Below are 72,089 nucleotides of genomic sequence, written 5' to 3' on the forward strand. Positions count from 1 at the left end.
AGAGTCTTCTTCATCTTCATTGGTAGACTTAAAAGCAATGCAAACATCATTTTTTCTTCTTCTCATTCTTTCCATCCTCTTCTTCTTCTTTTCTTTGAAGTCTCATCTAATGAGTAAGCAAGGGTCCAATGAGTTCATCAAGAGTAAGTTCTTCAAGATCCTTGGCTTCTTCAATAGTTGTCGTCTTGGATTCCCAAGACATTGATAAGATATAAAGAAACTTCCTCATAATTTATTTATTTGGATAGACCTTCCCGAAACCCTTTAACTCGTTGATAATGACAGTGAATCGATCGAACATTGTCTTGATGTCTTAATTGGGCTTCATCTTAAAATTCATATAATTGAGAGTGAGGATGTCAATCTTTGATTTCCTGACTTGGCTTGTTCCTTCATAAGTCACCTCCCCAAACTTCTTTAGCATTTGAACATGATGAAACTCTACGATATTCATCCAATCCAGGTGCACAAAAGAATATATGCATGGCATTAACATTGAGTTGGGCTAGCTTCCAATCTTCATTTGCCCACTTCGACTTGTTTCTTGGAGGAGAGGGTGAACCATCAATGATGACATCCCAAACCGAATAATTGGTAACTTGAATGAATAACATCATCATATTCTTCTAATAAGAATAATTTGCACAATTGAAATAAGGAGGCTTGAAGATGGATTAAGAATCTTCAACAAGGTAGAAATAGAAAGTTGAAGTCCTCTTTTGAGGTTGATGTAGAAGTTGTAAGAACTCTTCAAGGATTATCTCAAGAGATTGTTAGACCTTCAAATTAGTCAAGTTCTGATACCAATTATTAGTTTTATTGATAAACTGAAAAATGTCAAGAGATGATAAATTGGCCTTTTATAGAATTTGGTGGATACAATAGAAAAATAAAATTTTTGCACAACGATTTATAGTGGTTTGACTTCTCAACCAAGTCTACTTCCAGTACCTTAGTATCCACACTAAGGATTTTTAAAATCCACTAAATTTGCTTACCTTAAGGACAAGGTATAACTTTACAAATACTTCAAGGTTTATACCCCTAAATCTTGAATACATACTCTCCCAAAGAGTAATTTCAAATTTATCAAAAAAAAGAAAACCTCACAAGGTAAATGTGTTTGCGAATAATAAGCTTTCACCCAAATCACACATGATAAAATTAAATAATAAAGCTCACAAGTGTGTTACAATGAAAAGATTGAGAAATTAATCACAAATGACTTCTTTGATGTTGATATATTTGTTCAATATGATTCTTGTTGACCTTAGGGTGCTTTGACTTTCAATTTATATCTCTATCAAGTCTAGTTGTTTGGAGCCATTGGGGATCATTATAATCATTACATACAACGAAAAAGAACATTTAATGCACAAGGGATCGATCCCAAACTTTTTGGAATCCAATGGATCAATCCTTTGAGAAAAAAAACCTGAAAACACATCTTTAAAGCGCAAAAACAATTGAGTATGTTTTTGAAAAGGTTTGACTAAGTTGAAAAACATTTAAAACATGTTTTTCAAGTTAATTTGTATTTGAATTATTTTTGATAAAATTTTGACAAATTTAATTAAATCTAAAATCAATTTTACAATTTAATGTTATATCAAAATATTAATTCAACAAATGTTCTGGTATCAATGACCGCGATGGAACATGCCAAGTAACATGGTCTGAGATTGTTTCAGAACTAACATGAATTGGGTTGGTAGGGAACGAGGCATTCGAACTTGATGAGGATAATAAAACAGTGTTTACTGAACAACTAATACTGCTTTGATTATGGATACCTGAGACACAAAGTGCAGGAAATAAACCTGAGGCCTGACTTTTAGGCTGGAGTTGAGTGACAGGATGCCTGAAACAAGTTCATGCCCTCACCTTGAGGCAAAGATGCTTGATGTTCTAGTGGCAATGGCCCATGTAGCACATGCCAAGCAACATGGCCAGGGATTATTTGGGAAACAGTTGTATACCCAGGGTCGGTGTAAAAGGGTTTCCAACTAATGATGGGGGTATTTCCATCAATTTTATAACCATTTAGATGTGTCACTGCTGCAGCTGCATCTGTTGGGTTTTCAAATTTAACAAAGCCATAACATTTGGTTAAACCAGTAGTTTGGTCTCTTGTCATTTTTGCTGCAGTTAGCTTACCAAATGGAGAAAACAACTCTTTCAAATGATTTTCATCTACAATTTGATGTAGATGGCCAACATAAAGATTTGCATCAAAGGTTTGCATCAACTCTTTTGTCAGGGTTATTTTGAATTGTTATAGGGAAAGCAACTGTAAGATGGTCGTCACTACCACACGAGTCGTAGGACATGCTAATGAAAGTGAACTGCATGCTTGGACAGCAATATCGCTGGTGTCCTTTCTCACCATACACAAGGCAACCACTTGCATCTTTCTTCAGTCTTGCAAGCTCAACTAATTGTTCCCTTTTGTGTTCATTCTTTCCCTCTGCAATTGGAACTAACACTTTCTTAACCATTTGAACTGCAACATCTAATGATTTTTTATCATGTGCCTGCAACATAAACATTTTTTCATTATTATCACTGGTAAGAGGAAGATCAAAAGATTATGCGATGAAATCGATAGTGATGGTGATGGTATAACCATAAGGTGAGAAACTATGGTCTGACAAAAAGTGCCATCATGAGAAGCATATGACACATCGTTTGAATAAAAAGGTCGAACCAAATAAAGATAGATTGGACCATAAAAGTTTAGAAAATTAAAAAGTTTCATATCCTTCAAGTTTTGCTTATATGGAAAACCCAAATTCAAAATTCAAAATCAATTTTTCAAGTTTCTTTAATCAGATGATATGAAAAAAATTAGTCATATCTCTCACGGGCTTTGGCTGATTTAAAGCATTGATCAATCCAAGAAGCAACTTGAGGATTGCCCCTTCGAAGCCATGGTTTTTCTTTTTGGCATTTTGAAAGGTTTTTGAAGAAAATATGAGTTTAGAACAAAGTGGATGTTATAAGGATGCTAAAAGGTATTTTTGAAATAATTAAAAAACAATTTTGAGTATAAAAATAGGGTATGGCTGAATGGAATAAAGAGGTGGTTTTTGGTTGGGGAATTTTATCAAACACCTTGTGGGTATAAGATAAAAGTTTGGGTTTTTGAAAAAAATTGGCAATGGGTAATGCTCCCTGCAACAAAACAACAATATCTGTAATTAATAATTGTTCTCTAACCACCTAATTCAATCAAATTTGTTTGAATTTAAAATTTTGAAAATGTTAGGGTTTTGAAAAATTCTTACCCAAATGTGACGATTCTTTCAAAAATAAAGAATGATACGTTGAAATGAAATATTAGGGAAGAAAATCGCATGAAAGCTCTTTGAAATCGATTGAATTGAAGTATTTTGATGAAAAAAATGATTTGAGAGTGTTTGGAGAGTTTGTGTTCGAAATATGAGAAAAATGGTTGATGTGCACTCAAATAGACTTAAAATATCCCTCCCATACGATTTTGGCCTAAAGGGAACGATCCATCGCAAAAGGGAATCGATCCTTTTAGAAAAGTGATCCATCATTTTTCTGGAAAATTACATTTTTACTCCAATGACCAAATTGAATGACACTTGACTCGAATATGATGCAACCTAAGTCATATTATTGATTGGAAATTAATTTTAATGACTTAGAGGATACTAAATGTGCATGAAAGTCAATTTGAAACATCAAATTATGCAAATTATTTATTATTGACCAATTTAGTCCATAGTTTGCACATATAAAGTCCAAATCAAGTCACACAAACCCTCTAAAGATCTTAAATATGCATATTTTAAAATTTTCTACATTTAAACATCATATTGTCAAAAACAACACATATGCTCATTATAACGCATGGAGAACATGATTTCACAAACAAAAAAAATCAAATATTGCAAAGTTAAGGCCAAAATTATCAACATAAGCATATTATGCCATAAATGTGCAATTCATGCAATAATATATCCCCCTAACTAATGGTAGTTAATTATTATATGGAGACACTCAATCATGCATATAAGCATATAAAATCACATAAAAGCATGAAATTGCATGAAATTTAAACATTTTACCACTTGAATTAATGTTGCTTTTAGGTCCCCTTTCTTCAAGTGTCATTCCTTAGTGTGTCTAGAGCCTCAAAATAGCTTGACATTGCTCATCATTGCTCTAACACACCTATAAGAGACACTTACTTGATTTTTGGTACCCAAATTGTTTTAGATCCTTGATTGTTAGTTTCAATGCCTCTAGTTCCCATAGGAACCCATACTTGTCTTATTTTATAGGATTTTCTTTTCTTTATAGGATAAGTATTAGAATTATGACCATGATAATGACAATGTGAACATTTTTCCATTATTGATTTTAATGAATTGTTTAAAATGATTTCTTTTTCTTTAATTAAGTTTTCAAGCTTAATTTTTAAATCAAGATTTTCTTTTTCAAAATCTTTAATTTTGGTTTTTGAAAACTCCAAATCTTTTCTTAAAATTTTATTTTGATTTTCAAAACCAATTTTACTTCTAAAAGAAAATCATTTTCATTTTTGAATTTAGAAATTAATTTCTTATATTTGGAATTCATGGTCTCAAATTCCAAATACAATTCATCATAAGCAACTTGTAACTCATTAAAAGAATAATAATTTAATTCACTAGAGTTAGAAGTTACTATTGAATCTTCTTGAATGGTCATGAGACAAAGGTTGGCTACTTCATCATCTTCATCATCAGTGATGTCCTCATCACTCCAAGTAACTACAAAAGCCTTCTTCTTTGGCTTTCTTAATCCATTCTTCTTCAATTGGGGACAATCATACTTCGCATGTCCCGGTCTTTGGAAATTGTAGCATATGATGTGATCTTTTTCTTTCTTTGATTCATGTTTCACATATTTCCTTTTTGAAGACATGAATTTCATGAAAAGTTTAGCCATCTCTTCATCCACCTCTTCACTAGAGTCTTCTTCATATTCATTGGTGGACTTAAAAGCAATGCAAACATCATTTTTTTCTTCTTCTCATTCTTTCCATCCTCTTCTTCTTTTCTTTGAAGTCTCATCTAATGAGTAAGCAAGGGTCCAATGAGTTCATCAAGAGTAAGTTCTTCAAGATCCTTGGCTTCTTCAATAGTTGTCGTCTTGGATTCCCAAGACATTGATAAGATATAAAGAAACTTCCTCACAATTTATTTATTTGGATAGACCTTCCCGAAACCGTTTAACTCATTGATAATGACGGTGAATCGATCGAACATTGTCTTGATGTCTTAATTGGACTTCATCTTAAAATTCATATAATTGAGAGTGAGGATGTCAATCTTTGATTTCCTGACTTGGCTTGTTCCTTCATAAGTCACCTCCCCAAACTTCTTTAGCATTTGAACTTGATGAAACTCTACGATATTCATCCGATCCAGATACACAAAAGAAGATATGCATGGCTTTAACATTGAGTTGGGCTAGCTTCCAATCTTCATTTACCCACTTCGACTTGTTTCTTGGAGGAGTGGGTGAACCATCAATGATGACATCCCAAACCGAATAATTGGTAACTTGAATGAATAACATCATCATATTCTTCTAATAAGAATAATTTGCACATTGAAATAAGGAGGCTTGAAGATGGATTAAGAATCTTCAACAAGGTAGAAACAGAAAGTTGAAGTCATCTTTTGAGGTTGATGTAGAAGTTGCAAGAACTCTTCAAGGATAATCTCAAGAGATTGTTAGACCTTCAAATTAGTCAAGCTCTGATATCAATTATTAGCATTATTGATAAACTGGAAAATGTCAAGAGATGATAAATTGGCCTTTTATAGAATTTGGTGGATACAATAGAAAAATAAAATTTTTGCACAACGATTTATAGTGGTTTGACTTCTCAACCAAGTCTACATCCACTACCTTAGTATCCACACTAAGGATTTTTAAAATCCACTAAATTTGCTTACCTTAAGGACAAGGTGTAACTTTACAAATACTTCAAGGTTTATACCCCTAAATCTTGAATACACACTCTCCCAAAGAGTAATTTCAAATTTATCAAACAAAAGAAAACCTCACAAGGTAAATGTGTTTGCGAATAATAAGCTCTCACCCAAATCACACATGAGAAAATTAAATAATAAAGCTCACAAGTGTGTTACAATGAAAAGATTGAGAAATTAATCACAAATGACTTCTTGGATGTTGATATATTTATTCAATATGATTCTTGTTGACCTTAGGGTGCTCTGACTTTCAATTTATATATATATCAAGTCTAGTTGTTTGAAGCCATTGGGGATCATTATAATCATTACATACAACGAAAAATAACATTTAATGCACAAGGGATCGATCCCAAACTTTTTGGAATCCAATGGATCAATCCTTTGAGCAAAAAAAAACCTGAAAACACATCTTTAAAGCGCAAAAACGATTGAGTATGTTTTTGAAAAGGTTTGACTAAGTTGAAAAACATTTCAAACATGTTTTCAAGTTAATTTGGATTTGAATTATTTTTGATAAAATTTTGACAAATTTAATTAAATCTAAAATCAATTTTACAATTTAATGTTATATCAAAATATTAATTCAACAAATGTTCTGGTATCAATGACCGCGATGGAACATGCCAAGTAACATGGTCTGAGATTGTTTCAGAACTAACATGAATTGGGTTGGTAGGGAACGAGGCATTCGAACTTGATGAGGATAATAAAACAATGTTTACTGAACAACTAGTACTGCTTTGATTATGGATACCTGAGACACAAAGTGCGGGAAATAAACCTGAGCCCTGACTTTTAGGTTGGAGTTGAGTGACAGGATGCCTGAAACAAGTTCATGCCCTCACCTTGAGGCAAAGATGCTTGATGTTCTAGTGGCAATGGCCCATGTAGCACATGCCAAGCAACATGGCCAGGGATTATTTGGGAAACAGTTGTATACCCAGGGTCGGTGTAAAAGGGTTTCCAACTAATGATGGGGGTCTTTCCATCAATTTTATAACCATTTAGATGTGTCACTGCTGCAGCTGCATCTGTTGGGTTTTCAAATTTAACAAAGCCATAACATTTGCTTAAACCAGTAGTTTCGTCTCTTGTCACTTTTGCTGCAGTTAGCTTACCAAATGGAGAAAACAACTCTTTCAAATGATTTTCATCCACAATTTGAGGTAGATGGCCAACATAATCAAAGGTTTGCATCAACTCTTTTGTCAGGGTTATTTTGAATTGTTATAGGGCAAGCAACTGTAAGATGGTTGTCACTACCACACGAGTCGTAGGACATGCTAATGAAAGTGAACTGCATGCTTGGACAGCAATATCGCTGGTGTCCTTTCTCACCATACACAAGGCAACCACTTGCATCTTTCTTCAGTCTTGCAAGCTCAACTAATTGTTCCCTTTTGTGTTCATTCTTTCCCTCTACAGTTGGAACTAACACTTAACCATTTGAACTGCAACATCTAATGATTCTTTATCATGTGCCTGTAAATCTTCTTTTTCGGAGGAACACTTAAGGTCTTTCAAAGAGCCTTTACCTCTTAAAAGAATCCTAGCCCCACTTTCTCCATCCTCTTTAGTGTGTTTCCCTAAGGACCAAGGATGAGCCCAATGAAATTGTAGCCAGGATATTCTTTCACCAGTACAAAATGCTTTTCACAGAACTTTGCACTGGCGTGTTATTTTGTTTTGAATCAGGGTTTTTCTAAAACAACCTTGATGTAATATCTAGACGTTTTAGGATAAGTTTTTGACGAAGCCTCATTTCCCCTTTATTTATTCATGTTCCAAAGTTGTTGTACAATGGTTCGGGAGAAGGAGATCTTTCATGTTTAGGCCTATCATCATGAAGTTCGTATTTCTGCAGCTTTTCATCAATCTCTGATAGTTCAGCTTTTAATTTCTGAATTTCAGGATCCAACTTGAATCCGACAGGAACCTCAACAGAACCCGACAATTTCAATTTGGATTCATTGCTATCCCACCGGGTTTTGCTTGCTTTATGAATCTTTTCATCTTCACTTGTATGTCCATCTCCCTCAGGCTGTGGATCCCATCTGCTTCGCCGGTGTTTTCCAAAATTAACTATACCACCCAGTTTTTTAGAAGCATAATCATCATTAATTGCAATGAGCACTCTGGATTGCACATGAAGATAAGGTACCTGTTTGAACTTCTTTAAGCCTTGCATGATAGCCGACTCACCTGTTCATACACTGACCTCTGGATTGAATTATTAGAAACATAAACTGGCTGGTGAACTTTCATCAACTTTACTAAAAAAGATTTCTCGGCTAAAAAATGATACCAATGGATCCTTGACTAGTTTTAAATTGTCATGATGACACCACTGTTTCAGTTCCTCTCCAAAATTGTCATACGAGTAGTCATTCGGTAGCTCCTCCTTTGGTTTTCAATACACAGGCTCCTCGAGTTATGAGTTTCTTCATCAATCCGTCTTTGAAGTCCCTGAAACATACGAAGTTTTACATGAGAAAATATTCTCAGTGACTAAAAATCTTAGATAATATACGATTTTGACCAACTTTTTTTGGATTTGCGAAAATGATCAACAAAATCGTAATACGATCTCTAATTCGCATTGCGATCTCCACTATGGCAAATTCGCGTTGCATTTCGCGTTACGATAATTGAAAATCGCGTTGCGATTTTTCATTTCGCGTTACGATAGTTGAAAATCGCGTTGCGATTTTTCAGTTCGTGTTGCGATAGTCTACAGTTGTCGTTGCGATTTTCCAAATTCGTTGCGATTTTTCAAATTCGTTGCGATAATCTACAGTTGTTGTTGCGATAGTTTATAAATTCGTTGCGATAGTCTACAGTTGTCGTTGCGATTTTCCAAATTCGTTGCGAAAATTCGTTGTGATAGTTAAAAAAAAAAGATTTTGTTTCTTAAGAATTTTCTCTAAAAAGATAGTATCCGCGCGGACGTGTCGAAGACACGTATGACCACGACCACGACCACGATCACGACCAGACCCGACCCGAGACGAGACGGACGACGGCGCGCGAGAGTCCCCCTTGTTCTCTATCACACAACAAGGAAGTGGGAAAGCCAAGCCTTAAATATCATTCACAATAGTGTTTCCAATACTATATGGGATTGAGCATTACCAACACTTGTTTCTAATACAATGTGATTATTCAGGAAAAAATTAACAATCATGTACCTTAAAACAACTGAATCAGCAACTACATTAGTATTATACGATTAAATATGTCATAATTAAAAGTCAATCTACAATCAATCGCGATTATTGTAATTTTAAACAAAACATTCAAAAATAATATCACTATTTAAGGCTCAATCTCATATAGTATTGGGAACAAGTGTTGGCAATGCTCAAATCCCACATAGTATTAAAAATACTATTGGGAATGGTATTTAAGGCTTGGCTTTCCAACTTCCTTGTTGAGTGATAGAGAACAAGGGGGACTCTCGCGCGCCGCCGCCGCCGCCGTCCGTCTCGTCTCGGGTCTGATCGTGGTCGTGGTCGTGGTCGTGGTAATACGTGTCTTCGACACGTCCGCGCGGATACTATCTTTTTAGAGAAAATTCTTAAGAAACAAAATCTTTTTTTTTAACTATCATAACGAATTTTCGCAACGAATTTGGAAAATCGCAACGACAGCTGTAGACTATCGCAATGCGAAATGAAAAATCGATTTTCAACTATCGCAACGCGAAATGCAACGCGAATTTACGATAGTGGAGATCGCAATGCAAATTAGATATCACATTACGATTTTATTGATCATTTTCGTAAATCTAAAAAAAATAATCAAAATCGTATATTATCTGAGATTTTTTGTCACTGGAGTTATTTTCTCTTTACATTTACCCATTGCATCTTAAACAATGACTAATACAGCATGTAAAGAACATCTAAACTGGTTCCTCCACTACATAATAAAAGAAGTGAAACATCACATTGGTAAAACTTAAAATGGACAATTCTTGAGAAGCTGAAAACGTCATACAAAAAAAAATCAATCCAATGAAAATAAAACGTGGAAAGTAAAGTCAGAAGGTAGAGAAAGAAACCATTAGAATATCACATGGAAAAATATGGGAAGAAAATGGTGAGCAACAAGAAGCAGCAATTGTGAACAGGTAATTAGAACGCCATGACTGAGAACCAAATTCCATGTCTTGAAACGGAAATTTTAGGGGGGAAATTAGGTATGGATGGAGTGGGAAATTGATGAATAGGTAGATGAGGAAGAAATCAAAATAAGGGATGAGAAATTTAGGAAAGAAAAGGGGGTTTGAGCTAAACAGACCTGGGTAAAATCAATCCAATGGAATATGCAAACTAGCTATGTCCCTCCTCCGCGTAATTATTTTTCTTCTTATTCCCAAATCCAAGTCTTTGACCAGAAACAATTGTCGGTTCTTTCCCGTAGAAGGGGGAAAAAAATACTCGGATTGATTATATATATCGGAGCCTTCAGCCTAATTTGACATTTAAGAAACAATTTAAATAGGGTAAATTTTAAATTTTTATCACTTAATTTTGTTTTCACTCTTAGTTTAGTTATTAAATTTTTATAAAAAAATATCATTTAACTTTTAAAATTTTATCATTTTCAATTAATATGTTCACATCCAATTTAAATGTCAATCAATTTTTAGCGAAAAAAATATTCGAAACATATGAGTAGTTCGGTGATTATTTTGTATTCCTTCTGTCTAGGGTTATAAACAAAACGAGACGACACAGATCGCGAGATACTCGAGATCGACTCGATCAAAGCTCGATAAATACTCGACTCGAGCTCAAATTGAGTTCTTAACGAGTTGAAATGAGCTAATTAATAATTGTCTCGAAAAGCTCGCGAGTAACTCAAAAAATAATATATTAAAATTTTGTTTTAAATTATTAAAATATTACATATGTTGATTTTTAAAAAAAAAAAATTGTAATGTAAGATTTTCATATATTTAAGGTTCGAGTTCGAGTTCAATTTTGAGCTTCAACCGAGTTAAACTTAAGATTTTTTTTATTTCGAGTTCGAGTTGAGCTTGAAAATTTTAGGTTCGCGAATTTTCGAGCCGAGTCGAGTCAAAATCAACAATACTTAAGCTCGAGTTGGCTCGTTTACAGGCATACCTCCGTCCCATAATTTGTGTCTCATATTGAATGTACACATAATTTTAAGAAATATATTTGACCAAAAGAAATGATAAAATTATCACTAAAAAAATGATTAATAGATTTAATAGATTTATTTTGATAAGTGTAAAAGAATAATACATGCAAGGGTAAAAGAAAAATATAAGTATTGTTATTTATTAACTTTTTTAATAGGACATTTTAAACGAAATAATTTTAAAAATCGAAATATACATATTTAATAATTCGAAAGGAATAATATTTAATAGTTGGAGACTCAATAAAATAACATTCAATAATCAAAATTCATTCTATAATTTATAATAATTAAAGGATTTAATAAAATAATACATTGTAGTAGAGAATTATGTGTATTTTATCCTAAACATAAATAAAATTCAAAACCTAGCCTGTTAGCCTCTTCCATATATTGCTCTGGTAACCAACGCAAAACCCTAATACACTACTCCACCTTAGATTTGCCCTTTCAATAGGTAACTGAATCTCTCTAAATCTCTTTCTCTAAGCTCCCTTCACTCTTTGTCCTCCTAAATGTATTGCAATCTATTTGATTCCTTGGGGAACGAACTGCAAACTTAAAAACATAGTCTTTTGTGCCAGATTGCTCAAGTTAATGAAGAAGAAAGTGGAAAATAGGGCTTTTTTTAGCTGATTTCGAGCATTTGAAACTATTTTTTATCTGATTCGTGGTTGTTTAGATTATATGATTTTGCATAACAATGTTTTTATGTTTTAAATTCCATTTCTCTGAATTTTATAAGCCCATTTTTCATTTCATTCGCAGTAAAACTGTGATGTCATATGATTACAGATCTTGGTCTCGCGATATTTGGAAATTTGTGTGTACCATCCTTTTGTCTTTGATTAACTGCTGATGCTGGTAAATTTTATGAAATTGTAGAGGTTTGTGAAGATCAGTAACTTAAAAAGTGTTGCACTCCTTAGTTAAATGTATGTACATCTGTTCAGTCCATGAACTGAAATCTGAATAATTGGTGATTGGATTTGAAAGATTATTGAAACATTCATGACTGGTGAGAGCTCTGGTTATTTTAGTAAGATTGATAATTTAGTTGGCTTCAAAGGCGTAGTGAATTTTATTTATGATGGTACCATTTTAGTTTTTGATGGCAACCGGCATAGTTCTCCTGTATATTTTGATAGGGAAATAACAGTTTTGAGCTCGAGTGAAGTAGATATGTTTTTTATTAGTAATTGTAATTCTAGTTTCAAGAGTAATGTATTAAAAAATGATGATCCCTGTTATGCAGCTTTTCATTTTATTTATACATGTGAATTATTGTTGCTTAAGCAGACATGGCTACCAAGCAGCCAAATACAGGCCTCTTTGTAGGACTGAACAAGGGTCATGTTGTAACCAAGAAGGAGTTGGCTCCACGTCCATCTAATAGAAAAGGAGTAAGTGTTTCCTATGCCTAATTAAGTACTTTTCGTAGAATAATTGTCTTTTGTTTAAAGAGGGAAAAAATAGACAATATTAGATATTTTGTTATACACCATTTAATTTTTCATTTGGAAGGTCTTGTATCATTGGACTGGGTTTTAGTTAATTACTTCTTTGTGGAAGTCAAAAGTATTTATTTCTCTTTTGTTGCTATTTTTTTTTTCTTCAGAAAACTAGCAAGAGAGTCCATTTTGTGAGGAACTTGATCAGGGAAGTTGCTGGTTTTGCACCATTTGAAAAGAGGATCACTGAGCTTTTGAAAGTTGGTAAGGACAAGCGAGCTCTCAAGGTAGCTAAAAGAAAGCTGGGAACTCACAAAAGGGCAAAGAAGAAGCGAGAGGAGATGTCCAGTGTTCTCCGCAAGATGAGGTAATATCTTATATCCAAGGATGGAGAATTCTTCTATCGTCTTTATGTTTTGGAGGAGCATTTGCTATCCAAAAATGGTATTAGTAAATCGCTTTTCTTGGTGTAATGTTACAGGGCTCATCCTGGAGGTGGTGAAAAGAAGAAGTGAAGCATATGTTGTTGATTTGCTCTATTTTGCTACTAGCTTGAATGTCTCATTTTGGAGGTTTTAGAGAAGTTTGTTTAGCTCAAAGTTTAATATTTTGTTTTGAGAATGAAATTCATGAACTGGAACTTGTTTTTACTTGGAATTAGAAATATGAAATAGTTGATCAATTGTTTTGCTTAAATCGAGTTATTATTTTAGAGTAGAATCTAAAATGGAGATTTGGACTCTGAATCTAAGCGATTGGTTCACCCGAGAACTCGATAAAATGCAGAGGGGTCATGGATTTGAATATCCATGAAATTTCAGATTCAATCAAAATCAAAATTTATTCTATTTGATTTTTTAAAACAGGTACCATGGAGAACAAATAAGCACCAGTAGCAATTTTTCATTATTTATTAGTATTCTTTAACACGCATCTGAAATGGTAAGGATGACAGGGTACATTATAAAGTAAATTGGTCAGAAATGAGAGAAATTACATGCTTCTTAACTGCAAAATTTGTTTATTCCTATTCCCAGGAAAGGCGAAACTTAAATCATGGGCAACGGTGGGCTATGTTCTGAACCTCCGAGTGAATTTCTCGACTTCTCCTCGACAATCTCCAGCCACCCGTTTTGCACCTTCTTTAAGGGCCGAGCGAAATTCCGCTGTGCTTTGCTGCAATTCATGCACTGATTCCCTTGCATTTGACACGGTCATGTCTTTCAATTCTTCAGCCTTGGTACATGCCTTGGAGGCCCACTCCTTCAACACTGAGATCAAATAATGGATCCTTTGAATAATCTTATTGATAAACACTCTAGATTTCCCTTTTACTTCACTTGCCAATGCCTCGAGCTTGCTCACCAAAGCTTCACTCCTGGTGATGGTTCCTTCGGCTTCAACTTGCTTCCCTACATTTACCCATGTAAAACCTGTGACAGTCTCTTCGTGCAAGTCTTTATCAACAACCACTTTGATGCCATGCCTCTCCCAGCGGTCTCTAGCCTCCTCCAAGGCTTTTGCCTGTTCTCTTGCTCTTTTTGCTTCATCCTCAGCCCAAGCCCTAAATTATGAGAGAGTTTTGTAACATTTGTAACGAGTAATCAACTTTAAATGCTCAAATGAGAACAGCACAGTCAAGCATATCTTTCAGAAAGACTAAAGCAGCCGATGACAGCAAAAAGAAAATGAAGAACGACAACAAAAAGGCAACAATTGATCTCCAAATGGATTTTACAATAACCCAAGAGAGGCAGAGTCAAAACTTACAGATAAGAAATGCAGGAGAAATATCAATTCGACTGCCATACTTGAGAAAATTCATGATAACAATCAAGCCATGTATTATTGGTTAGCAGTAGGGGGTTAAAGCATTTGCAGGTTTGAACACAGATTTTGAAGGAATAATGCTTCTGTAAATTAAACAAGAATAGTCACACATGAGATCAACACAGATTTTACCTCACCTGTCAGAAAATCTCATGGTGGTGGACGACAGATAAACTAAAGACAGAAAAATGGACCATAATAGATTCTCCCAATGGATATAACGGTAAACAAAAGAAAGTAAAATTCATAATAGAAAGCAACCCAGCTTGTCATTTCAAACCAACAGTTTTACCTAATATATTGGTTTAGCAATTGCAAAGGGTATAATATTTTCCATTGAATACGGGTTCACTAAGTATACTTTTTTCTTTGAACAAGATTCAATAAGAATACTTATGTAAACTAAACAAGAATATAAATCATAACATATGAACATCATGTCTGACACATTGTTCCTACTTCTTACTAGGAAGAAAGGTGACATTATAGATTGAGCACGCAGCATCTAATGTATATTTTAAAGAATCTTTTTTATTCTTCCCTTTTAGCTGTTGCAGTATGGATTCTAAAACAATTTGATAATAGAGTTAACTTCCTTACCTGGCCATACATAAGGCTTTTCTCTCCACCTCGAGCTCATGCTGCAACCTGACAATCTCCTGGCTTTCAGCCTCTGTTTCTTTTTGTAATTTATTAATCCTTTCCTTCTTGTATGATATCTCTACCTTGTTATTCATCAGGCTTTCCAACTGCTCCTCCACTTCAAGCCTTAACCTAGAGAGAATTTCCATTTCTGAATCAATCGAAGCACGGTCCTTCATTAAGGCAATATTCTCTGCCTCTCTTTCAGCTCTTAACCTTTCCAGTTCATGCTTTGCCCCTTCTGCCATCTTTTCCACAGCATCGATCTTTTCCCTTTCGATTAAAAGTTCTTTCTCAAAACTAGCATTAATATCCTTCTCAACTTCAGCAACTAAAGCATTATGAGCAGATACTGCATTTTCTGCCGCAGAGTCTGCTTCAATACGTGCAAGTTCCTCACTTACCATGTCAGAAGCTTCACCAGTTGCAAGAGCGACAGCAACTTGTGCTTTTGTCACAGGCTTATTTGGCTGGAACAGTCTAGTAAAACCTGCCAGGATAATGAAAATAACAAAGGCATATCAATCATCAACTTCAAAATCAAACATGAAATTTAGCACACAAAAAAATTATAATTCAACATGACTTACCAAAAGCAAGTGCTATTATTCCTTGTTCTCCAGCAGACAAATCAGCCACAAGCGCAGGCCATGCATCTGGATTTATCTTATCAATGTCTATAAAACCAGAAATTTGGTAGTGGATCTATACATGGACATAAAGGTAAAATTAATAACAATGATACTCACTACCACATACAAAAAAGGATATGAAATGGACAAACAAACAAACCCAAACATAGCCAACCTTTCTGTCAGCTTCTGGAAGCTGTCTTTTCTCCAGGGCCATTTTCCAGCTCACAAGATCCTGGCGTGAAAGGGGACTGGAAAGAGGAAATGAGAACCAATCAGAAAGCAAAACAGGCTTGTATCCTTAAACAAAGCAATAGTAACTGTAATGACAAAACTGCAATGCGATTTTCATTCACATTAGTTGAGGTAAATTAAGGCTATGTCAGAGTGGTATATATCAGGCATTTATGCACATCTTCTTAGATCATTTTACAACAAAATTAAAATGAAAATAGGTTAAGACGACTTTAGAAAACAGGAATCATTCTTTAGATACAGAACAAAAGGCCATGCAGATGTTTAGGGCAAAACAGTAATGGAAAGATCCGCAATGGAGATAACTGTAACCAAACTAAAGAGGACAAGACTTATATTGCAAATTCAATGTGTGAACCATACTAGCCTTTCAGGAGAGAAGTAAAATGGGCCTAGATCATCGTTAAACAGATCTTTATTTGAAAGCTTGCTTGAGATAAGTCCGGCCTCCGCTAAGCCTGAATATCCAACTCCATTACCAACATTAATTAGAACAAAAAGGAAGTTATTCTACAAATATTTTGGCTGATAAAGAAAAATCCTATCTCACCTTGAATGGATGGAAAATCAGGGTCTTCAGGTGTGACATCATCAAATGCAACTTCAGTAACATTCTCGATATACATTGCAGGATAAACTTTTGATGTTGTATTCCTGCAAGTAACAAAAAGGCATTGCAAGTTGTTTTTCCCTATTTTGATATTGATAATTAGATGCTAATTTCCCAATTCGCATATACTGCCATACATATGAGCAATAAGAAAGGGACCTATACCTTGACAGAACACTAGTTGCAGTCACTAACCACCGAGCATACTCACGACGTGTACATAGATCACTAGGTTGAGCTTCAGCCTCAATAACCTGGAAAAGATTCAGATATTTGATCAATAGGTTGCAACTTGCAAGTGCTCATAATAAATGCAGGCTTTATACCATAATTGTTCCACCATATCAGCAAGAATGAGATACCTTCAGAACTTGAAGGGCTGCAAGTGCCTGACCCTGAACCTGATCAACTACTGCAGGAACCAAAACCTTTCCTGGATGCACCTGTAGAGCTGCAGAAACTACAGATGGAGCAGGTATACCAGAAGGAGAGAAGTAACTCCTAGGATTTGGAGATCCAAAAACTGGTATGCTATCATTTCTCTCTTTATAATCATTTTTGCTTTGCTTATTTTTGGGATGTGCTGGTGCTGACACAGAATTTTTTTCAGAAGACTCAATCTCATTAAAATTCTTCATTTCTAGAGATGAATTCTTCATTTCAACAGAAAACTGCAACATTTTCCTACTCTCAAGGTTTCCTTCAGTTGGAGGTGATTCTATCGTTTTCAGAATGTCTATGGGTACAGACTGAGTTTCTAAAACTGGTTCTAAATCTGGACTAACTGAGAAGTTCACAGTCACAGGCTCATTGGCTGAACTAGAACTAGAAGAAGAATCCACTGAGATATCGCAATTCCCTTTTCCTTCTGATCCAAGCTTTCCTTCATCGATATCATTGTCTAGGTTTATTCGGTCAGACAAGTTAGAAGTTGCCTCAGGTGAACCAATATCAAGATTGCCATCTGATTCTCTAGGGATTGGAGCAGCAAAAGAGCCACGAACAACTTCAGATTCAGGCAATTTAGGTGATATTGGAGTTTTGTCCATGCCAATTGGCAGTCTATCCAAAGCTGAAACATTTTCCAAGTCTTCTTGAATTGGAGCAGTGTTAGTGGCACCGTTGCCATTAGATGTGTCTATTAAGTGGGACTCATTATCGTGTTCAAGTTTATTATCATTAAAAGTGCCATTAAATTCTGAAGGTGACAAAAGATCCTTATATATGCCTTTCTCGTTCTCATTCTTTTCAAACTCACCACTCTCAGTATCAGAGGCCAACAGAACTTCTTGTTGAGCTGTTAATGGTTCCAACTGCAGTTTTGGCCCTATAGTAAAAAAATTACAACAATACCAATCTTTCATCACAACCGTTCATTTCAATTCCAACTAAATTGTCTAAAGTAATAGCTTATAAACCGATACAAGACCATGATAAAATAGAATGTGGTGCAGCTAAAAGAGACCACTTACCGGAAGTGCTCTGATTACAAAGGGCCATTGCTGCAAAGGAAAGCCCTGCTACCAGAACAAGTCCAGCTGTTCCGGCACCTATAATTCCTGAAAGCAAACTACTTACAAATTGTTATTAGTCCAAGAGTACAACACCCCCACCTCAAGACATTGCCCAAGCATTCTTTGACAACCCAAAAAATAGAAGAGATTATAGAACTGTCAAATTCTATTCACCATTATTATCTTTGCGTATCAGCTTCATTTTTATGGAACACCTTCGACTGGCAAATGCTGAATGTTAAACATAATTCAAGAACTTAATGAGCAAATTATGGAGAGGGGGGAAATGTACTAAAAATGCTGACAAAAAGGGGTGGGGGGATGGGGAGAACAAGTGCAACGCACCATAATTTGATAATTTAAAACAAGATTCGAATTGTATACATATTTTTCATCCCTTTTTCCTTTGAAATAACAAAAAGATCAAACTTTCATCATTTTCTACCAGCTCTTGAAAGAAAAACAACACAATATTCGATCAAGAACAATGGTATGGTAAGGATACCTCTTCGTGCAAAGTATAATAGATTTATACCTCCAAACCATTCGTTCCTTTTAAAGTGAACGGGATCTTCAACATGCTCCGCATCGGACCATCCGGAAAAGAAATCCGCCGCAGTCCCACCTGTGGAGTCCGCCACAATCGGCGAAGCACCATTACGACGCCGTTTCAGCCCCTCCCTCCTGCATCGTGCAACAGACAGCAAGCGAAGACGACGATGAGAAGTGAGCTTCATCGCGGGCGCCCCAACGAGAACCGCAGGTGAGTCCAAGGAAATCCTGCAACGCATAGCCAGACGAAGCTGGGGAGAGCTCGGCGACCACGTGACAGTCGTGGAAGCCATCATCAAAAACATTAAAAAGGAAAAGAATTGCTCGCCCTAACTGAAAAATGGAGAATTGAATAGAAAAGGAAGAATTGGCTGGTTTGTTTTGGGAAGATGAAAGGGGCGATTGTCTTTGTTTATGTATTCGATGATGACAGAGTGAGTGAGTGAGTACCGGAGTTTTAAGTTTCATTAATCTCCGGTTCCTCACTTCTAATTATTGTCTAAACCAAAAGAAAGCAGAGTTTTCTTTTGGGTAAAGTAAACAAATGGCCCTTCAACTATATTGCATTATTTATTAATTCCCCAATTATTAAAAGTTATAAAATAATCTCAATTATAAAACTATGTCTTGTTGAGTTCTTTGGCTAGTAAAAGTTACAAAATAGTCATCTAACTATTTGTATATTCCAAACTTGTCCTTTTTCGTTAAAAATTGGCTGTCGTCTGAGCTGGACGTTAACATACTCATTAGGATATGATAAAATTTGATCCTAGAATTATTTGTTTGTATTTTATAGATTGAATCTCTGTTTATATAATACTATCAAGCCAGTGCTTAAAATATTATATCGTCAAGTCAGTACTTGAAAGCAGTAACAGTGTCAATAGACATCTTTAAAATATGATTTTTATTATATTCTGTCAGTGGTTATAACTTTTAATAGTAAAATGACTTAACAAAAAAATACCATATAACTGGGGATCATTTGTGTACTTTACCCTTTTCTTTTTAAACCAAACCATGTTGAACTAGATTAAGACAAGTCCGATTCTGTAGCTGCTCCTCTCCTTTTTCTTTTCTTTTCTTTCATTCCTCCTTTTATTCTTCAAATTTTATCTTATTTTTGTTTTATTTGTCTGATGTATTTTATTTTATTTTATTAAAATATTTGATGATTTTATTTATTTTTGTAATATTATTTTTTGTATTATGTTTCATTTTTCCTTGTTGATTAAATTTGATTATATGTTTTTATATAACATTTATTTAATTATTTTATTAATTTATTATTATTTTAAATTCTCAAATTAATTCTTTTTTTATTGACAGCCTTTCATAATCACCAAAGATATGTCAGATTTAAATTGTGATAAAACCAATCGTTTGTCAACGTATAATCATTGTCATATGTTTATTATATTAAAGTTGATATTTATTTTTCATTGTTGATAATTGTATTTGTATCTGTATCTGTGATTTTTTTTCCTTCAAAGTTTTTACTTCTCTTTTTCTCTAAGCCGTTTCTTGCTCAAGTCGTCGCTTGTTCTTTTCTTTTTCATCTTTGGTTGGTAGACGACAACATTAATTTTGATTTTGTTTACCGCCGATGGTATTTCTTTGATTTTTTTCTATATGGTACGATTTTTTTATCTTTATAGCATGATTTTATGTTTTTACGGTATATTTTTTTATTTTCTTTTTTAGTCTTTTGACTATTCTTATCATTTATTTTTCTAGGGTTGAATTTGTTATCGTCGCGACTGATCAATATGGCGCACAATTGTTATCCCATTGATCTTCATTGTTTTAGACTCTCGAACTGAATTTGGATACGCACTTTGCGTTCGTAGATATTTTTCTCACGATGTTTTGTTTCGATTTGCATTTGTCGGTGATCTTTCAATAGTTTAATCTCCTATTGTGATTTGTTTACCGTAACAGTTAAATTTGTTTGTATCTACCTATTGTTCTATTTTTATGGGTTTCTCGCCTTTTCCTTATATAGTCATTACATGATCTTAAGTGACTAATTTCTTGTGTTAATGATTATAGGAGAATATTTCAATCATGTGTTTAATTTACGAATTTAGTTATAAACTCTCATTGTAATTTTGGATTTTTTTTCTTAATAAAATTAACTGTTTCATTTTTTTCAAAAAAAATCTATTTTAATTTTATAAACTAATATTCCAATTTTATTGTATTTTTACTTCATTAAATAAAACTAATTACTAGTATTAATTAAAAAATAGATCAAAACATATTAATTAACATCAATATTGAAAGGCCTTTAATAATAATTTGCTTAATTGAAGAACCTAAAGGGGTTGAACGATGAGAGGCAGTCCATAGGTAGGCCTTAGGGAAAGCAAAATAGAGGGAGAATGGCGATAGGTTGGGGAAAGGGAGAATGAAAAGCTATTGAGCATAAGGCTTAACACAACTTTGTATTCCATCAACGTCCAATTCCTCCCAACGCACATCCTCCCTCCAAACCCGAATGGCATGAACCCCACCTCGTGCTTGCAACCGCCGTACACCTGATCGTCTTTAAACCTCTCCGGCCGGAACTCGTTAACGTCGTCACCCCATAGAGCCGGATCGTGGTGCATGGCGACGGTGTCAATCCATATGTTGGTTCCTTTAGGGATAATTACACCATCCACCTTTATATCTTCTCTTGCTTGCCTTTGTGCATTTGGCGCTGGTGAGTAAAGCCTTAGTACCTCCTTCATCACCCATCCCATCTGCAATCCTTACCTATAATTAACCATCACATTTGTATATGTGCACGTGCAAAATATATACTTTGTACATGTGCACGTGCAAAATCAGGAAATATAATTTAAAGTATGTTGTCCGCTACTAGTTGAGTTTTCTCAACTTTGAAATGAGATCGCTGAACTTTCATGTGCCCCATCTTTGTTCATTTCAATTTTTTTTTTCACGTGCAAAAATGACACTTTGTAATTTTTTTACTATTTTTGTTATCTTTTTAGTCCCTCAACTTCTGTGCGATTGTACCAAATAATACTAATTCGTATATAAAGAATAGTGGTGTAAATCAATAATTGATTTACCTTGTTTAAGTGGGCAAGTTTGGAGAAATGGATCTCTCCATCTCCAAAAACTTGTGTAATTTCGTCCCTCAATTGGTTTTGCCAGTGTGGATGCATGGCCAAAAGCAGCAACGTCCATGTGAGTAACAATGCGGTGGTTTCATGTCCACCGAAGAAGAATGTCTTGCACTCGTCAACAACCTCCCTTCCATTCAACCTCTCCCCTTCCATAAGATACCCAACCAAACACTTGTTCTTCTTCTTCTCAACATCCTCCATGATCGATAAAAGAACCTGGTCGATTTCTTCACCAAGTTTCTTCGCTTCCATGTTCTTCTTCTGGAAAATCCACCGGCTAAAAGGAACACCCACGTAGCGGTTATGGTTAAAGAGCGTGATTTGCATGGCTTTAAGTTTTTGAAACACTTCGCTCCCGTTTTCGCAGCTCAACCCGAAGCTTGCCCTCGCGATGATCTCCCCTGCCATTGTCGTGATATCTCTTTCGACGTCGATCTTGGGTTTACCGGAATTTATCACGGTTGTCCACCTCCGGAGCATCTTCGTCGCCGGTTCCACCATCAAGCTTGCCATGGCCTTCATGTTGGGTGGAGAGAATGCAGGAGTAATAACATGGCGATGGCGAACCCAATCATCTCCTTCAACCATCACCAATCCACTTCCGAACATAGGCTTCCTATCATGTTTAAACACATTGGGTTTTCCCCACCGTTTTCCCTGAACTTTTGATGACATCTTCTTAAGGAACTCTGGCTCTGCAACATATAAAAATGGCTCAGTTCCCAGCCAATAGATGAACACTTTCCCTGCACCACAAACACAAAAACGTCAAGCGCTTTCATTATATGAGATTGAGAAGAAGGCAGCTAAAGAGTTAACTTACCATGAGATTTTTGCCACCGGGAGAAGTAAGGAAACACAGTGGAGTGTATATCATGGGAGATAAGTGAAGAAGAAGAATCGTCATTGGTATTCTTCTTCTTACTAGCGATTTTCATCTCTGTAATATTTCCCAGAGGAAAAGTAGGGATTGGACCCCTAAACCCATTCTTTCGCAGCTTAATATAAACAAGGATGGGCAGAATCCAGCAAGAGAATAACAATCTGAAGAACAAATAGAGAGGAAAAGCCACCATGAGTGAAGTGAAAAAAGCTTGGGACATGTTCATGTAGTATGTGATCTCTCTGCATATGTGATGATTAAAGAAGATGATGAAGTGTGGGTTTTTATACAAGAGGGGACATGTGGGAGTGGGTTGACTATTTGATCCATGTCCTTTTCAAGTAAGTTGCTGTTGAATGTTATTAGATAAAGAACCAGCCGCTGTAATGTGTTTTCTCGTCTTCTCTGTCGTGTATAAAGAATTACTCACTTGCGTTTTGCATTTGTCCATCTATTAAGGCCTCGGTCGGAGCACCGCAGGTAAGTATCCTGTGTGAAACTCCGCTTCTAATCTCTTTTGCATTCCACCAATGGGTATTCTCCACGTTGAATACTTTAACTGCACCACAGCAAGTTTCCACCCTAACCTGGACTTTTAAAGTTTCCGGATAAGTGTGAGCTTTCTGGTTCCTGTTAGACTTGTAAATATCTAAATTATGCTTAACTGTATTTAATGATATTTTATAATATTATTTTAAATGTCTAAGTTAAAATTTGATCTTAAAACACTTGTTTTAACTTTTTTGGTTATTTTTTAAAAATTTAATTAATTATTATTTAAAATTTATTATTGATAAAAATATGTAAAAATATATTTTAAAAATTATTTGAAATAATAATGATCAAAATTTAAAAATTGACTTTTAAAAAATCAATAAGAAACATTTTTTATGAGATAGGAAGTGTATTTTTTTAGAAACCCTATTTTTTTAAAAAAAAAAACTTCTTAAACCCAAAACATTAATTTTTACCGATCATCCCTTATCGGTTACCCTGTCGCGGCTATCACTACTCCTGAATCTCTAATCATCGATCAATGATCAAATGTCAAACGATCGCCAAAGGCTTTAGCCTATCCAAAGGCAAATTTCAAATCACCAAATCGTAAAATGATAGTCTTGCATCAAACTACCAAAGGCTAATGGGTGGTCAAACGATCAATTATCGTTGTCATTGTCGTTATTGTTGCGAACGACCGGTTAAAGGGATTTAGAAAATTTTTAAGAATTTAAGTTAAAAAATTTAAGGAATTGGGCGATGGTTAATCACTGGACGAGCGGTGACGATTGGGCGGTTATTTGTCGATGATGTCGACCAGGGCAATTACAACGACAATGGTGACAAATATTGATGTTTGGGGTTTAGAATTAAGGCTTTTAGTGTCTTGGAGTTTTTTAAAAAAAATAGAAAAAATTGAGGTGTTTTTAGAAAATTACAATTATAATTTTTTTAAATAAAAATTTTAGAATTTTATAACGTGATACTTGTCAGATAATATATTTTTTTAACGATCGTGATATATCAAGAACTTAAAATGATAACATTAATAATATTAGACACATATTTTGATCTAAAATAATTAAACACCTATATAAAAGAAAAGTATAGCCTATTTTTTTATATTAAGTAGTCTTTTTAATATATCCAAAAGAATAATTAAAAACTTAGTTTTAAAGAAAAATCGTCATTTTACATGGCAATTTCAACTTCGATGAAAAAAAATGTATGTACTTACCGGTCATGATTAGGGGTGTAAATGAGTTTATGCGAGTTTGAGTATTGCTGAGTTCGATTCGATTCGAAAATTCTGAAATGGAGTTCGACTTGATTCGAAAACTCGCGAGTTTAAAATTTTCAAGCTAGACTCGAAATCCTGAACTGAAACTCGTGAGCAGCTCGAAAAGGCTCAAAATGAAAAAAAAAATCTTAAACTTAACTCGATTAAAGCCTCAAACTCAAACTAGAACATGAACCTTAAATACATGAAATTTTACTGTAGTTTTAAAAAAAAATCAATACATAAATATTAATATTATTAATAATTTATTAAAAAAAATAAAATCTTAATATATTATATTTTCGAGCTGCTCACGAGCTTTTCGAGTCAAATATCGAGTAGCTCGTTTCGGCTCGTTAATAACTCGAGTCGAGTCCATTCGATCCGAGTATTTATCGAGTCTTGATCGAGTTGATCTCAAGTAGCTCGCGATCTGTTTCGTCTCATTTACAGTCATAACCATGATTGTTTCGATATAGTTTATTATTTAAAAAAAAATCTTCATGATAAATATTAATTTTATAATTTTAAAAATTTAAAAGGCAACTGAATAGATAATTGATTTGATGTATCAAAATAATTAAATTTAATAGTCAAAATAGATTTAAATATTAATTTGATTTATTTTTGAATATATTTTATATAATTTAAACAAATATATAAACTATACATTATTTTTAAATTAATTATTCATTAGTATATAGTGAAATTAGGTCCTAAACTCGTAAAATAAAATGAAAGTTTAAACTCTAACGTTATAAATTAGATAAATTAAGTTGATAAAATCATCTTAATAATAAATTTTTTTAATATTCAATTTAAATTGATCGATTAATGAATTAAATATTAATAGTTATATTAATAAAATATAATTTTATACAATATATAATTTATAATAGATTAAATCGATTAAATCTACCCAATTCAATAATTTAGATTAGGCACGAATCCAATAATTTCGATAGTAAATAAATTATTTTTATTTCTTGAGGTTTGGGTTCGAGCACTAATAATCAAGGAGTACAAGTGTTTAATATTAAATGGTTAAAAGTTATCTTCGAATAGATACTACCTTGTATTTACCCAAAATTAATAATAATAATAATAATAAATTAGACTGGTTTTGAGATTTTCGTTTGATGAATTTAATCCATCTATTTAATTGATTTTATAAATTAAATCAAGTAGTATTAGAACGTTACAAATTTTTGTGTGGAAGATTTTATCTACTGAAAATAACTATTTTTAACCATATATTTAATTTATTAATCTATTAATTTAGATCGAACACTATGGGACGATATTTCCAATTTAATTTAATAAATTTACAATATCAAGATTCAAATCCTTAAACTTACTTAAAATATCGAACACCCATATTGCTAACATAACTAATAAATATTATTGTACGAATCAAGTTACCTCAGTGGTTAAAGGGATGATTGTTATCTCTAAAAGTCCTAAGTTTGATCACCAAAGACTGTATGGATACTTGAGCTTTCATTGCCAAATAGTTGAGAATCTTTAGAACAAATACTACACATTGTAATCACTCTAAATTAATTAAAAAAACTAATAAATATTGATATACATATATATTAAGCTTTATCCTCACCCAAAAATAAGGGGGAAAACCTGCATTTGACGCTTTAGTTTTTATTAAAATTTTATTTTACTATTAATTTTAATTAAAATAATTTTATTAAGTTCGTTAAATTCAAAACTAAATAAATGTAAATAAAATAAATATTTTTTTTGCTATATTATAGATATTGAGTTTGTATTATATAAATTATTTGATATGTTATTAAAAGTTAAGGACTATTTGGATTATTTATTTAAAGTTAGATGTATTTGATGAATTAAAAAAAATCATAAATTATATTTTTTTTAAAAATATTTTTTAAATATTAAAAACTAAACTGTTATCATATATTTTTAAAAAATCTGAATTTTTTATTTTTTAGAATCATTATTTAAAAATATTGAAAAATATATATAAAAAATGATATTTTAGTTATAATTAAAAGATCAAGTAAGATATTTTTTTCCATTAATTTAGTAACAACATTTTATATTTGATATCTACTTTTTTAACAAAATCCAAAGATTAATGTCTATTTTGTAACTTTTAAAAATCCAATAACAAAAAAATTTATTTTAGTAAATTTTGATGATCATTATGAATTTTATCCATTAAAAATATTGGTGGTACATATCAATGTATGTCATTGGTGGTGCATATGGGTATGTTTCATGCATTGTAGACTCATCCCTAAAATATTAGATTAAACGATTTATTGTTATCTCTTGAGGTTTCACATTCAAACATTGCGTATGCAGAGTTATAAGCGTTTATTGTCAACAATCTCTAAAGTAGATGGTTAAAAATTCTCAATTGACACATCCTATCTCCTTTAAGTTACGAGTTCAATAACCCTTAAGAGTTAAATTCCCATATCACCTCCCTCTAGTAAATGTTGCTATGTGTGTATATATGTAACAAAAAAATCCCTTTTATGGTTGTTGATTTATTAGGAAATAAAGTTGAAGCTATGAACTACATTTATGGTGGTGACGTTGATGGCAGGTTTTAAATGAAAGAAGGCGCAATTCAAACCCTAATAAATAATTACTAAACAAAAGCTCATGTGAACATACACACTGCTGCGTATACGAACCATCCTCATGACCACACACTCTCTCAATGTGTGAAAAGCTTTTATCAAGCATTAAAGCATCCTCTCCAATCCATTCAAATTAATTTTCTGCACTACTTTTCCTTGCATCTAAACATACGTTATGCTTATATCAATCCCTTCAACTACCACAAATTATATATATATAATTCTTTTAGTTTTACGTAGATTTAAGATCGTTTGATGAGTGAAAATAGATGGTTGGTGAAATGATAAGATATTTACTGAAAAAAGAAGTTAATCTGAATCACCTATTTTCACTCATCCAACGGTCCTAAATCTGTATACAATTAAAAGAGTTTTACATTTATAAGTGGATTATATCCTTATATATATGTTTAAAACAAATAACTTCCAAATTCTAAAAACATTTTAAGGAGTAGTCTTTTTGCCCCGAAATGACATGCTTTTTTTCTTTTATTTATTTATTGCACCAAGTCAGCAATCCGATAATGTTATGATAATGAATTTCAGTGACCTCATCTTAATAAAAGGAAAAATAAAATGACCAAAAAATAATTTCTTTAAATCTAGTGAGAAAATATGTACAAATATTAAACAAAAGTGACAAATCACGTAGTTTACCCTTAGGGGGTGTTTGGTTCAAGGATTGTGGGATTCCAATGTTCCCATGTTTGGTTGGCCGGAAATCTCATTCCCGGTAATGTTTTATTACCAATAGTAGATTTTTTGGGGTATATTACCGGGAATGTCATTACCTCCCTTCCCTTAGGTATTGTAACATTACCGGCGTTTTGGACTAAAATACCCTTAAATATTTATTTTTTTTCAAAAATATCATTCTTCTGTCATTGAATAATAAAAATTTTACGAAGGTTAAATTACAAATTTATCCTTAAATTATTTTAGATTTACAAAAAAAGTCTATAATTAAAATTTTATATGAAGTTCAGAGGTTAAAGAAAGATTTACCCTTTCATTAAACCTTTTTTATATTTTTAATTTTGTAAAAAAATTATATAAATATTATGAATTTAATTTTTTAAAGAAAATATATAAATATTTTACAATTTGTAATATTATACAAATATATAATAAGGACAATTTGGTCAAATATACATTTCAATAATCTTTTATTCCTTTAACAAAACACGGTAATCTTACATTCCTGCTAAACCAACCAAACACAAAATACAACATTCCCAGTAATTCTATTCCCTGGTAATCTTTTATTCCCACTGGTAATCTTACATTCTGTGAACCAAACGCACCCTTAATATATTTGTGACAATAATAATAACGATCAAGTTTGTGTTAGTGGTTAATGCTTCATCCCTACCCATCCCAGCTTTGATTCCTTTGGTAGGCATTTTCAACAGATGTTATTCTGCTTCTTTTGTGGGTTCAATCTGTTTTGGGTCGTCGTTGTCTCTATTTGCTGTTACTTGTTCAGCAAGCCGGGTTTCCATGGAGAACGATAGTGGTTTCGAGGTGCTGTGTTTAATTGTATGAAAATGTAACATGTAAAAACCACTCAATGGGCTCTAAAGGGTGCATGTTGAAGAACTCAAATCCAGTTTTTGTTTGGATTTATGAAAATGTAACAGGAAAAAAAAACTACAAAATGGGATCTAAAGGGTAAATATTGACGAGTCAAATCATGTTTGTACCTTTTTAATAATCTTAATGTGAATATAGGGTAGTATTTATTCATAATCTTTCTTAACAATTGACATATACACCTTACGAACGCATCTGCACGAATCCAAGACTTCAAGGGAGAATAACACTCCCTTTAACCGCTAAAAGCATTCAATGAATTCAAGACTTGAACCACTGCCTTTATTTTCGTTGGCCACTTTCTGGGAAGGATCTGTGTGGAAACTGTAAGCTGCTATCAGCTCAGCAACTTAATGGTACTGTAAAAATCAGAGATCTAATAACTGATATTGGTATTCTTATGCTCAAGTTTCTCTCATAGTAGATATGAGAAGCTTAGTGAACATTTTGAAATGATGGCGTACTTGGTGTTCGTGGTAGCTATATTGTGTGTGGATCAGTCTTGGTTCAAATTTTACCATGGGGTAACAAAGGAGTCGTATCTAACTAGGCAGGCCACTGTCTCCTACTTTTTTATTATTAAAAATATATATGGATAAATTTTAAATTAGAGCTTTTAATTTTAGTTTATTGTAAATTCTCTCTCCTCTTTTTCTATGATTAATTATACTTTACCCACTATTTTTTTATGATTAGTTATACTTTTTTCTCATTGAGTTAGAATCTTGACTCCGTCCCTGGACAAACAGATCAGAGCCATAATTCTAATTCAAGGAGGCAAGGTATAACTAACCATAAAAAATGGGAGGGACAAAAATCAAAATGAACTAAAATTTGAAGGTCTAACTAGATATTTATCCTTATATTTTTTAGTGATAAAAAATTAACAAACTCAACCCAACACATAGCTCAGTCACTGTGGGCAGATGAAGTCATTAAGATGATCTGTGCCGTGAAACATAATCCATCCCGACGATTAGTCATATTCTGTGTATGTATAGCAAAAGTTATGCAATGAGATAGTCTTTTCGGAGTTGGCCGGCCATGAAAAAATTAGAAAACTCTCCTATGTTACTACATTTCTTAAAACATTGATTACAACTTAGAAAGGACTACTCGTTGTGTAGAAATTGAACTTTGTTATACCTCTAGAAATACAACTCTAACAATCCGTTAAATTCATCTCCAGTTCGGAGAGTATGAGTCTTCATCGAGATCCTAAATAAGACCTTTATGAATTTAAGAGATTTGATTTGACAAAATCTGTTAACTGACGATTGTATTTATACACAGGATCAACCTATACATTACAATTATGACTATAGACGTGACACAAGCATGCAAAGAGAGTCAGTATAGAATTAATATATAAACATCAATGATAGGAAGGAGAGGAAACTTTTTTACTATTTTTTTCTTTCACCTTAGAGCATCTCTTATGACACTTTGTCTCTACATCTACAATCTCTACGTAACCGGTCAATCACTATTTGAAAAAAAACTACGATTTTTTATATAAATTAGAAGAGGTAAACCGTGAATAACCAACTTTGGTGTTTAGAGTTTACTGAGATGAATGACAAGTTTATTAATGTAGATTTCGTTTCAATCAACGCTTGTATTTCTGATTTTGGCTGTCAACTGGTTATGTTTTTAAAGTTTTGTTTCCCATTTTCATTTCTCACTGTTACAGCAATGTTAAGTTCTAATTTTTTTTGATGATTTATAAATCATCATGAAACTTGTTAGGAGGATTTGATTTCCACCATACAAAACTACTGTTTGTCTTTTAAATTTGATAAGGTTGTCCATGTTTCACTTATTTTAAGGTTTCTTTTTATTGGAAAAATTATACCATTAGTCACTCAACTATTAGCAACGTGATCATAGCATTGCACTATTACAAATGTGATCATAGCATCACGGCAATGGCAAACAAGCCAATTTGATCTCTATTGGATGTAGAGACTTAACATGGATTACGAGAGACCAATAATATTTAGGGTAAACTACACGTTTAGTACATAGTCTATCAATTTTAATTTATTTTAATACCTAAACTTAATTTTTTTTTTCAAAACCATAACAAACATTTAGTTTTTTTTTTTTCATTTTAATACCTTTCCGTTAAAAAATTAACACGTTTAATACCTAAACTATCAATTTTAGTTCGCTTTAATACCTAAACTTTTATTTTTTTTTCAAAACTTAACGTTAAGTTTTTAACGCAAGTACTAAAATAAAACAATAACTAAATGTTAGGAATAATTTTGAAAAAATTGAAAGTTTAAGTACTTAAACAGACTAAAACTGATAGTTTAAGTACTAAACGTATAATTTACCCATATTTATAAACCATTTCAGAACAGAACGTGTACTGGTTTAGTTGACTCAATCTAAAATATCCACGAACTCGTTCATTGAAATTGAAGGAAATAAATAAATAAATATCAAACATTCTTAAAACCCAATGCTTTTCTGAACCTTTGGAATCCCTACAAAACCATATGGAACGACAATAGACAGAAAAATAGTCCAACAGCACATCCCTCCATTACTCAATGAAATGGCTCTCTCAGAAGTCATGGAAAAGCATGATGGCATCGTCAAGCTTCATCTGTGATGATTCCAAGAGTAACCGGACTTTTCTTAGTCGGCTAAGACGTTTATCTCGCGGGATGTTCAAAAGCTGGAACGTTCACATAATATATTATCAGTATGAGCGATGTATAGAATCGTTCTGATGGAAAATACAGTCCATGGCAAGGCAATTTAACTAGACATGGAGGATTTCAAGGACTGTAGAATATGCTTAAATCAAGGCAGTATAATCGTATTTTTCTGCAAAGCAAAGACACATGAGGAGAACAGGTTGCGCATAACAAACCTCCTGTTCCTGTTCCAACTCAAACGCCACTCTTTGGCTCAAATTCAAGGAAGCATGGAACATCTCATCGAGAACATGTTCCCGGAGAAGCTTCTTGTTCACTTTCCACAACAGGAACTGTGTTAGTCTTTTAGCTCCTGTTACCTGTAATTTCTGCAGGGTCATCATAAACGAAATTAGAATGTTCAAACCATTGTCTACTTGATATGGCAAAAGCACATAATATTGTTCATGAACTAACACAATTAAAACATGAACTTCCTTTATCACCCAAAAGAAAGTCCAAGATAAACATCAATCTGTGAAAATCATAGCTTCAATCCTATTAATGCTTAAATATCATTCCTAGCATATCAGGGTTGTTTTCCAATTGAATATTGTCCATTCTATTGTTTGCAATCACTAATAAAATGCATTCCAATTCATTTTGTTTTAAATTGAAGAATTTTCAAACAATTCCAACTTCTCATAAAAGACTATTATTATATTTGAAATTGACATCAAGTTGTCCCATTGATTAGTTTTAAATTTCAAACAAAAAAGTCTGTAATATTTATCTTAAACAACAAGATTAGTTCAAATGGTTCCAATATAGTCACTTTAAAGCAATTTGAGGCAAGAGTTAAGAGGTGACAGAAAACATGCATAATTTAATTTGTTTACTCATGGGGACAGAAAAAAAAGGCTTGTACCTCCATTTGCAAATAATCATCCTTCCACAGTTTATAAAGAATTTTTGGCGTCTCCTTCTTTTCAACAAATGCTGCATCTGCAATCTACAACATGAAACTATAAGGAAACAAAGAGGGCTATAATTGAGAAAACCATTTAACAGTTAAATGGACAAATCTTTTTTCGGATAATAGAAATAGACTTGGATTGTGTTTGTTTATATTAATTTCTCAAGCTAAAACAACAACTTTCAACAAGATTTTAAGGCTTGAACAAGGTATGTTTCATTTATTTACATTCACAAACAAGATCGTTTATGATCTATTCAAATTATTGTTTAAAACTCTATTTATTGTTCGATTACAATATAATAAGAAGCTTTTTACTATTATTTCATTATTTATTGATATATTTATTAATATTTTTATAATTTTTAGGAATTTTTATTTTACACTATACTAACTGAAACCCTAATTGTTTTCTACCCCCTTCGGAATCAAAACTCCTATCACTAGTTGCCTCTCATCTCATCCCAGTCAGTAGCCAACAATCATTTCACTCTTTCAGACCACCCATCACTCCATTTTTCTTCTTCCTTTTAGCTCTCTCTAGCCCCTACACCAGCTAGTGTCCAAGGAAGACAAATACACACAGATATGAGTGGCTTCTAGACTGATATTCCTTGTCTGCATACAGAAATTGAAATAACCAAAAGGGTTGCTGAATGAATGAATCCAAACCTCAAATAGAAAAAAATTATGGGAGGAAGCCTTAAAATAATGTTCCAGTTTATTGTGTTGGAAGAAGGTTTTGGTTACTTGAGGCAATTTTTAACTTAGCAACAATTTTATTTCCTCGTGCGGATTCAGATGCCATCTCTAGAGCACTGAATCATGTCTCTCTGAACTTGAGTGACTAGTGCATATTTAAGTAACTTAATATAATATATGGCAGCTTAAGTGAAGAAAACAGTATGTAATTCTGCAAATGAAGACAAAGACACCAGGTTTTATCATGCTGAGTAGTTTACTTTGAGAGACTGAAGTCTTTTCAATCACAAGAAAATAGTATGGAATTCTCATTTAAATTAAGATTTTATAGAGTTTTTCATCCAACATTAAGTTTTTGTATAGAGTGAAGCAGAGAAAAAGAATTCTCTTCTGAGCTTTGACAAAATTTGAAGGTTATTTAATCTCAACCTTTTTTAGGTGAAACGAAATTGTCATATGGAAATTTTGCTTTTGGTGGAGGAACTTTTCTACTTTTGTATGGTTGCAAACATGGAGATAATGCTCCCCTGAATCTAAAAAATGAATATTTGTGTTTCAAAATTTATTGGACTTAACAATTGAACTTTAGTAGTTGGATGCTCTCAGTTTTAATGAAGATTTCTTAATTTTCTTTTTATATGGCTTTAATTGAGAGATCTAGACTTCTATGAATATGTAACTTTTAATTGCTAATTTGCTATTGCTAGCATATGTATATTACTATATTGTAAGTTAATAATGTTAAACTTTGTTGGTAGATGTTTGTTGTTCATGAACATGATTTTTTGTGAATATATTCAATTGTATGTTCATAAACAAGTTCATTTAACTCAACTAAACATATTTGATTATATGTTCACAAACATATTTGTTTAAAGTTAGTGAACAGGTTCATATATCTTAAACAAACAAAGCTTGATTACATCCAATTTTAAATGAGTCAAGCTCGATGAATACCCTAAAATCCTAAAACACAGGCTGATGTCAAGCAAGTTGAATAAACATGAATATTGGTCTGTTCTATTTGTTGAAGCTCGGCTTGTTTACGCCTTAAAAAAGTAAAATAAAAAAGTTCCAGTGCAATAAAAGATTTCAGAAACATTCTTAAAACTGCTGCTATGTATAGCGAATAGCAATGACAAAAGTCCGTACTATTATCTCTGGTAGAGGATTGTTACCTTGTCAGTTTCAAGTAGGTGACTGCTGTTCGACAGTAACCTGAACATTCTATATGCATCTTTTCCATATCTTTTCAACACAATAGATTCCACCTGCAATATAAGATATGCTAATGGTCATTTAACAGAATGAAGCATGAGCGACTCAACTAGTTTAACCAAAACTGAAATCATAAAGACCTCCTCATTCTGAGCCATTTCAATTATTTTCTTGAAATCTGAAAAAGAAACAACAATGGGTCACCAGAAATATAAAACAAATTAATCAGCCAAAACAAAGATATACTGAGAAAAAAGGCATACAAACCGATACTATATGACTCATTGGCTGCTATTACAAACGGAGGGCAACTCAACTGAATCAGGGAGGCTCTAACGCGATCAAAGGTTATATTACGACCATCTTCGCTCTTTATCACTTCTTCATAAATGGAACTCAGTGAGAGTGGAACTGTAAAATGCAGATCATCAATAATAGAAGCAGTAATAAAAAAAAGTTGCATGAACCAAAGGCATAACCCTTTAATCCTTTTTCTATTGAACTAAGTTGACCGCCCTTGCCTAATTATACCAAAATAGCTATGTATGGCTTTTGAGCTATATTGCTCAGTCAATATAGCCAAAGCTTCTTGCAACTCCTCTTTTCACATATTATTAAGATCTATGTTACTTAGAATAAAGTGCTGGTGACAGATATGAACATGCGTCCAGCACGGGCATGTTCATATTTTCCAACTTCTAAATATTTGGAGGGTCAGGCATTAGTACTACAAGAAAATGAAAACTCAGAGCAACATGATTAAGATTAATTTAAAAACTCTGGATGTATAAGTAGTTTCTTAAAGTTGAAAAATAAAAGCATCTCGTACTGTAACTGCAAGTTATAATTTTTATAAATGACAGAATAACTCCAGTCCTCGCACTAATACCGAATTAGATCCATATTTGGATTATAGAAATAGAAAAAACGTATCTGAATATTATTTTGGCAGCAAAATAAATATATAGTTGTAGGTGTTCAAAAATAAATAGCAAGCATATTGAAGATTAGCTTACCTGAATTCTCTGTTTTAACCTTCTTCTCTGTGCTTCTAGTTGCTTCGAGCATCGCTTTTAAGACGGTAACAGCTCCATCATCGAGGCGCGTCTTCACATTCTCGATGCAAGCCTAGAGATTACACACAATTTACACTAGGATTATACATAGTACTAACAATATCTTTCATTTACATATATGAAACACAATGCATAGTACTAGCAACCTTTAGCCCATTCCTGTTATCACGACTTCATAACTTACACTGGGATTATACATGATTAGCATGAAGCCTATCATTCCTCGAGTGATAAAAACACTAAAATATTCTTTTGACATATCAAAAGTATAATTCAAATAACAAATCATAAGGTAAACTGACCTTATGCCTAAGACGTCGAATAAATTCCTCGAAATTAGCACGCCAAAGAACTACTGGCTCATCTGTAGCTCCATATTCTGTCCCTGACTCTAAAGCATCATGCTTGCGCTATAAAAGATGGGGAAATTTCAAATTAGCATACAAATAAATGAATCACTTCAAATGAAATGTCTTAAGCCAACCTTCTCGCCAGGTGCCACGATAGGGGAACTGGTCTCATCCTTCCCTTCAGCAGCAGGTTCAGTTTGTGTTAGAAGCAAAAATCTTAAGGCTTCAGGAGGTGCAGCAGCTTCCACAACACGTTGCTCTAATGTTTCTTGTTCTTCAAGAATCTAAAAGGATATATTGAAGATACTCATCAGAGTATCATTTATTCAGGATAAAATTTAGATGGTACAAGTTGATATCAAGAGGCCTTTCACATTAAATAGAATATGAAAGGCCGCAAGCCTACAATAGTCTGCTTTAATGGAAAAAGAATCATATATATTTGTTATGCTTGCCTAGTTCGTGTTACAACAGCTCTACATAAACCCACATCGACATAAAAGAATATTTTATTCAGGAATTAGATGACCCGAAGTCACTAAAAACCTAATTAAGGATGCATTACACCAGTATATAGGGGACAAAACATTTCAGGAAAGCAGAAACAAGACAGTTGATTTTGATTATGAACTAGTGTTACGTAAGAATTTTTCAATAGTAGTCCTGAAGGATAGGACTGTACCATATAGACTTCGTATCCAATACCAATCCTCTAATGATGTTTCTATCACCAGAGAAAACCACTTGCCTAGTCCAACTTTTGCACAAACGCAATAACATACTAATTTGACATGAATCAATATACACCTTGGCATATTTAGCAGCTCGCTTTCTTGCAGAAAGTTCTTGTTTAGTTGGGTTAGTGAGAACTGGTTCAGAAGCAGGGCACCGTTCAACAAAGCGAGCATTCAGTAACTTAATCATGGCTTCTTGGACAGCATCCAAAATTGCATCATCTCCTAGAAAAAAATATAAAAATATATTAAATGGACATGAATAAATTCAATTACGTTTATATTAATCACTTAGCTCAAGTGCAGTAACAAATCAACCCTTAACTCCTTTCAACCAAAAGGGTAACTTTATATATATCCAAGAAATAGATAAACAGGGAATTCTGAAAAAGTTGCCTTCATTTTGACTCGATTTAGCTCGATCAGACATTTGTTTGAGGGTAAGCCTTCCATGCTGAAGTAAAGCCTCCAAAAGATCAACACACTACAAAAGCAAAGCACAAAATATAATGAAGTTTTAAAGAATCTATGTTTATTTAGGCTCTCTTTGATTGATGCTTTTTCTATTTGCCTAAGGTTTTCTACTTTTCAAATTCCTTTACTTTTTGTTTTCTACAATTTTTTTTTTGGGGGAAAAGGAACACATAGAAAAAGCGCCAACTAAACAGAGCTTAGTCTTAGTTTTACAATATTAGAAGTAATGAAGAGTTTACTTGTTTATCAAGTTTCTGGGAGACAATAGTCAGGAATTTGGGAAATCTCCACCGATGGAAGATGTTATCGTACAATGCAACATACTGAGTGGTAGCTTTTGCAGCATCTCCATGCTCAACTGCACATTCCATTGCAAATTAATTTAAACAAACAAATTAAAAACAAAGGCAGAATATTAACAAATTCAATTCAATTTTGAGACTCAGAACCATTTGCAATCCCATTGCCAACTAATCCAGTTAGAGGGGATTAAACCTAAGCTCTCTTTTTCCTACATTCTTAGCAGCCAAACAGAAACATACATATATAAATATATAATTGAAACGAAGAAGAATTAGAGAACCAGATTGTTCGAGAACAAAAGCTTGAACGCAATTGTGTTGAATCAAAACAAGTAAGCAGTTCTTGACTTGAGAAGAAGTGAGCTCCGTGAACCGGACTGTGGCTTGGAGAGTTAACGGTCCTCTCCGGAGAAGACACTCACAGACTTTCTGTAAATAAACAAAGCAAACAGAATCAAACTTTATACGGTCATCACCGTTAGTTATCAGAAACTTTTATATAAACGAATAAATAAATGTATAAAATTATAGGTATAAACTGAATGCTGAAGAGAGAGATCTAGGTTTATTTACGGCGACGAGATCGCCGAAGTGAGTGGTGATAAGATGGACGGCGTATTTGATGCCGTGCCGAGTCAGCATCGCTCGCACTTTTCCTGGGAGTGGTTCCTTTTGCTAACTAGACCGAGGAAGAGGGGAACGCAGAGTGGTGTTTCTTTCGTTGGTAAGGAAAAGGGTTTAGGAGAGCAATTTTATTGAGATTAAATACTTAATAAAATCTTTATTTTATAAAGCGTTACGGCAGGGGTCCATAGCTCAGTGGTAGAGCATTTCACTGCAGATCAAGAGGTCACCGGTTCGAACCCGATTGGGCCCTTATGGGGAAGTGTATATTTTTTAAGAGGACATTAAGTTATTATTATATTTAAGAAATCATGATAATTTTTTTTTGAATAAAGAAAAGCCTAATACAGGCTAGCAGACCAGCGACTTGGTGCAGAGAGACAGACAGCGTCAAAGGCGATTAAGTCCACAATTTTCACTGGAGGAGAATCATATTGCATCAGGTTGAAGTGGTGATACGAGGCAAACTTGGCAATGTTGTCTGCCACTCTTGGAATCCATTGGAATTGCACCTACCAGGTACGGTGATGTAAGTTTGCGATTGCTTTGACAAGAGAGTTAGTTACGCTCGAGATCATTTGCAATTTAACCACAATTATTTTAATTTAAAGATTGAGATTACATATAATTTATATATTATGATTTATATATTAAAATTATTTTTTATTTTTTATCTTTTATATTCAATGAATTAACATTTTTTAAAATAAAACTAGATTTTCATTAAACAATGGTAACACAATCCCAATATGGAAACTCAAAGGGCCTGAAAAAAATAATCAAAACTTTCCTTTGAATATATGTTTCATCTTCTACAAAAATCCTAACAACTATAAATAATCTTCATGTCTTTATTCGGACCCAAACACAATATGATATAGGCGTGAAGATTGAGAGAATTAATATGACAGATTGCTCCGCGAACGATTCTGCATGCATCAACAAACTGACGTAAAAGGAGATCTAATTCTAGGAGAACGGCGATATTTCCTTATCAAGAGATACATTATGATGAATGCAACACGAAACGTCAAACTATCATAATGATAGATAAACTTCTATAATAAAATAAGATAAATAACGTGTCATAAAATCATACAAAAATCAACACTTCAAAAATATGTGGAAAGAAAAAAGTCAACTGAAAAGATGTTTACTTAAATCTAAATAAAAAAAGAAAAATGACGACACTTAAACCATCGCCTAAAACAACATTTTAAAAGAAAACTAGAGAATTAAACCTTTGGTAGCAGCTTTGACCTCGTCACCAAGGCAACAACGCTTGCACCTTAGATCAGAATTCATTTTTACATGAAAAAAAAAGAAATAGCTTATTAATTGGATTATGTTCAACTTTTCTATTATAATGAAACATCGATAACTGTGAAATAAGGAAAAAAATTTCGCAAACATAACAAGAAAATAAAGAATATTAAGATTTACATAAAAAAAATCTTTGCGGAAAAATCAGACAAAAAAAGAGAATTTTCACAAATATAAAAGAAGTAGAATACAAGAGGATTTAGAGAAAGAACACTTGATATCTAACCCTACCTCTTAGTATTTATTTATAAAGATAAATACTTGATTACAAAAGGAAATTTATGAAGTAGAAATCTACTCAAAACAAGTATTCTATATAAAAAGAAATAAGCTTTCTACTTTTAATCAAACTAGGTTTTTTACTTTTCTCAATTATCTTTTAATTAATTTGTGTCGCATTGAATTCGAGTCAAACCTTTCAATCTTCACCTTAACACAAATTTTAAAAGTGCAAAGGATTCGACACACAACTCAAATTTGACGAAAGACCCTGACTCAACAAAAGCAATCTTAAAAATCCTAAACCCTAAATCATAATCCATAAATTCGCCCATCATCGTCAATTGCACATCGTTGCCGCCGCACTAAAGTATCCTCCTCTCGTCGTGTACGTCATTCAATATTCACCCCCGATCTATCATCGTTCATGATTCAATTAGAATATTTTACATTCGATGTTTGACGGTCGATTAGCTCATTGTTCATCGATTTCAAACAATGGAAGAGTGGGATAATTGGTAGTAAGGGTATGATGATGAAAGTGGTGGGTGGTGATTATTGATTTAACAACAACAAAGGGTGAAATTATGGATTTGGTATTTAGGGCTTTGGGGGAATTTAAAAAAATTTAAGGTTTTTCTGAAAAATTATTATTATTTATAATATTATAATATAATACATTTATATATTTATTATACGAATATATATATATATATATAATATTTATATTATAAATATTATTGACTAAAAAATATCCTCTGCGTTAGGGTTCCTCTGCCGATTAGCACGTATTTGCTCAACCGCTTAGTTGTTTTTCTTAAGTTTCTCAATCTAGTATGGCTAGTTTTGTTTTGTTTGAATGTTCTCAGCCTGGTATAGCAAGTCGAGCACAATGGGAGAGATTGAAAGCAAGATGGAAAACCTGGTTTTAGGGGTAGAAGATGAAGATGCATTGATAATCACACAATCAGAAACCCCATCCACGATATCGTTTGACAACTGTTTGGTAGGGAGATTTCACATAGCAAGCCAGGTGAATATTCAGGCAATGAGGGTTACTTTGGCCAACGTATGACATTCTATCGATGGAATTTCAATTACAGAACTCGAGGAAGGCCGATATCTATTTTGATTTCACCATGAATTGGATGTGAACCGAATTGCTACGGAAGGACCATGGTACTTTAATTCGCACCTTTTACTATTACACCGATTACAAATAGGGGAAGATCCGATATTGGTAGAATTAGAGTGGGTGCACTTTTGGGTTCTGATTAACAACCTACCGGTGGGCTATGTGTCAGAGCAGGTGGTTAGGCAATTTGGCAATTTTCTTGGAATTTATATTAAGTATGATACTTCTGCCGATAATTTGGGATATCGAGGATCGATTAGGATTCGGGTGGGCTTTGATGTACGAAAACCGTTGAAGAGAATGTAGAAACTAGCTTTATCAAATGGACTTTCAATCTCTTTCTCGTTCCAATATGAGAAATTGAAGCTCTTTTGTTTCATGTGCGGCAAATTGGGCCATGGCAAATTTTTTTTCCCGTTGCATGTCCTTAACGATAAGGATAATCTGGTTCCACAATGGGATGTTTCAATCCGAACCCCGCCAAGACGTAGGGGAATAACAACAAGCACGTGGCTGCGAGAAGAGGAGGACGGTGGTTTGTTGGGAATTGACAGAAAAATACTCAAGACCAACCATACAATGCAGTTGAACGAAACCGAAGCACGAATGAATGGATTGTAAACACGTTTAAAGGATTCACAGCAAGTAATGATAATGCTGGAAGCTATTATGTGGCCATGACATCAGGTGATGAAGAAAAACCATTAGAAAAGAACAATGCGAAGAGGTAGAGGAGCGACACAATTACTCCAAATGCACGAGAAGTAAACCAGACTGGAAATCAAATGATATCGACAGGCCTGACAATCCAGGCCAGCCAGACACAATGAAACTCGTAAGTTGGAATATCCGGGGATTGGGGATGCCCCGGACGGTTCACCGTCTTCGACATATGCTGAGAGACGCAAACCCAGCTGTAGTTTTCTTTATGGAGACAAAACTACAGAATTTGCGTATGATCCAAGTGAGGAAGTAATGCGGACTGACACATGGAATTGAAGTTGAACCCTAAGGCACACGGGGGTTTATGTCTGGCCTGGAAGCAGACGTGTGATGTTACTTTGAGTTCGTATTCTGGCTCTCATATTAATGTTTTAATAACGAGCATCTCTCAAGGTATTCAGTGGAGATGTACAGGTTTCTATGGAGCACCCGAGGAAAATAGACGGCCAAAATAGTGGGAACTATTGATTAGTTTGAATGATACCCCAAATATTTCGTGGCTACTAATAGGAGATTTTAATGAGAAAATTGAAAATATTTGCACAGCAATTTAGAGTGGTTCGACTTTCTCAACCAAAGTCTACGTCCAATACCTTATCTATCCAAACTAAGGATTTTCCACAAATTCACTAATTTGTCTTTCTTTTGAGGACAAAGAGTAACCTTACAAATCCCTCAAGAAATATACCCCAAATTCTTGAGAACTCTCTCTCCCAAAGAACAATACAAATTTTACAAACTTACAAGAAAATCCTCACAAGGAAAGATGTTTGCACAGTTCTAGAACAAAGAAAGAACACTCAAGAATAAAACAATTGAGAACAATAAGTGTTCTTGAAAGCAAAAATGAATATTGAATGTAATAGGCTTGAAAATGCTCAAACTTGAGGTTTGATGCTTTCTCTTTTATTCTCTCTTGATTCTTGATAATTATCTTGATCAATGGCTTCTAAGCTTGTTTAAATACTCCTTGGATCATTTCTGAACGTTGAGGATCATTAGTGGAGTTAATAGAGCCGTTAGTGTGTGAAAACAATTAATCAAACAGTTGGGAGCGTATGGTGCATCGATGCATAGACTTTGTGCATCGGTACACTATGTGTAAAATTCAAATATTTCGACCATTGGAAGACTTAGTGCATCAGTACACTAGGGTGTGCATCGGTGCACAAATTTGCTTCGATATTTAAAAAATAGACGGGGTGCATCGATGCATAACTTGTGCATCGGTGCACAAAATCAATTCGATGTTCAATAAAATCCTGAGTGCATCTATGCATGGTTGTGCATCGGTGCATAAAATGCATTCGAAATGGGTGTGCATCGATGCATCAAATTAGTGCATCGGTACATCCCATAAAAATGTTTTCAACAATCTCCCCCTTTTTGATATAACAAAATATTTGAGTAATTTTAAGATTTTTAAAATAATTTTTTAGATCAATTTAATCAATTTTGAAATTACTCCCCCTTGCTATAATACATCTTTCTCCCCCTTACTATAATACATCTTTCTCCCCTTTTTTGTTAAATCAAAAATACTCTAAATTTTTTTTAAACAAGTTTGTAAAATACAACTAATTGATTTTTAGAAATATAGCTTAAGCTGCTAAGATCACAATCAAGAGAAAGGTTAGCCATTAGTTTCATAATTCAATATTCATAAACAATGTGAAATGACACAAATTGGTCATAATGCAACTAATATGTAAATGATACACAATATGAAATTTTAAACCAAACCATATATATATATATATATATATATATATATATATATATAAGAAGTTCAAACATCAACAAGCATTCAAGTTTAAGCATCCAACATCCATAGCAAATTCAAATATTCAAACACAATCCAAAATCATCAAAATGTTTAACAATAAGTTTGAAGGTCAATTCAAGCAAAATAAAGCAAGATAGGTCTAGTCGTCCATAGGAGGATAGGGATGAGGAGGATAATGTGCTCGCACTTCAAGTGTGAGAGCATCCATACGTTCACGCATCTCCCGTTGAAACTCAATCAGTCCATTTGTTCCTCTTGATGTGTCGGTTCCGATGCCAGAGAATCATCGTCGGGTATGACCTCATCAATATCTTGCATCAGCTGTTAAAGCTCTGGATCGTCGTCCATTGCTGGTGCCGGAGGTGGTGGAGCTCGTGAAGAGCTTGCTCCCGGAGTTTGCTCAGTAGGTCGATAAACCCACTGGCCAGTTTCCTTATCCTGTTTCCATCCCGCTTTCTTTAAGGAAGTGAAATTGATTTGGTTTTGGAGAGGGATTGGAATATCAAGATTGACCCTAAGACCGAGTTTGATAAACAAGTTACTAAGGAGACAACCATAAACCAATGTTTCTATATTTTTGGAAGGAACTGTGTTTATGGTATCTACTAACTCACTAAAGATGATCTGTGGCAGATTAATCTTCTTATTATGTTGGATACAATGTATCCACCATATATATATTTTCCTAAGGGAGGAGTACCTACCTCCGGATGGTCGAAACCACCAAGAGATCAACAAATGTAGAAATCAATCGTGATGAGATGGTAAGGTACTAACGCTATCCTTAGACTTATAGGGTGATTCCACAATCTCATTTTCATTATATAAACCTAAGTTATCTAGTCCAAAATGGGTAGCGAATGTGTCGGAGTCAATAAAAATGAATTTGTCCTAAAAGATAGGAACATATACCTATGGTTCCGGATCAACATTCGTATTGGACACATACCGCATTGGAATAGAAGATGTGGACTAATTGTTGATAAACAATAGGTTTGTGTTTAAAGAGATTATCAAACTTCCATGATTTAAGAGTAGGAAGATATTGAAAATTCATATCTTCCATAGCTTGGATCGAAGGGATATGCTCTTCCCGGATTTTGTATGACTCAAAACAAGTATGGTACCTATGGTAGAGATCATGTCTACAACTAGGTACATTGAAACATGAGTTTAGAATGGTCATATTTGGGTCATTTGGATTTGGATTTAGATTAGGTGAAGGTATAGGAGGTCAGTTTTGGCTTGAGCGACTGGATGATGTCCTAGGTCGTTTGGGATTAGACATGGTTTAAGAATCGTAATGGAATAGGTAACCTGCAAATTTAAGAACATGTATACAATATAATCAATCCCAAAACTCAATTGAGTCTGTAATAGTCAAGGTTCTCTAAACTGAATCCTAATGGGCAAAGTTTTGAAAACTATTTAAAAAATAATGTTTAAAGATTATAATACGTATAGTTTTGATGAAAACAACATAATTTAATAAAAAATATTAATTAAAACAATAAATTTCATTTTTTTATTTCGAAATTCAAAGAAAGTTTGAAAAATTATGTGTTTTTTTTATGAAATTGGTTGTAAAATCTAGTTTCTAAACATTAAACAATCAATGCCCGATAATTTGTTCAACCTAGAACTAATTAAAACTAGTCCTAAGTTCAAAAATCAATAAAATAGAGGTTTTTGAAATATTACCTTGAAAATTAAGAATTTGTGAGAATGAGATGTTGTTTGCACGATTTTAATTATATAGGAAGGATTAGGAGTTGAAGAATAGTTGGATTCTGACCTTAGAACATTGATTTTGAAGTAAATTTGAGATTAGGGTGAAAGAGGGTCGAACGGTGTGAGGTTTAGAGGTTTTGGGGTTTTGAAGGAATGAAGAAAATAAGCATTTTAAACCCAAAAACCTGATTGGTGTATCGATGCACAGCATAGTGCATTGATGCACATTCAAGGCGTGCATTGGTGCACTTTCATGGTGAATCGATGCACATTCAAGGGATGCATCGATGCACTAGGTAGTGTATCGATGCATTAAGCACAAAAATGTCAAAAATCTGTTTTAAACACTTAACAATGCTAAATTAATTAGCTCTAGTGGTATTGGTAACTCATTTATTGAAAATTAACTATGTTCAATCAATCAAATCAAATCCTTAAACTACATTTGAACATAAAATTAGTTCTCACTGAGAATTATAAACTCCCCCTAACTAATAGCAAAGAATGCAATCAAAAGTGTTATTTTTATAAGCATTTTCAACTCTAACTAAAAGTGCTAAACTTATTTTAAACACTAAGTCAAGGTAGGTTGGTCAAACCTAATTCTCTCCTAAGTGTCCAAAATCTTTCTTTATCTAAAGGTTTTGTAAAGATATTCGCTAATTGGTGCAAAGTATCAACATATTCTAGAACTATATCTTCTTTAGCGATATGATCTCTAATGAAATGATGTCTAATTTCAATGTGCTTAGTTCTAAAGTGTTGGATGGAATTTTTAATGAGACAAATAGCACTAGTATTGTCACACTTGATAGGTATGGTACTTACTTCAATTCCATAATAAAAAAGTTGTTGTTTCATCCATAAAACTTGTGCACAACAACTACCGACTGAAATGTATTCCGCTTCAGTGGTAAATAATGCAACACAATTTTGTTTCTTTGAAAACCAAGAAATCAACATATTTCCTAGGAATTGGTAAATACCGGATGTGTTTTTCCTATATATTTTGCATCCTCCGTAATCCGCATCTGAGAAGGCATGCAAGCTAAAGCTAGAGTCTCTAGGATACCAAAGTCCTAAACTAGGAGTGTCCTTAAGGTATATAAAGATCCTCTTAACAGCTAGTAAATGTGATTCCTTAGGGCATGATTGAAATCTAGCACATAAGAAAACACTAAACATAATGTCCGATATACTTGCAGTTAGATAGAGCAAAGACCCAATCATTGACCTATACAATTTAAAATCCACATATTTACCTCCTTCATCTTTATCAAGCTTTATTGATGAGCTCATTGGAGTGGCATGAGGTTTCCCATTTTCCAATCCAAACTTCTTGAGTATATCCTTGATGTACTTAGCTTTATTAATGAAGATGCCATCTTTTCTTTGCTTGATTTAGAGTCCCAAGAAAAATAAGGGCTCCCCCATCATGCTCATCTCAAATTCACTTTGCATTAGCTTAGAAAATTCTTGGCAAAGAGCATCATTAGTAGAACCAAATATTATATCATCAACATAAATTTGAACTACTAATAAATATTTACCTTTATGCTTTAAAAACAATGTAGTGTCAACCTTCCCTTTTGAAAAACCTTTTTCAATTAAAAAATTTGACAATCTTTCATACCAAGCTCTAGGAGATTGTTTTAAACCATAAAGTGCTTTTGTCAATTTAAAAACATGATTTGGAAATTTTGAATCTTCAAAACCAGGAGGTTGTTCCACATACACTTCTTCTTTTATAAAACCATTTAAAAATGCACTTTTAACATCCATTTGATATAATTTAAATTCATTGATACATGCAAATGCTAATAACATTCTAATTATTTCCATTCTAGCTACAGGAGCGTATGTTTCATCATAGTTTATGTCTTCTTCTTGAGTATACCCTTGAGCAACAAGTCTAGCCTTGTTTCTCACTATATTACCAATTTCATCAAGCTTATTCTTAAATACCTATCTAGTACCTACAGTAGATTTATTACTAGGCCTTTCAACTAATGTCCATACTCTACTTCTCTCAAATTGATTTAACTCTTCTTGCATAGCCATAATCCAATGTTCATCATTTAATGTTTCTTTAATATTCTTAGGCTCTATGCATGATATAAATGCAACATAATTACATATATTTCTAAGAGAAGATCGAGTTGTTACCTCTTTGGATGGTTCACCTATTATCTCACAATCCTTGACATAGTTGTACTCTCTTGGGTAAGAGACTTCCCTTTCTTCAATGGTTGGATTCTCGAGAGGATCTTGAGTTTCCTCATCTTTTGTTTCTTCCTTTGATGATGGTTTTCCCACGTCATGTCTAACGTCATTTGTGTTTACAATACCTACATCATCATTTACACAAGAATCCTTCCTCGAAAGGGGATTATCGTTGAAAACAACATGTATAGACTCTCTACAACTAAAGTTCTTTTATTAAATACTCGGTAAGCTTTAGAATTTAAGGAATAACCTAGAAAGATTCCTTAATCACTTTTAGCATCAAATTTTCCAAGATTTTCTTTATCGTTGTTTAAAACAAAACATTTATATCCAAAAAGATCAAAATAGCTAATGTTAGGCTTTTTATTTTTGAAAAGTTTATATAGAGTTTTCTTCAAAATAGGCATAATAATTACTCGATTAATAACATAACAAGCGGTATTTGTGGCTTCCGCCCAAAAATATTTTGGCAAATTGTTTTCACAAAGCATGGTTCTAGCCATTTCTTATAAAGTTCGATTTTTCCTCTCAATAACTCCATTTTGTTGAGGGGTTCTAGGTGCTGAAAAATTATGGCTAATACCATTAGAATTACAAAATTCAGTAAATCCAAGATTTTCAAATTCAATTCAATGAATATTCCTAACACTAGTTATATAGTAACATTTTTCATTTTGGATTACTTTTGAAAACGTGTGAATTTTTCTAATGCTTCATCTTTAGTACTTAAGAATAAAACCTAAGTATATCTAGAATAGTCATCTACCAATACAAATGCATATTGTTTTCAACCCAAACTAGTAGTCCTAGTTGGCCCGAAAAGATCTATATGGATCAATTGTAATACTCTACTAGTTGATACATCATTAATTGACTTAAATGAAGCTCTTCTATGTTTTCCTTTAGCATAAGCATCACATATTTTATCATTATCAAATTTTAGCTTTGGCAACCCTCTAACTAAATCTCCTTGAATTAGTCGTTGAATAACACTCATGCTAGCAAGTCCTAGTCTCCTATGCCATAACCAACTATGATGCTCATCCTTAGCAATTAGGCATAAATTAGTCATATCAATAAAATCTAAATGCACCATGTATATGTCCCTATTTTATGAGAAACAAGCATAATAAAAAATGGATGCAATGTCAATCAATTTTGCAATCATTTAATTTAAAATAAGACATTGTATTCTTTATCAAATTCATTTTTCAAAAGATTATGATTTTAACCCATTCACATATAAAACATTATGCAATGTCGATTATCGAGATTAAGAATTTATGCATAAAGTTTATGAAAATTTTATGCATTAAAAAAATAAGATATATGCATAAAAATTAAGAAAAATTTAAGGTCAAACTTTGCAAAACCAAAGTTCTTGAAAAATCAATATCAATTGTTAAAGAGATATCAATTACATTTAAAGACAAATTTTGACCAAAAAAATATTATGATGAACTGTAGTTATGACAAATTTCTGAAAAATTTTGATTGTTCATCTTAATGCATTTTTCAACATACATGAGATAAAACATAATCATTCTACATTTAAAACCTCATGCATGCATAAACTAAATGAGCAACCAAATAATAACATTAAGTTAAGAGGTTAGCCATTCATTTTTCATGTGTGGCCAGAGCATCTTGAATTTCGTCATTTTCATCATAATTTTCTCCCATACACATACAAGAGACATTTAAGTAGATTTTGGTATCCAAATTGCTTTGGATCCTTGAATGTTAGTTTCGATGCCTCTTGTTCCTTTTGGAACCCAGACTTGTCTAATTTTAAATTGTTTTCCTTTCTTTAAAGGACAAGTATGTTCCTTATGACCATGATAATGACAATGTGAACATATAGTCATTATTGAACTAGATGAATTATTTAAAATGATCTCTTTTTCTTTTGTTAAACATTCAAGCTTAGCTTTCAAATCGAATTTTTCTTTTTCAATACTTTCAAATTTCATTTTTGAAAGCTCTAAATTCTTCTTCAAGATTTCATTTTGATTTTCAAAATCCATTTTTCTTTCTAGAAGAAGTTCGTTTAATTTGAAAATTTCTTTTTCAAAGTTTTCAGATTTCGTTCTTGAAAGCTCTAACTCCTTTCTCAACATTTCATTTTGATTTTCTAAATCTGTTTTAGCTTTCAAAAGAAGATCATTTTTAGCTATAAATTTAGAAATCAACTTATTGTATTTGGAGCTCATGGTCTCAAACTCAGAAAATAATTCATCATAAGCATCTTGTATCTCATTAAAAGATTTTGAATTTAATCTATTTGAGTTAGAAGATACCTTTGGCTCTGTGAGAGCTAATAGAGACATCACCTTTATTAGTTCTTCTTCTTCCTTGTCTCTATAGATCTCCTCAAGCTTATCCCACATCTCCTTAAGCTTATCCCACATCTCCTTGGCATTTGAACAAGAAGAAACTCCTTTATATACATTAGGATCAATTGCACAACACAACATGTTCATAGCCTTTGTGTTTTGTTGATCTTTCTTCCGTTCTTGATTACTCCACTTATTTGCCTTCTTAGTAGAAGAATAACATCCTTTCTCGATTATCATCCAACCTTTCATATCAAATTCTTAGATAAATATCATCATAAACCTCTTCCAACGATGATAATTTGTTTCATTGAAGTATGGAGGTACGTCAATTGGTATGGATTCTTCCATGGAGAATGAACCGGAAGTGGACTCCATCTTTATCGATTTAAATCTTCCCGGATCTACTCAAGAGGTGATTAAACCTTCAAATGAGTCAAGCTCTGATACCAATTGTTGAGTTAATCGATCGACGGAATAACCCAAGAGGGGGTGAATTGACAATAAAAATTTCGGTGGAAGCTTTTGCAGATAATTAAAAATATTTGCACAACAATTTAGAGTGGTTCGACTTTCTCAACCAAAGTCTACGTCCACTACCTTAGATATCCACACTAAGGATTTTCCACAAATTCACTAATTTGTCTTTCTTTTGAGGACAAAGAGTAACCTTACAAATCTCTCAAGAATTATACCCCAAATTCTTTAGAACACTCTCTCCCAAAGAAAACAATACAAATTTTGCAAACTTACAAGAAAATCCTCATAAGGAAAGATGTTTGCATAATTCTATAACAAAGAAAGAACACTAAAGAATAATAAAATTGAGCACAATAAGTGTTCTTTGTTGAGTTAATCGATCGATGGAATTTGCCAAGAGGGGGTGAAATGGCAATAAAAATTTTGGTGGAAGCTTTTGCAGAAAATTGAAAAGATTTGCACGGCGATTTAGAGTGGTTCAATATTCTCAACCAAAGTCTAAGTCCACTACCTTAGCTATCCACACTAAGGATTTTCCAACAAATTCACTAATTTGTTCTTTCTTTTGAGGAAAAAGAGATAACCTTACAACTCCCTCAAGAATATACCTCAATTCTTGAGAACACTCTTTCTCAAAGAGAAGATTACAAATTTGCAAACTTACAAGGAAATCCTCACAAGGTAGATTGTTTGCATAATTCTAGAACAAAGCAAAGAACACTAAAAAATGAATACAATTGAGTACAAGTAGTGTTCTTGAAAGCAAAATGAATATTGAATGAAAAATAGGCTTGAAATGCTCAAACTTGAGGTTTGATGCTTTCTCTTTGATTCTCTCTTGATTATTGTTTCTTGTGTTTTCTTGTTATTGATCAATGATTTCTAAGCTTGTTTAAATACTCCTTCAAATACTTCTGAATGTTGGGGATGATTAGTGGAGTCAATGGAGTCGTTTTAGTGTGAAATCAATTAATAAAACAGCTTGAAGCGTGGGGGGAATCGGTACCCTCTCATGGGGAATCGGTTCCCTAAATGTAAAATTCAAATATTTCGACCGTTAAACAGGGGGAATCGGGACCCCCTTGGGGGGGGAATCGGTTCCCTCCGAGCATTCTATTTTTCTCGGAGCCAAACCATTCAGGGGGAATCGGTACTCTCTTGGGGGGAATCGGTTCCCTCTGAGCAATCTGGAATTTTTGGCTTTGAAATTGTTCGAAATACTTTGTAAAATTGTTTTGAAATTATTTTAAGATTAAAACTTAATTTTACACTTGAGTAAGAATTAAAAATGACATTTGAAAGATTTGGAGTAATATTTTGATATTCGAATAATTATATCGAATATACTCGGAAAATCTTTTGGAAAATCTTAAAATTCATTTAACTTAATTTGTTATATCGAAATATCAAAATGTTTTCAACAATCTCCCCCATTTTGATATAACAAAACATTTTAGTAATTTTAAGATTTTGAAATCAAGTTTTGAAATTACTCCCCCTTACTCTAACACTTTTGAAATTACTCCCCCTTACTCTAACACTTATCCCCTTTAAAAACACTTTAACATTTCTACCCCTTTTTGTTAAATCAAAAAGACTTCTAAAAGATCTTAAACAAGTTTTTGAAATCATTTAGCCAATTGATTATCAATATAGCTTAAGCTGCTAAGATCACAATCAAGAGAAAGGTTAGCCATTAGTTTCATAATCAATATTCATAAACAATGTGACATGGCAAAATTGGTCATATATCTAACATAATGTAAATGATGCAATAATGAATAAATTTAACCAAACCAAATATATATAGAAATATAAGTTCAAACATCCATAATCCATCAACCAAATTCAAACATCCAACAATTAAAGTAAAAACAATCCAAAGTCATTCAAAATGTTGAAAATAATAAGTTTAAAGTTTTGATCCAATAAAGCTAAGCAAGAAACAGGGCCTAATCGTCCATCAGCGCATCAGGAGGAGATAAATATGACCAAATGTTGGTCACATCACGTGAATGTGCATCGACCCTTTCATCCAAACTGTCGAAACGATGATTCATCATTTCGGAAGTAGCGGTCAGATTTGAATTGATGGATGCAAGCCTCAAATCAATGTTCTCCATAAATAATCGGAAGTATGGAGGCATTTGATCTTCTTGTTGTACTTGTTCCTCTGGTTGTGCTTGTTCCTCGTGCTGTTCTTGCTCATCGTCGGAGTCGTCAGCTTCCGGAGGTTGTTCATGAGTACGAACCCAAAGACCAGTTTCTTCATTGATCTTCCATCCTAATTTGGTTAAAGAAAATAGGTTGATTTGATTTTTGAGGGGAAATGAAGCATCAAGACCAACTCTAAGCCCAACCTTCTTAAACATATTACTAAGAATACAACCGTAAACTAAAGATGAACAAAGTTTCTTATTAGGAATAAGATTTACGGTTTCGACAAGTTCAACAAAGATAATCTGTGGAAGGTTGATTTTAAGATTATTTTGGACACAATGTAGCCAAAATAAATCCATGGTTCAGAGAGTAGAGTAGCGGCCTCCGGATGGTCGAAACCACCAAGAGATCATAAGATGAAGAAAACGGTCGTGAAGATCTAACACACTCGCACTATCCCTTCGTTTATATTGAGATCCTACCGTCAGTTTTTCATTGTCTAACCCATCATTATCTAATCCTAATGCTTTGGCTATATATTCCGGGTCAAGATGAAAGAATCGTCCTAGAAGATAGGACTGAATTCCTGTGGTAAAGGTTTTCTACCGATTTTGAATGCAAACGACATTAGAGTAGAAGATACGAATGAGTTGAAGGGTTCAAGATCAAAAGGTTTGTCAAATTTCCACTCTTGAAGAGTAGGAAGATGTCAAAAATTGATGTCTAACATGGCTTGAAGAGATGGGATGCGTTCTTCCCGGATTTTGTAGGACTCAAAGTATTGACAAAACCTAAAATAGAGATTTTGTCTACGACCGGGTTCATTGAAGCAAGAATTGCGAATGGTCATGTTTGGATCATCGAGATTAGGAATAAGAATTTGTTGGATAGGTGGAGTATTTGGAGGTGAGTTTGGAGGTTGGCTAGAATGACTAGTGAGATATGATTTAAGGTAATCAGAATGGAAAGAATAACCTATAATTTTAAAACACATGTATGCAATATAATCAATCCCAAAACTCAATTGAGTCCTCAATATCTCAAGGTTCTCTAAACCAATCCTAATGGGCAAAGTTTTTGAAAACTATTGAAAAATAAGGTTTTGAAAATCAATATACATATAGTTTTCATAATAACAACATAATTAAATCAAAACAATTTTTTTTAATTTCGAAAATTTTCAAAATTTTGAAAAATTCTTGTGTTTGTGATGAAATTAGTTATAGAATCTAGTTTCTAAACACTAAACAATCAATGCTCGATCTAAAGTTCAACCTAGAACTAATTAAAACTAGTCCTATGTTCAAAGATGATAAAATAGAAGTTTTAGAAAAATACCTTGAAGAATTTCGGATTTGAGTGAGATTGGATGAAGTTTGCACAAATTTGACGATTTCAACAGGTTTAGGAGTTGATATTTGAAGTAATTCCGATTAAAAATGGTGTTTTTGATGAAATATGGAGATAGGGTGAGAGTAGAGAGAAGAAAAACGTGAAGAAGAAGAGAAGAGAGTTTGAGGCAAAAATAGGGTGTTCTGCGCGATATAACCAGAACCCCTAGGTGGTATCGATTCCCCTGTGGGGGAGAATCGGTTCCCCTTCAAAGGGGAATCAGTTCCCCTTCAAGGGGGTATCGATTCCCTCTGCACCAAAAATGCTAAAATCTGAATTTAAACACTCAAAATGCTAAATTAATTTTCTTTAGTGGTATTGGCAACTCATATATTGAAAATTAATCATGTTCAATCAATCAAATTAAACCTTAAACTACATTTGAATATAAAGTTAATTTTCACCAAGAATCATAAACTCCTCCTAACTAAAAGCAAAGAATGTAATAAAAAATATTACAAGCATTTTTCATTTATTCTTAAAAGTGCTAAAATTATTTTAAACACTTAGTGAAGATAGGTCAGTTAAACCTAATTCTCTCCTAAGTGTCCAAAAACGTTCCTTGTCTAAAGGCTTTGTAAAGATATCCGCTAATTGATGCAAAGTATCAACAAATTCTAGAACTACATCTTCCTTAGCGACATGGTCTCTAATAAAATGATGTCTTATTTCAATATGCTTAGTTCTAGAGTGTTGGATGAGATTTTTAGTGAGACAGATAGCACTAGTATTGTCACACTTGATAGGAATAGTACCTACTTCAATTCCATAATCCAAAAGTTATTGTTTCATCCATAAAAATTGTGCACAACAACTACCAGCTGAAATGTATTCTGCTTCAGTGGTAGATAATGCAACACAATTTTGATTCTTTGAAAACCAAGAAATCAACATATTTCCAAGGAATTGGCAAGTACCGGAGGTGCTTTTCCTATCTAATTTCTATCCTCCATAATCCACATCAGAAAAGGCATGCAAGCTAAAGCTAGAGTCTCTAGAATACCAAAGTCCTAATCTAGGAGTGTCCTTAAGGTATCTAAAGATTCTCTTAACAGCTAGTAAATGTGATTCCTTAGGGCATGATTGAAATCTAGAACATAAGCAAACACTAAACATAATGTCCGGTCTACTTGCAGTTAGATAAAACAAAGAGCCAATCATTGACCTATATAATTTAACATCCACACATTTACTTCCTTCATCTATGTCAAGCTTTGTTGATGAACTCATTGGAGTGTCTTGAGGTTTCCCATTTTCTAGTCCAAACTTCTTGATCATATCTTTGACATACTTAGCTTGATTGATGAAGATGCCATCTTTTCTTTGATTGATTTGGAGTCCCAAGAAAAATGGGAGCTCCCTCATCATGCTCATCTCGAATTCACTTTGCATTAGCTTAGAAAATTCTTGGCAAAGAACATCATTAGTAGAACCAAATATTATATCATCAATATAAATTTGAACTACTAATAAATCTTTACCTTTATGCTTTAAAAACAATGTAGTGTCAACCTTCCCTTTGGAAAAACCTTTTTCAATTAACAAAATTTGACAATCTTTCATACCAAGCTCTAGGGGCCTGTTTTAAACCATAAAGTGCTTTTATCAATTTAAGAACATGATTTGGAAATTTTAAATCTTCAAAACCAGGAGGTTGTTCCACATACACTTCTTCTTTTATAAAACCATTTAAAAATGCACTTTTAACATCCCTTTGATACAATTTAAATTCTTGAAAACATGCAAATGCTAATAACATTCTAATTGCTTCCATCCTAGCTACGGGAGCGTATGTTTCGCCATAGTCTATGCATTCTTCTTGAGTATAGCCTTGAGCAACAAGTTTAGGCTTGTTTCTCACTATATTACCACTTTCATCAAGCTTATTCCTAAATACCCATCTAGTACCTACAGTAGATTTATTACTAGGCCTTTCAACTAATGTCCATACTTTACTTCTCTCAAATTGATTTAACTCTTCTTGCATAGCCATAATCCAATGTTCATCATTTAATGCTTCTTTAATATTCTTAGGCTCTATACATGAGATAAATGCAACATAATTACAAATATTTCTAAGAGAAGATCGAGTTGTTACCCCTTTGGATGGATCACCTATAATTTCACCATCTTTGACATAGTTGTACTCTCTTGGATAAGATACTTCCCTTTCTTCAATGGTTGGATTCTCGAGAGGATCATGAGTTTCCTCATCTTTTATTTCTTCCTTTGATGATGGTTCTCCAACATCATGTCCAACATCATTTATATTTATATTCCCTACATCATCATTCACACAAGAATCCTTCCTCAGAATGAGATTATCATAAAAAAAACATGTATAGATTCTTCTACAACTAAAGTTCTTTAATTAAATACTCGACAAGCTTTAGAATTTAAGGAATAACCCAGAAAAATTCCTTCATCACTTTTAGCATCAAATTTGCCAAGATTGTCTTTACCGTTGTTTAAAACAAAACATTTACATCTAAAAGGATGAAAATAGCTAATGCTAGGCTTTTTATTTTTGAAAAGTTCATATGGAGTTTTCTTCAAAATAGGCCCAAAAATATTTTGGCAAATTATTTTCACAAAGCATGGTTTTAGCCATTTCTTATAAAGTTCGATTTTTCCTCTCAACAACTCCATTTTTTTGAGGGGTTCTAGGTGATGAAAAATTATGGCTAATACCATTAAATTACAAAATTCAGTAAATCTAAGATTTTCAAATTCAGTTCCATGATCACTCCTAACACTAGTTATAGAGTAACCTTTTTTATTTTGGATTACTTTTGAAAACGTGATGAATTTTTCTAATGCTTCATCTTTTGTATTTAAGAATAGAACCTAAGTATATCTAGAATAGTCATCTACCAAAACAAATGCATATTGTTTTCCACCCAAGCTAGTAGTTCTAGATGGCCCAAAAAGATCTAAATGAATCAATTGTAATACTCTACTAGTGGATACGTCATTAATGAATTTAAAAGAAATTCGCTTTTGTTTTCCTTTAGCACAAGCATCACATATTTTATCATTATCAAATTTTAGTTTAGGCAGCCCTTGAACCAAATCTCTTGGAATTAACCGTTGCAAAATACTCATACTAGCATGTCCTAGTCTCCTATGCCATAACCAACTATCATGCTCATCCTTAGCAACAAGGCATAAATTAGTCATTTCTATAGAGTCTAAATGCACAATGTAAATGTTTCCTATTCTATGACCAACAAGCATAATCCGATTGGATGCAATGTCAATGACTTTACAACTATTAGTTTCAAACATGACACTGAATCCCTTATCACATAATTGATTAATACTCAAGAGATTATGCTTTAATCCATTCACATATAAAACATTTTTTATTTGTATGGAAGAGGTATTACCTATTGTACCTATACCTTCAATGTGACATTTTCAATTATCACCAAAAGTCACTTCTCCTCCATTTTTGGCGTTAAGCTCTATGAACTGGCTTTTGTCTCCGGTCATGTGTCTTGAGCATCCACTATCAAGGTACCATGAGTTTGAATTTGTTTCTCGTGCCTTGTAGCAATGCTCATTTTCCTACAAAAATAGATTAATTTTTGATTTTTGGTACCCAAATTCTTTTGGGTCCATATTCATTAATTTCCAAAATCCTAGTCCCCTTAGGTATCTATTTGTGTAGGATATCTTTATCTTTAGTAGTAATGAGTTCTTTAGGAACCCATATACTTCTAACGATTTTTCCATTAGAGGTTCTTCGGGGACCTCTATGATTGTAGTTTTTAAAACTTTTTCTAACAAAGTTGGTTTTTGAATTTTCTCCTTTTTCAAAACGTTTTGTACCAACTCTATCAAAAGAAGTTTTAAGATCATCAATTTTCTTTTGATGATCATCATTGACCTTTGAAAGTAAATTTTGCAAATCCAAAATTTTCTTTTCAAACTCTTCTTGTTTGATTTGCAAATCACTTATTTTACTTTCAAGATCATTGTTGGTCTTGGATATGAGATTCTTTTCATTTTTCAATTTTGAAATATCATTTTTATATTTTAAAAACAACTTCTCATAATCCGAAGCCAACCCATTATATTCATCTAATAACTCATCATAAGATAAATAATCTAAATCAAATGAGTTAGAGGTTACCTTAGAATCTTCCCTGAATGCCATCAAGCACAAGTTTGCTACTTTTTGTTCCTCTTCATCAGAACCTTCTTCATCGCTCCATGTAGCCACGTGAGCCTTGTACTTAATCTTTGATTAACCCTTCTTCTTCAATTATGGGAAATCATATTTGACATGCCCCGGTTTTTTGCATTCATAGCAAATGATCGGGTCCTTCTCTTTTGGTTCATTTTTGAAGCCTTCATTTCGTTTGAATTTTTTTCCTTGGTTAGGCCTCATAATATTTCTGAACCGTTTGGCAAACAATGCCATTTCCTCATCATCATCATTTTCATCGGAATCACTCTCATCTTTTGTTGATTTGAGAGCAACTCCCATGTTCTTCTTTTTCTTCGTCTCCTTCTTTGACTCGTCTCTCATTTCAAGATCTTCCTCTTATTTCGAGATCTTCTTCTTCTTTAAGCATCATTTCATATATTAGGAGAGAGCCAATAAGTTCATTGAGGGTTAAGGATTTCAAATTCTTAGCCTCGATGATCGTCGTCTTCTTTGATTGCCAAGCTTTTGGAAGAGAGTAAACTAACTTCCTTACAAGCTTGTCATTTGGAATGACTTCTCCATATGATTTGAGGCTATTGACAATCATGGAGAATCTATCCGTCATAGCTTTGACATCTTCATCCGGTTTCATCCTAAAATTTTCATAGCTATGAGTTAGAAGACTAATTTTAGATTCTTTTACCTCATTTGTGCCTTCATGAGTGACTTGTAGTTTGTCCTATATCTCCTTGGCGGTTGTGCAAGATGAAACTCTCCCGTATTCATCCGGCCCAAGAACACAAAAGATAATATGGATAGCTTTCGAGTTGAGCTGGAACATTCTTGTCTCTCCCTCACTCCATAACCTCGGGTGAGTGGAGGGTTTGATGTATCCATCTTCTATGATATTCCATGCTCCCATGTCACTTGCTTGAATGAAATACATCATCATATTCTTCCAATAAGCATAATTAGCTCCATTTAACAAAGGAGGCTTGTTAACGGGCAATGAATCGAGACCGAAGTTGGAGTTTGAAGTGCTGGCCATTGATGACTTTGAAAATCGATGTAACTCTTCCCAAATCGACTAAAGAGGTGATTAAACCTTCAAATGAGTGAGGCTCTGATACTAATTTTTGAGTTAATCGATCGATGGAATTGGCCAAGAGGGGGTGAATTGGCAATAAAAATTTTGGTGGAAGCTTTTGTAGAAAATTGAAAAGATTTGCACAGCGATATAGAGTGGTTCGACTTTCTCAACCAAAGTCTACGTCCACTACCTTAGCTATCCACACTAAGGATTTTCCAACAAATTCACTAATTTGTTCTTTCTTTTGAGGCCAAAGAGATAACCTTACAATTCCCTCAAGAATATACCTCAATTCTTGAGAACACTCTTTCTCAAAGAGAAGATTACAAATTTGCAAACTTACAAGGAAATCCTCACAAGGTAGATTGTTTGGACAATTCTAGAACAAAGAAAAGAACACTAAAAAATGAATACAATTGAGTACAAGTAGTATCCTTGAAAGTAAAATGAATATTGAATGAAAAATAGGCTTGAAATGCTCAAACTTGAGGTTTGATGATTTCTCTTTGATTCTCTCTTGATTCTTGTTTCTTGTGTTTTCTTGTTATTGATCAATGGCTTCTGAGCTTGTTATTATTCAAATGATTAGTGGAGTCAATGGAGCCATTTTAGTGTGAAATCAATTAATAAAACAACTTGGAGCGTGGGGGGAATCGGTACCCCCTAATGGGGAATCGGTTCCCTAAGTGTAAAATTCAAATATTTCGACCGTTAAACAGGGGGAATCGGTACCCCCTTGGGGGGGAATCGGTTCCCTCCGAGCATTCTGTTTTTCTCGGAGCCAAACCATTTAGGGGGAATCGGTACCCTCTTGGGGGAGAATCAGTTCCCTCTGAGCAATCTGGAATTTTTGGCTTTGAAATGGTTCAAAATAGTTTGTAAAATTGTTTTGAAATTATTTTAAGATTAAAACTTAATTTTACACTTGAGTAAGGATTAAAAATGACATTTGAAAGATTTGGAGTAATATTTTGATATTCGAATAATTATATCGAATATACTCAGAAAATCTTTTGGAAAATCTTAAAATTCATTTAACTTAATTTTTTTATATCGAAATATCAAAATGTTTTCAACATTTTTGAAAGCAAAAATGAATATTGAATGGATTAGGCTTGAAAATGCTCAAACTTGAGGTTTGATGCTTTCTCTTTTATTCTCTCTTGAATCTTGATAATTATCTTGATCAATGGCTTCTAAGCTTTTTTAAATACTCCTTGGATCATTTTTGAACGTTGGGGATCATTAGTTGAGTTAATAGAGCCGTTAGTGTGTGAAAATAATTAATAAAACAGTTGGGAGAGTATGGTGTATCGATGCATAGGCTTTGTGCATCGGTACAGTATGTGTAAAATTCAAAAATTTCGACCGTTAGAAGACTTGGTGCATCGGTACACTAGGGTGTGCATCGTTGCACAAATTTGCTTCGATGTTTCAAAAATAGGCGGGGTGCATTGATTCATGACTTGTGCATCGGTGCACAAAATCAATTCGATGTTTCAATAAAATCCTAAGTGCATCGATGCATGGTTGTGCATTGGTGCATAAAATGCATTTGAAATGGGTGTGCATCGATGCATCAAATTAGTGCATCAGTACATCCCTTCATAAAATTGATTTTTGGCTTCTTTTTGGTTCGAAACACTTTGTGAAAATTGTTTCAAAAATATTTTAAGTATAAAACACAATTTTATACTTTAGTAAGGATTGAAATTTAACTTTGAAAGGCTTGGAGTAATATTTTGATATTCGAATAATTATATCAAATATACTTAGAAAATCATTTGTAAAATCTTAAAATTCTTTTATCTTAATTTGTTATATCGAAACATAAAAATGTTTTCAATAACAACCATCCCTACAAACTGCTTGCAATCTCTTGTTGTCATCAACCTTAAACAAGACATCTATTCTATTCACCCTCCCATATTGCATAATTGCCTCTTTTAAAATCTCTTTACTACAAAACAACATACCCTTTTGAAATTTAGGGTTCTCCATGTCAATTTCTTTGTTGAACTCAGGGAAGGTAGGACGAGCATCTGAGTCAGAATCTCTGTCACTGTTTAATTCCCCTGAATTCATAAGACTAGAGTCAAACATGTCATCAGATCTATTGTTAAACTCATGCCTACCCATGTCCCCTAAAATATTTATCACATCCTCCTCTACTATACTAGATAAACTCTCCTGATCATCAAAAGAACTTTCACCATCAGTTTCTAGAAAATCAGAATCTGATTCATCAGATCAATTGTTTTCATCTTCTACCACAACTTCTTCAAAATCAGACTTATCTTCTGTCCCTCTAAGACCTTTATCACTAGACTTATCTTTCTCATTGTCCCTTTCAACACTACCCATTTCAACATTATCCATTTCTACACCACCACTTTCAGCATTGCCCCTTTCAACACTACCCATTTCAGCATTGTCCCTTTCAACACTACCCATTTCAGCATTGTCCCTTTCTACACTACCCATTTTAGCAGTATCCATTTTTACACCACCACTTTCAGCATTATCCCTTTCAACACTACCCATTTCAGCATTGTCCCTTTCAATACTACCCATTTCACCAGTATCCATTTCTACACCACCACTTTTAGCATTATCCATTTGTACGCCACCACTTTCAGCATTATCCATTTCTACACCACCACTTTCATAACAACCACTTTCAGTTATACCCTTAACTTGTGCATAGATATGAATATATCTATTCCTAGGTAAACTATGTACCATTTTCATTACATCAGAATCAGTTCCTAAATGCATGATGGAAGACTCAGTTACTTTTGCATTTGGTAGTAACCAGAGTAATTGTAAAGGAGTAGGGACTAATATTTGCTCCATCATTTCACAAAAGTCAAGCAAAGAGATTGTGTCATAATCACACAAGTCAAAATAAGTAATCTTGTTACCGGTGAACTTCATTATAGGAGAATGTACAAAGGATCCACCATAGTGACACACAACCGAAAATTTTTCATCTTCATGACCTGTAACAAGATTTTTGAATTGATATTCAGCATAGTAGGACCCATAACACACATATAAACTTTATAATATTAACATATGGTCCAATATTATTACAATATTCAAAATATTTATAGTTACAAGCATATCACACATATACAGATAAACAGTCATAAAGTCAGCATAATTTATCAAATCCTTGTGGTCCACAAGAACACAATATTAACCATTATTTTTCAAACATGTAGGGACCACAACATTACAACATTCAGAACATTTTATTAAACTGCATGGTCTACAACAATATTTCATTCAATATACAAACATGTCAAAACCACAAAGTCAACATATCCCACATATTTCAGAAAAGTCAACATTCAATATATCCCACATGTCAAAACATTTACAACATAAAGCATATAACAAAAAAATAGCATGAAAAGTGGGTACATGATTTCAAGTGGATATAAAGTGATCATATCAAGAAAATAGCATATAACATAAAGTACATTTACATTTCGACAGAAATCATATAATATATAACATAATGCATTGCCAGTAAAGTTGTATAACATATCATATAAAAAATTAAAAGTGTGGTCATATAAACAGAAAACATTGCAAGTAAATTTGTAAAGTTGTCAACAGAAAATCAACATTATTTCAACATAAACCACATACATTTTTGTCAAAAGAAAATAGAAAACATTGCAAGTAAAGTTGTCAACAAAAAATCAACATTATTTCAACATAAACCACATACATTTTCTGTCAACACAAAATCAGTACAGTTGTAAAAAATCAGCAGTAATATAAAACAAAATAATCGACATTATTTCAAAGAAAACCCATTCAATTTTCTGTCAAAATTCTAGGTTTCTCCCTTTTCTCTCAAACTGAAAATGAAGCTTACTGTAAAGCATGGCGTTGTCCCCTTTTTACCGTAGCCTTTATATCAATACCATCTTCACTTTGAACCCTAAAAATTTTCACGAACCCAATCACTTCGAACCCCTCTTATATCCAAGTGTTGCTCGTTATTTCCTCTTATCGCTAACTTTCTATTTTTCCTCTCTTTGTTTCCTCATGTTTCCCGTATTTTTCTCAAACACCCTCTGCAACTCTCTGAAACTGCTTCATTCGTGAAGGAGGAAGTGAAGAATGGAATAAAAATAGAAGGAATCAAATTTCCCCTTTATTTTCCTCGCTCCTTTTATGTTTAATTATTTTTTGGGTCAATTTTTGGTAAAACAATGGTCAACGGGAGAAGTGAGGTTTTCCACTGTGGCAATCAAACCATCCAGGTAAGCATCTAATGTTCCACGTGTGTTTTCCGTGACAGCTGTTAACGGCCAGTGACCATTTTGTCACAAACGATAACGTTAGTAACCAATTTGTAACTTTTTAAACATTAGTGGTGAAAACGAAAACTTACCCAAACATCAGTGACCATTGGTGTAGTTTACCCAAAAATAAATTTGAAGCAGCCTAACTTCTAATCATGCCGAATGCGTGATCGTAAGATAACGGGCGTTGCTTTGAGTATCGTTAGGCAAAAAGATGAGCCGAACCTTTCCTTCCCCTATAAAGAAAACCAACCAGCAGACAAACCCAAACTCATCACCGTTGGCAATGAAAATCCAAAAATAAAATACTAAAAGTTTATTACTACTTTTTAGTGCAGGTGGAGAGCTCCAAAGGGATCGCATTGATCGAATGTTGACATGGATTTTCCAATGAATTGTTATCATCTTTTATTGATTCATTTCAATCATTGGATCTTGCTATCCCTTGGGAATTTGCCATCACCTCTAAATTTTCATCAATCCTTCTGCTCTGGTAAGCACTTCCATCTCTCCCTAGTGAGAAAAAGAAAGCATGAATTGTATGAATCCCTTTTTACTCGTATTTTCGGTTTTAAAGTTGAGAAAAAAACATTTACTCGTATATGTTCATATTCTTTTTTAGTCATTAACAATGAACACGTATTTTCGGTTTTAAAGTTGAGAAAAAAACATTTACTCGTATATGTTCATATTCTTTTTTAGTCATTAACAATGAACACAAATCATGCATTCAAACGCAATTACATAAACTCGAGATTTATAGGGATAACAAAAATCCCTTCATTAAATTCTAACCTACAAAATACAAAAATAGTAGTTGTCATAACCATTTTTTAGGGTGGGACAATTGTTTATTGTTTTAAAAACAGTTACGACTTTAATTTGGAAAATTGGGATTTTGGATTAATTTATATTAAATTGAATAGAGTCGCCATCGACCTTTGAGTTAGGTAAGTCAAATTTAAATTTTTTTTGAGAAATCATTTTTAAGACAAAAATGGTCTACGTTTACCAGAGATTCGATTAAAACGGGTTCGGGAGTCGGTTACGCGTGGGGAAGGATTAGCACCCGAAAGCGCCCAAAACTGGTACTGTGTCGCTTACAAGTTATCAAAATGATAGAAATTATGAATCGAATATAAATTTAAATTATGATCCATTTATTGAAATTTAATTAATTTGCTTCAAATTAATTAATTAGGAAAAATTCTTTAATTCGAAAAGAAATCTCAAAATTAGTAATCCTCCGTCAGGAAAGCTAACTAGACTATTTCTTATCAATAAAAGAATATTCTCTCATTAATAAATATACGAATCGAATATAAATGAAAATTGATCTTTGCATAAAATAAATCTCTATTTAGTAATATGCATCACATTGTTCAACCTAAAATAAAAAGATTTAATTAGCAAAATAAAATCAATTTTATTTCAAGTTCACATTTGTTCGAACGTTGTATCGGATTGTACCCCTTCGATCAAGTGATACTTTCCACACCCGTTCTACAAATCTTTGTTCTTGAAATCATTAGTAAGAAAACCTTGGTTGAATATTGATAGACATAAAGAAACATTTTATAAGAATTTAAAATATAAACGTACAAATATGTTAAAATATGCATGCAAAATTACATATCCACGTACGTATCCTATAAAGCTATATATATATATATATATATATATATATATATATATATATATATACATATGAATATATAGACAACATACAATAAATATATATATGATATATAAGTAGAACATAAGATCTTTAATTAATGTTTGACATAATAAATACAAATGCAACATCAATAAACCAAAAGAAAAGTAATTATGAGTTAAAGAGATTTAAACTACCAACCATATAACTATCAACCTAAAGCACCACATAAACAGAAATTAAATGATCAAACAAGCGAATGCTAAAATGAAACGTGGAAATCAAGATTAAATGATAAGAAACATTTTATTAGTGACTAAAATAAAAATATTATGAACTACATGACAAATGCAAAATAAACGATAACATGGATAAGGTAGACATCAGTGACCTAAACGTAAATGTAACAAAATTCAAAGCTTAAAGTAAATTATGCAAAAGTTTCATCTGATGACTAAAATGAAAAGAGTACAAAATCAACAATCAAAAAGTAAAACAAATAAACGTACATAATATTAAACAGATAGGACTAAGACGAAATACGAAACAGATACAGAGTCTGAAATAGAAAGAAATTTTCATTACATGACCAAAATACAAATATTACAAAGGAAAGACCCACACGATTAACCCATTAACATAGATGTTTCATAATTAACAAACCATAATTGAAAATAAAATTAAACCCATAGGATTTTATCTTCTAAACATCATTTAAGGAACAAAATGAGTTTTGTATAAACATTGTAACCAAAATCGAAAACACCATAAATAGCAAATACAAACAAACATGGACTAAAACGTGAACCTTCATGAGTACTATGACCAAAGTCAAATATTCTTATACATGCTGCAGTTACAAATGGTGATTAAAATAGAAGCACGAATAAACAAGGGCTTGAAATAAAAGGAATTGAAACTAACCACAATAGAACACCAAAGACAAAATAGGTAATAAACCCTAAGTACAAAAGTACTAAATACAAGATTAAAATGAATACTACGCTAAACATAAGAACCAGAACATTAAATCCACAATTTTATATTTTAATATATATGTAGAATCGAAATGAATATTGTGAAAAATCAGCAACCTATATTGTGAACATATAAACAAATAATAGCCAACTGATGAGGACTAAAATAGAATATAAAATAACTAGCGAGCTCGAAATAGAAATATAACATTATTATTAAGTGACCAGAATGCAACGTTTACAAACAGGAGAGCCTCCCTGCATGATTCACCCATGCGCCAATTACATGAAACCCTAAGGCCCCAAAATGGCATCGTTTCATCGTGTATTTATACTACATTAAGGGTTTTGAAACCCTTACTTTCCATTTTATTTCATATCTCCCAGTCGTTTTCGTTCTAAAGGGAAATAACCCCCCTTCAAGTCACACCGCCGTTCGATACAAACGACCCAAAGTCTGGCCGTTTTCAATGCCATTCAAACCCCGTTTAGAACCCCACATATACTTCCTCACATCCCCATTCGTATTTGGATGACAGTGGTTACTAAAGGAGAAGGTAAGTATTTTCTTTCAATTTTTTCATTCGGATTTTTTTTCTTTTTTGCTTTGTCCCGAATGCTTCACTCTCTACTCTTTGTTTTGTCGTTCACTCTCCCTTCTTTTTTATTTTTTTCTTCCTTTCCCTCCCTTTTCATGGTTGTTGCCTTTCCTCCATTTTATCTTTGCATGCATGATTGGTAGAGGCTAATGGGTTTAGGTGGGATTTTGATTGGGTAGGTGAGTAATTTGTCTCCGATTTGGTGAAGAAATCCCAAAATTTTTGGGATATAAATTATATATGTGTTTTTGTTTTGACTTTTGGTGTTGATTTGATGATATGGTGCAAGTTTTTCGATGGTGGGGGCTCAGCGGCGTGACTTGCTCGACGATGCGCGGCTCAGCTGGCAGTTCGTCGGTGGATCGGCTTGATGTCTTGGCAGTATCATTGGCATCAGCTGGATGTTGAAATTAGGGTAATAAACCCTAATAGCCTTGAGCAATCTGGACCATTGGATGAGTCCAGATCTAATGGTGAAGATCAAAGGCGGTCGGTAGTTAAAATTTTAGGGTTTAGAAACCCTAATTTTATTGGGTCGGGTCACTGGGCTTGTCTGGATCTAGGTCATCTGGGTGGGCTACTAGATTGGGCCAGCTGTTGTCTTCAGATCTTGGGCCAAAACCGGAACTGGGTATTGTACTGGGCTACTGGATTTATAGTGAACCTGCAAATATTGTAAAAATAACATTAATATAATAATAATAATAATAATAATAATAATAATATAATAATAATAATAATAATAATAATAATAATAATAATAATAATAATAATAATAATATAATTAATAATTTTTTTGCCCGTGCAAAAATGGGTGTCTATAGCTGCCCCTCTTTGCACATTCTTGTGTTAACAAGAATAGGGCAAAGACGAAAAAGACAACCAGTTTTTTTCCGATTCTCTTTTCTTGGTTTTGGAAACTTGATATTGTTTGATTTAGGAGACAACACTGCTCATACGTGATGAAGAGTTCGGGTCGTCTAAGGGTGACAAAATTCCTACATAATGAGGAGATCTAGTCAGGGGATGACACTACTTATACGTGATGAAAAGTTCTTGACCATCTTTATGAAGGGTGATAACACGACTCATACATGATGAAGGGTTCTGGTTATCAAGGATTGACACAACTCCTACGTGATGAAGAGGTCAGATCAGGTGATGACATGGTTCATACGTGATGAAGAGTTCTGACCATCTAAAGGTGATAACAAGGCTCATACGTGATGAAGAGTTCTGGTTATCAAGGATTGACGCAGCTCCTACATGATGAGGAGATCAGGTCGGGTGATGACACGGTTCCTACGTGATGAGGATGTCAGGCCATCTAAGGGTGATAACACGGTTCCTATGAGATGAGGACAGGTAGTTATCTAGGGTGACACTGTTCCTACGCGATGAGGAAATCTGGTCAGGTGATGACACGACTCATACGTGATGAAGAGTTCTGGCCATCTAAAGGTGATAACACGGTTCCACTCTGATATGGACGACTGGTTATCTAAGTTGACACAACTCCTACATAATGAGAAGATCTGGTCAGGGGATGACACTGCTCATCTGTTCATGAGTCTTGGCCATCTAAGGGATTTTGGTTTCAAAAGAAACCGACTCTGAGATGGTGCTTCAAAAGAAGTTGTCTCAAAAGAGACAAAATTTTGTTTTCAAAAAAACAAAGTCAAAGATTTTTTTTATGTCTCAAATGAGACAAAATTTGTTTTGAAAGAAAAATGTCTCAAGCGAGACAACATTTTGTTTCGAGAGAAATAACATCAAAGGATACTGATAGTCTGCTTGCTCCTGTTGGTAGAGGAAATGCCTTCATAAGGTCTGATAGTTCACATCAGGATGTTGAATCCCCGAAGATGCCCCAATATTCGATGTTGAATCTCCAAAGATACCTCAACATTCACTATTGAATCTTTAAATATGCCCCCATTGTTCCTCATTATTTGCTTCAACATTGATTCTAAGTATGAGCTTTGTGTCTGAGAGCTACATGTCAATTACCAAGATCTACTCTAGAGAGATTGTCTTGTTTGAAAAGTGTTTTTCTTCTTCTTTTATTTTCAAAATCTGAAATTATCAATTAGAAGAGTTTTGAAAAATGTTTAATCAAAGATTTGAAAATATTGCTCCTTTCTAGGTTTTACAATTGAGACAAATCATAAAACTAGAGTTCATTGGATATCAAAGAATTAATTACACTGTTAATCCTTCAATTAATTATAGTTATTTGACAAGTGTCAAGATCAAAGCTATCTTTGGTAAATGGTTAAGTGAGGAAAGGGTAAAATGTCTCAGGTTATTGTGTTTGGTCAAAGTTTTGACATTCTTGTTTATTTGATGCTCACTAATTTGATGAGGTAGCTTGTATGCTCCTTTACTGGAAATGTTCTCCGATTCCCAGCTCTCATGATCACATTCAGTTTGTGTGATGCCTTATCAAGAAATTTGTGTGATCATCTCAGCTGCACAATTTTTATATTCGAGTCACCTTTTCAGGTTTTCAACTCGAATCCTCTTTTGGTTTCAAAACGTCATTCAAAATTTACGTCTTAAACCCCTTTTGTTATTTTTTCTCTATCATGCATTAAAGATTTTAGAAAACCTTTTGCAAATAAAGATTAATCCTGATGGGCGGAATGAAATTTGAAGATAGTCTTTTCTGTTTAGAAATCCATGTATGATTAGAAGGGACTTTTAAGGCATGTAATGTAGGCCATGATTCACGGTTATAAACGAAAAGGATAAATAGGCCTAAATAAGTGTTTCAGGGTATTGAACCAATGATCAATTCATTTTGATGCCTTCAATCTTGTCTTGCTCAATTTAAATTTGCTTGTATGTGTCTCTCTCTTGATGCTCTCTAGATGCTCCATGATCTTCGAGTAAAGTGATTCTGGAATGATTGTGCTTGATCAATCTCATGGTTTGAAGTTTGATGCGCCATTTGACTCGAGTCTCGTCCATTTTTCTTTGCTTCTTCTTTTTCTTCTTCTTCTTCAAGTGTAATATCGCTTGAGTAAATCAAGATTCACAGGATTAGGCAAATCTTCTCCATCCATTTCAGTCAAAACCAAAGCTCCTCCTGAAAAAGCCTTTTTTTATAACATAAGGATCTTCCCAATTTGGCATCCACTTCCCTCGAAAATCTTTTTGTATAGGGAGGATCTTTTTTCAGCACTAAATCACCTTCATGAAATTCTCGAGGCCTGACCTTCTTGTCATAAGGTCGCATCATCCTTTTATGGCACATTTGGCCATGACAAATAGCTCTCAGTCTTTTTTCTTCAATCAAATTCAATTGATCAAATCTAATTTGTACTCAATCAGCCTCATCAAGTTTCAATTCCATCAACACCCTCAAAGAAGGAATTTCTAGTTCAACAAGTAAAACTGCTTCCATCCCATATACCAAAGAAAATGGTGTTGCCCTAATAGATGTACAAACAGATGTGCGATAAGCAAGCAGTGCAAAAGGTAATTTCTTATACCAGTCTCTATAAGTTTCAGTTGCTTTTGTGATGATCTTCTTGATGTTTTTATTCATTGCCTCTACTGCCCCATTCATTTTCGGGTGATAATGAGTCGAATTATGATGTTTAATCCTCAACTTTGTGCATACTTTCTTCATTAAATCATTGTTCAAATTAAACGCATTATTTGTAATGATCCTTTCTGGTATTCCATATCTGCAAATGATTTCTCTTTTTAAGAATCTACAAACTACACCTTTTGTGACATTAGCATAAGAGGCAGCTTCAACCCATTTGGTGAAGTAGTCGATAGCCACTAAGATAAAACGATGTCTATTTGAAGCCTTCGGTGAAATTGCTCCAATGACATCGATGCCCCACATTGAAAATGGCCAATGTGCATTCATTACATGGAGTGGTGAAGGGGGAACATGTATTTGGTTATCATAGATTTGGCATTTATGACATCTTCGAGCAAATCTGATACAATCTCCTACCATAGTGGACCAATAATATCCAAATCTCATGATTTGCCTAGCCATTGTGAATCTATTTGCATGTGTTCCACAAACCCCTTCTTGGACTTCTTCAAGTATTTTCTTGGCCTCAATTTCATCCACACATCTCAAAAGCACCTGAGCTTTGCTTTTTTTTTTTTACAAAATGTCTCAATTGAGAACATACTCCATTGCCAATCTTCTCAAAGTTCGTTTATCATTCTCAGTTGCCTCAGCTGGATAAGCTCGATACTTCACATATTGGAGAATATCATAATACTAAGGGAGACCGTCTTCCTCCTCTTCCTCAATGTTGTAACAATGAGCTGTCATTTCTCTTATACTCATTTGAATAGGCATCATTCGAGATTGATCATCGGCCTTAAACATGGCTGCCAACGTAGACAAGGAATCTATCATTTGATTTTCTTCACGGGGAAGACAAGTGAAAGAAATTTCTTCAAACTCTTTGATCAACTCCATCACCAAGTTTTTATATTCCATGAATTTAGAGTCTCTAGTCATCCATTCCCCGCGAGGTTGATAAATAACTAGAGCAGAATCGCCAAATACTTCTAAGCTTTTAATTTTACGTTCAATTGCAGCTTGAATACCCAAGATACATGCTTCATATTCTTCCATGTTGTTTGTGCATTCAAAGGCAAACTTACTAGTAAAAGGATAATGATCTCTTTCCGGTGAAACTAGTATTACCCCAATTCCATGCCCCATAGCATTCGAGGCACCATCAAAGTTCATTTTCTAGGCCTCATTATTCGAAGCATCTTCTTCTGCTACAAATATACTCATTAAGTCCTCATTTGGAAAATCAAATTTTACTGGTTCATAGTCTTCTAATGTTCTTCTTGTCAGGAAATCAACAATAATACCTTCTTTTACATGCTTATAGACTATGTCAAATTCGGACAACAACATTTTCCATCTTGGCATTCTTCCAGTTAAAGCAGTTGATTCCATCAGGTATTTTAGTGGATCCAACCTTGATATCAACCAAGTGGTGTGATACAAAAAATACTGTCTCAACCTCTTAGTAGTCCATACTATGGCACAACAAAGCTTTTCGATCAAGGAATATCGAGTCTCACAGTCAGTGAATTTCTTACTGAGATAGTAAATAGCTCTTTTTTTTCTTTCAATTTCATCATGTTGTGCCAATACACATCCTATTGACTTCTCAAAGACAGTCAAGTACATGATCAATGGTTTATTTGGGATTAGTGGCATTAAGACTGTGGAATTAAGACTAGGGCATTAGTCAAATAACTCTTAATTTTGTCAAAACATTCTTGGCAACTATCATCCCATTCTCCTGGGTTTTGCTTTCTCAATAATTGGAAGACTGGATCATACTTCTCAGTTAATTGAGATGAGTATGGCAATATAATTTAACCTCCCCAGAAATCCTTGTACTTTTTTTACGTTCTAGGGTTTGTTAATTCCAAGATTGCTTTAACTTTATTAGGATCAATATCTATCCCATTTTTACTGACTACAAATCCCAATAATTTCCCTGAAGTAGCTCCAAAAGTGCACTTGGCTGGATTAAGTTTGAGCTGGTATTTTCTCAATCTTAAAAATATATTCTTTAGGACATTCACATGTTCTTCTTCAGTTTGTGATTTGACAATCATATCGTCCATGTATACTTCTATTTCTTTATGCATCAAGTCGTGGAACAAAGTAACCATGACTCTTTGATATGTTGCCCCGGTATTATTGAGTCCAAAGGGCATCACCTTGTAACAAAAGGTGTCACACATTGTCATAAACGTTGTCTTTTCCCTATCTTCAGGGTTTATTTTGATTTGGTTGTACCCTGAAAACTATCCGTAAAGGAGAAAATAGCATGACCTGTTGTATTGTCAACCAATGTGTCAATATGTGGCAGTATGTGGCAGTGGAAAACTATCTTTGGGACTTGCTCGGTTGAGATCTCAGTAGTCTACACACATTCAAACTTGGCATTCGTTCCACC

The 72,089-nt window shown here is 33.5% G+C and overlaps 5 protein-coding genes and 1 non-coding gene across 8 annotated transcripts; 2 read left to right on the forward strand and 4 right to left on the reverse strand.

The window, feature by feature from the left end:
• Positions 1-7,480: 7,480 nt before the first annotated feature.
• Positions 7,481-10,425, reverse strand: LOC120168571 (splicing factor-like protein 1). Its single transcript, XM_039177107.1, has 2 exons — positions 10,323-10,425; positions 7,481-8,486 (listed from the first exon to the last, which is right to left on the reverse strand). Exon 2 carries the CDS (start codon positions 8,206-8,208, stop codon positions 7,798-7,800), a length of 411 nt encoding a protein of 136 aa, XP_039033038.1. The 5' UTR covers positions 8,209-8,486; positions 10,323-10,425; the 3' UTR covers positions 7,481-7,797.
• A 1,154-nt stretch (positions 10,426-11,579) lies between these two features.
• On the forward strand, positions 11,580-13,339 carry LOC120168587 (60S ribosomal protein L36-2-like). The gene is made up of 4 exons (XM_039177108.1): positions 11,580-11,649; positions 12,492-12,595; positions 12,811-13,010; positions 13,125-13,339. Exons 2-4 carry the CDS (start codon positions 12,494-12,496, stop codon positions 13,156-13,158), a joined length of 336 nt encoding a protein of 111 aa, XP_039033039.1. The 5' UTR covers positions 11,580-11,649; positions 12,492-12,493; the 3' UTR covers positions 13,159-13,339.
• Positions 13,340-13,588: 249 nt separating this feature from the next.
• On the reverse strand, positions 13,589-19,032 carry LOC120168603. 3 transcript variants are annotated; one of them, XM_039177110.1, is made up of 11 exons: positions 18,662-19,017; positions 18,085-18,171; positions 17,841-17,939; positions 16,975-17,750; positions 16,778-16,866; positions 16,553-16,656; positions 16,370-16,460; positions 15,923-15,998; positions 15,706-15,820; positions 15,074-15,605; positions 13,589-14,207 (listed from the first exon to the last, which is right to left on the reverse strand). In XM_039177110.1, the coding sequence occupies exons 1-11, from the start codon at positions 18,981-18,983 to the stop codon at positions 13,715-13,717; spliced, it is 2,784 nt and encodes a 927-aa protein (XP_039033041.1). In that variant the 5' UTR covers positions 18,984-19,017; the 3' UTR covers positions 13,589-13,714. The 3 variants fall into 3 exon arrangements, with proteins under 3 accessions (XP_039033041.1, XP_039033040.1, XP_039033042.1); XM_039177109.1 differs by having other exon boundaries at positions 16,975-17,939; positions 18,662-19,032; XM_039177111.1 differs by having other exon boundaries at positions 16,975-17,939; positions 18,085-18,182; positions 18,662-18,812.
• Positions 19,033-20,991: 1,959 nt separating this feature from the next.
• LOC120168639 (cytokinin hydroxylase-like) lies at positions 20,992-22,918 on the reverse strand. Its single transcript, XM_039177112.1, has 3 exons — positions 22,639-22,918; positions 21,759-22,561; positions 20,992-21,425 (listed from the first exon to the last, which is right to left on the reverse strand). Exons 1-3 carry the CDS (start codon positions 22,916-22,918, stop codon positions 20,997-20,999), a joined length of 1,512 nt encoding a protein of 503 aa, XP_039033043.1. The 3' UTR covers positions 20,992-20,996.
• Positions 22,919-31,100: 8,182 nt separating this feature from the next.
• LOC120168655 lies at positions 31,101-37,870 on the reverse strand. Its single transcript, XM_039177113.1, has 14 exons — positions 37,752-37,870; positions 37,460-37,607; positions 37,116-37,234; positions 36,799-36,886; positions 36,476-36,627; positions 35,803-35,952; positions 35,621-35,728; positions 35,259-35,370; positions 34,510-34,653; positions 34,383-34,420; positions 34,203-34,295; positions 32,275-32,358; positions 31,583-31,735; positions 31,101-31,384 (listed from the first exon to the last, which is right to left on the reverse strand). The coding sequence occupies exons 1-14, from the start codon at positions 37,818-37,820 to the stop codon at positions 31,271-31,273; spliced, it is 1,572 nt and encodes a 523-aa protein (XP_039033044.1). The 5' UTR covers positions 37,821-37,870; the 3' UTR covers positions 31,101-31,270.
• A 113-nt stretch (positions 37,871-37,983) lies between these two features.
• On the forward strand, positions 37,984-38,055 carry TRNAC-GCA. Its single transcript has one exon. It is a non-coding gene; the product is annotated as a tRNA-Cys (tRNA).
• Positions 38,056-72,089: the final 34,034 nt, after the last annotated feature.

This window comes from Hibiscus syriacus, unplaced genomic scaffold (assembly GCF_006381635.1).
Source record: "Hibiscus syriacus cultivar Baekdansim isolate YM2019G1 unplaced genomic scaffold, ASM638163v2 tig00003041_pilon, whole genome shotgun sequence".
NCBI classification, from domain to species: Eukaryota; Viridiplantae; Streptophyta; class Magnoliopsida; order Malvales; family Malvaceae; genus Hibiscus; species Hibiscus syriacus.

What these genes read in the sequence shown, in the direction of transcription:
- LOC120168587 (XM_039177108.1), top strand. Translation starts at nt 12,494, where the DNA reads ATGGCTACCAAGCAGCCAAATACAGGCCTCTTTGTAGGACTGAACAAG. An exon ending in GTCCATCTAATAGAAAAGGA is followed by an intron (nt 12,596 to 12,810) that starts GTAAGTGTTTCC and finishes TTTTTTCTTCAG; the next exon opens with AAAACTAGCAAGAGAGTCCA. An exon ending in AGTGTTCTCCGCAAGATGAG is followed by an intron (nt 13,011 to 13,124) that starts GTAATATCTTAT and finishes GTAATGTTACAG; the next exon opens with GGCTCATCCTGGAGGTGGTG.
- LOC120168571 (XM_039177107.1), bottom strand. Translation starts at nt 8,208, where the DNA reads ATGCAAGGCTTAAAGAAGTTCAAACAGGTACCTTATCTTCATGTGCAA.
- LOC120168639 (XM_039177112.1), bottom strand. Translation starts at nt 22,918, where the DNA reads ATGTCCCAAGCTTTTTTCACTTCACTCATGGTGGCTTTTCCTCTCTAT. An exon ending in CCGGTGGCAAAAATCTCATG is followed by an intron (nt 22,562 to 22,638) that starts GTAAGTTAACTC and finishes TTTGTGGTGCAG; the next exon opens with GGAAAGTGTTCATCTATTGG. An exon ending in AACTTGCCCACTTAAACAAG is followed by an intron (nt 21,426 to 21,758) that starts GTAAATCAATTA and finishes TAAGGATTGCAG; the next exon opens with ATGGGATGGGTGATGAAGGA.
- LOC120168655 (XM_039177113.1), bottom strand. Translation starts at nt 37,820, where the DNA reads ATGCTGACTCGGCACGGCATCAAATACGCCGTCCATCTTATCACCACT. An exon ending in TTTTGTTCTCGAACAATCTG is followed by an intron (nt 37,235 to 37,459) that starts GTTCTCTAATTC and finishes TGGAATGTGCAG; the next exon opens with TTGAGCATGGAGATGCTGCA. An exon ending in GAGCTGCTAAATATGCCAAG is followed by an intron (nt 35,953 to 36,475) that starts GTGTATATTGAT and finishes ATATCCTTTTAG; the next exon opens with ATTCTTGAAGAACAAGAAAC.
- LOC120168603 (XM_039177109.1), bottom strand. Translation starts at nt 18,983, where the DNA reads ATGTTTTTGATGATGGCTTCCACGACTGTCACGTGGTCGCCGAGCTCT. An exon ending in TTGTAATCAGAGCACTTCCG is followed by an intron (nt 17,940 to 18,084) that starts GTAAGTGGTCTC and finishes TTTTTACTATAG; the next exon opens with GGCCAAAACTGCAGTTGGAA. An exon ending in CAGCCCTTCAAGTTCTGAAG is followed by an intron (nt 16,867 to 16,974) that starts GTATCTCATTCT and finishes AATCTTTTCCAG; the next exon opens with GTTATTGAGGCTGAAGCTCA.